Genomic DNA, 71585 nt, shown 5'->3' on the forward strand with positions numbered 1-71585 from the left:
TGGAGCACCAACCCCAGCAGGATGAGCACTGCTGCTCAAGTGGAGGTACAGTGCCATTCCAGGGAGGAGCCAGCTTGCTTGGGCAGGCTGCAGCCATGTGGGAATGGATGGTGTGGGACAGGAACCCCACGGTGAGATTGTGCTGTCTCTTGCAGACTGCCAGAGACATTGTGGAGGAGATGCAAGTGGACATGGTGCTAGGTGAGGAAGAAAGGATGGAGGTAGACATAGAAGAACCGCTTGAGGACATGGAAGTCGACATGGAGGATAACATTGAGGAGATGGAAGTCGAAGAGGAGGAGAATTTCGAGGCGATGGAAGTTGACGAGGAGGATGTGGAGGAGCCCATGGTCCTTGGATGAAGATGGAGCCCCACAAGTAAGACAGGCAGATGCTCCCCATGCCCTGCCCACAGACACAGTGGCTGCCCTGACGCCAGCCTGGGGCTGGGCTGGATGGCTCCGCTCAGGGACACGCTGCCCGCAGGGGGCCTGGATTGTGCTGCCACAAGCACCAGCCCTGGCCTGCCCTGCGCTTGCCTGGAGCCACAGCAGCCCTGCCAGCCCTGTCCCAGCTCCTGGGGGCCAGCTCCCAGCCCAGCTGGGCCCAGTGCTGCCAGCAGAGGCCAGCTTAGCTTCTTTCTTCCTTCCAGGACAGATGGAGATGATGGCTGTAGATATTACGGCGGTGTATATATGTTGGAAAAGTTAGAAGATTACTGTAAATATGTTCACATGTTAGTAGTTCTTTGTAAATATGCTTTGAAGATTGTTAGTCCCTAGGATCCCATGTAAATATGCTCAGTAGATCGTTGTTGTTGTTATAAGGATTGTTGTATGGAAAAGTGTTCTGTAAATCCTAGAGTTTGGCAATCTTTGGCAAATAAATACGGCTTCTTTTTAAAACCTCACTTCTCTTTCTCATTCCTTTGGGCACAGGCAGTGTTTGCACAGTTGGGATTTCCACTTGTTCTGGGATCCCGGGGCTGGAGCTCCCTGGGGCTGCTGCCACGGCCACCCCGCGGCTGGGGGTCCCTGTGCACAGGGGGTCCCACTGACACCACTGCTGCCGCTGGCCACTGCTGCTGCTCCTGGGCTGGGGCACAGCGGCGTCCCCAAGAGCTGAGCTGTCACCAGCACAGAGGGGGCTCTCACTGCACTGGCCCCTGCAGCCATGCCACCAAAGCAAGGCAGGAAACTTTCAGCCACCCTTCCTGCTGCAGCCACAGGCACTCCTGGCTCCAAAGCCGCCATCAGGCCACAGGGATGCAAAATCCACCTTCCCGCTCTCAAGGCCACGACAGCCTTAGCAACTGTGGCACCTGCATCTGGGCTGCTGCAGGGGCTGATGTTTAAGGCTTGCAGCCTCCAAAGGCTCCGGGCTCTGCTTCCCAGCCTGCTCTGCACTGCCCTGGCTCCGCATTGCTCAAGAGACAAAAGCCAAGCCAGGGGATCCTCACCCTGCCCGCATTCCTACTGCTGGCAGCGGCCACTGCCTCCTGTCCCCCACTCGGGTGACAGCAGGACAGACAGGGCAGGCTCTGCTGGGCAAGGGGTGGGAGGCTTTGGGCCCTGTGGGTGCTGCTGCTGGGGACCATGGGCCCAACAGGGCCCCCAGCTCAGCCCCTGCCCGGGCTGCTGCCCCCAAAGCCCCACACTCCCCCAGCATCCCCATCACTGGTGGCAGTGGGAAATCCCACGTGTTTCAGGAAAGAAATTCCCCACAGTAACTAAACCAAGGGCTCCATGGGGAAAGTCAGCACCAGCTGATGTTTAAAGCACCTTTGCAAAGGTGGCTGCAGGGCAGCTGTGATCTCTAGGGACTCTGGCAGTGCCTGCTGTGCACGTGAGCCTGTGGGGCTGCTCCCAGTGGGACACAGCACTGGGCTCACACCAACCCTCAGCCCCTCACAGCTGATCCCAAGGAGCAGCCTCAGAAAGCACTTTCACACCACTTGCTGCAGATATTAAAAAGGACTACATGTCATTCAAAGAAGCCACAATGCAAATTTCATTTTGGTGTTTTCGCATGAGAAGCATGAAGTTGGGTCTGAATGTGCACTCAGGGCACTTCTACTGCCATGCCAAAGGGAACCCAAAGGATAGGGCTCTGCTTTCAGCACTGCTGAGCTCTTAACACAGCAATGAAGTCTCAGGAAGAGGCAGTCTTGAGTGTACCAGAGAACCTGGCCTGTAATTAAAGGCAGGAAGACCACAGCCCACCCAACCCAAAGCCTGGTATGTTTGTACCTTTTCCTTCTTCTCTCTTCTCTCGTGTCACTTTCCCCATTTTCTCCGTCTGGGAGCTTGGCTTCTCTGTCTCCTGGCTGCAGGTTCAGCCGCACGTGTGACCCTGCAGGAACAGCCTGACCTGCAAACAAAAGTCACATTATTTCAGAGTACTGCACTGCACAAGCTTTGGGAGGGACTGGGAGCTGAAGGCACATGCTCCCCCTTGGGAGTAGCTCCTCCCCGTGCCACACAGTGAGGAGTGGAATGTCCACCACTGACCCCTCTCCCATCCAGCAGCACCCCTTAAATGCTGCTTTTCCCTCCCAGAAGTGCCACCCCAAGCCACCAAAGGTGTCCCTGTGCTGCCAGGCTGGCTCTGATCCACAGGGGAGCTGGAACCATGAGCCCAGCAGACACTGTATCCTTCCTCCCTTCTGGCCCAGGTCCTAGGAGAGCACTAAAACTCCACACCAGCTGTGGATTTGGCGGCTACATGGAGAAAGGGGAATTGTTGCTGATTGGGGCAGACAGAATAAAATGCAGTTGCCAAAGGGAAATCAAAGCATTCCACAGAGTACAGCCAGGTATGCTGCACATCAAGGCTGTGCTGGTGTGGAAATACTGTATTAAAATGAATTTATGTTGACTACTATCTGCCAACGAAAATACACAGAATACATTAAGCTTCGGTTTTAAATGCAGAAAAGGTAGAAAATTCAGAGTGCTTTTCACCAGTTCACCACAAACACATCTCAATGGCCAGCCCAGTAGTGGGTGAAGAGGAGGCAATATTTGGTTGCTACTTCTTGATGGCAATTCTTCTCCTCTTAATGCAGGAATCCTGCCTGTGTAGGACAGTGAGGTTGCAGCTGAACAACAACAGAGCTGCTCACAGATGGACAGACAGACCACAGGTGCTCACCCTCCTCCCTCCTGAGGAGGATTCTCAATTCAGCCTTTCCTTTCTCTCTTCCTTTTACCTAAAAAGATATCTGAGATAGAGTAACAGCTTGCAGGAGACAGGGAGCATCTCCTACCAAAGGGAAGTGAAGACAAAGGTAATTATTTTGTACAATAAATACATGTACTCACAGACAAAAAGCTCTGGTCTTGGGAACAACTGGAATGATCCCTCCCTGTTCAAGACCAAAGAGACATTTCTCTGATCAAAGGACCTGGTGCATCCTGCGTAACACTGGGATGTTTGTCACAATTCAGTCAGAAACATTTCAAAGCCTGTAGTCATCCAATAGGTATAAATGCTTTTAGAAAATGCAGGGAAATACATCTTGGAGGATTTCCTATTAAAAGAGGGTTTACATTTCTGGTACACTCTCTTTCTTTTCATCAGTCCTGTACACTGCAAGTTGCATTGGTTGGATATGTGAGAGGACAGGTGTGATTATCTCCCCATTCCAAACTAGGGAAGGACAGGTTAGATGCGCCTCCTCCACACTTGGAATCCTTTCCATGGACAGATCCCAACCTCCTCCTGCTCCTTAAACTTGTGATGCACAGACCTTTCATCTCTGCCTATCTATGGGAGCATCCTCCCATTCTGAGAAGCTGGGCTCTGCAGGAATTTGGTGCCATCACAAATCTCTGCCCCTTGCTGGTGGTGGAGTGCTGGTCAGAAAGGAGTTTGTAGGATCTCCATGAAAAGGGCAACACCACATCTGCTGTTCCTGCCTCGGGCACCGCTGGGACACGGCTCTGCCAATGTTAACCTGCTGCAGTGGGAGATGTCCCTGCCCACAGCAAGGAGGTGGAACAAGGTGAGCTTTAAGGTCCCTTCCAGGCCAAGCTCCTGTAGGATGAAATGCCATCGCGTGCTGAACAGGAGGCAAAAGGACGAGCCCCTCTTCCGCAGACACCGAGGCCTGGGGCAGAGCCAGGGCCCAGCTGCCTGCCTCCCCCAAAGCCCAAAGCTTTCCTGGCCGTGCCACCAGCGCTGGACAGCCAGATCACAGCCCCAGCAGTGGCTGTGGCAGCTCTGAGGAAAGGCCTCTGACAGGGAGCACAGCACAGCTCCAGCTGCATCCAGCCACACTGGGCTGCCAGGGGAGAGGAAGGAGGTGGATGGAATCCCATGGAGGGAATCACCCCAAGGAAATGTAAGGCCGGGTCAATACCCTCAGGGCAGAAGCCCAGCGGGGAATGCCGGCCGGCCAGGATAGCTCAGCGGGGGGCTCAGGCAACCTGGGCAAGCTATAGTGATTTGCAGTCAGCTCTTTTGTGATTTCAGCTCTTTCAGCTTGCCCGGTGCCGCCGCCGCAGATGCAGGGAAGAGAGATGAGAAGGCCGTGTGGGGTTCCGCAGGATTCTTTTATTCGGGTCTCCACGAAGGGTCCAGTTACAGCTCTTCTGCCGAACTGGGCAGAATTAGGGGTTTTTATACCCTACAGGGGTTTTGAAAACTGTCCAATAGTAAGGGTCAGGGGAAAGTGACTTATGGATTTACAGGGAGATAAGCAGGGTCCGAAAGGCGGAAGAGAGGGGCTTCTAAAGCCTCAGTCATGCTGACTTGGCGTTTCCTAACTCAGGCCTCTGATCGCCAAGGAGGCCGTGCAGGCCTTGTGCCTGCTACAGAAAAGCACAGGAGCAGGCTCCAGAAGGGCAGGGGCCTGGGGGGCCCAGCCCTCCCGCTCCTATTGTCAGTGTGAGAGATGCTACTCACTTCCAAAAAATTTAAAAGGTTTATTAAAACCTTTTCAAAAATACAACAGAAGACTGAATGGAGAAAATATTACAGCACCCAGGAGCAGAGGATTTTCCCCACCATGTGCTCACCCACACAATGGAGGTTTCACCTTTTAACCCTTTAGCCCCCCCAAAGTACTGTCCGTCGACTCCTCCTTCCCTGCCCAGTGCTGGAGATCACTGCCTGACACCTTGATTGGGGGTCAGGGGCTGCCACAGTAACGAGCGACCCTCCCAAATGTCCCAAACCCAGGGCACCCCTGATAACAACACAAGGGGGGTAAAACATAACTGCAAAACTTCTCTTAACATTTCCCTTTTCATTGTGAGAGTCAACCATGGCATTACTCATCTGTCACACCAGCAAGCAGGAAATAAAACCAAACCCAGGCCTGGTGCTCATGAGCTGCACCCCCAGGACAGCCAAATCCCAGGGCTGCATCAGCCAAGGCACAAACCCTTCCTGCTCCTGCTTTGCACACTGAATGGGGTTTAACCAGGAGCATCCAAACCCCAGAGCAAAATTTGCATCCCTGATATGTTTCAGCAGCTCTTGGTGCTCCAGGGATTTCCCCTGGCTGCTCTGCACAGCAGCCCAGGTTCATGGTGTTATGAATAGAAAATTGTATTTTTTTTTTGTTTCAGAGTTAAAAAAACCAAGTCAGACCGGGTCAAACTCTTTTGGTTTCGCTGCCAAAGAAAAAGTTTCTAATTATCCGTTAATGGCCGGCGATTAACTATTGTTCCTCTGATGCTGGCCGTTTGCCAAAAAGATACCAAGGGAAACCCTCCAGGGTAAAGAGAATGGGCAGTGAAATCCAGAGACAACAGGCAAATAAGAAATGCAGTGCACCCTGGGTTTTTACAGTTTTACAGTTTTTACAAGAAAAACCCCTAAAAATCATGAGCCAACAAGTGACTTAAGTGACGTCTAAGGATGGGAGCATTGTCCCGTACCTGCTTGGACCTTTTTGTTTCTCACCCTAACCTGAAAAGATACTGATTAAAGAGACATCCCGGAGTGTTAAACAAACAAGCTAAGGACTCCACGACTCTCCTGTGAGGACAGAGTCCCCAGTTCTGTCTGCAGACCAGTGGACAAAGCTGCATCATCCTCCTTCTTCGTGCCACGCCTGGGAGCAACGGCGGTGTGGGTGCAACCCATCGATTTCTCCCCACCTGAGCTGATTCTTCTTAATAAAGGCATTAAAAAGGAGAAAGATCTCCTGCCCATTTTATTTCACATGGCACAGCAGGACAAACATCCTGCTTTAATAAATAAACCATGAAAAACATCTCTGTTTTCAACAAAAAGATTGACATTGACACTTAAAAATGTTACAGCTGTTCAAGGAAGGTCTTCTGTCTTATTTAGTTTGGGGTATTTTGAAGTCAAAAGTGTGTTTGAGGGTGGCTTGACTTGAATAATGTCATTAAAATTCCTGATTTAGATGAGTAAGCTGGAAATCTGGAATTTTAATCATGTTTCAGTATGTAGCTTCTAGACATTTCCCTTAAAAATAGTTGATTCTTTTTCATTCCTATAATTTGATACTATTCAACAACTGGGAGCACACACCGGAGCAATACATGTGTAAGCAATTACACAGCTTCACATGCTGCTAAAACAGAAACCATTCTGTTAATAGCTTTTTCCCAAGAGAAATTAATTTTTTACTTATTGTTTGCATTAAGTTGCATTTGGGAAATGAAACTCAATTTAAAAAATACAAAACCACATTTTCATTTAAGCCATTTTGTAACATTTTTTCTCCTTGACACCTCAGACAAATAAAACATGTGTATCCACAGGTAGGCACTGCATAGATGTGTTACTGAATTGTCCCTCTTCCCTGAGAGCTGCAAATCCTACAGCTGCCAGACCTCATCCCTTGCTTCTCATAAAGGGAAAGAAGAGTTTCCATTCTAGTTAATTTCCCAGCTCTAAATCAACTACCCAGTGAGTATAAATAGCTGTGAAATTCCCTCCACAAATGTGCCAGAAGGGCCTCCAGCTGTGGAGGAGGAAGCAGCAAACTCTTGCCCCCACAATTAGTTTGGAACTCTTACCACTTAAAAAATATCCCACTCTTGGGATTTTTTAACCACAACTAAAATAAATTAAAATAGATTAAAAATAAGATCACAGAATCACAGAATGGTTTGGTTGGAAAGGAACTTTAAGTTAATCCAGCGCCACCCCCTACCAAGGCAGGGACACCTCCCACTGTCCCAGGCTGCTCCAAGCCCCATCCAGCCTGGCCTTGGGCACTGCCAGGGATCCAGGGGCAGCCGCAGCTGCTCTGGGCACCTGTGCCAGGGCCTGCCCACCCTGCCAGAGAACAATTCCTCCCTAATAACCAATCTGAACCTGCTCTCAGTTTGAATGGGTGTTATTGCATTTCCTTGGGATGATGGGTTGAGAGAATGCCCCAAGGGTCTGAGCAGAGCTCCCAGTGCCTCTGCTGGGGATGTGCCACCCACCTGCCCCTCAGTCACTCAGCTGCCTCACAGCCAAAAAGACAGTGTCCAACAGGCAAAGTACTCCCAGAGGATAAAACCCTTGTCACTTCACAAATGACAAGGTCTTTATAGGGAATAAATGTCAAAGAAGAGTGACAGCATTTATTTTCCAAGCAGGAGACACTAATCCTGTGGTGACTCTGCAGGGATGGTGTTATTCCTGTTCCTGATCTAATCCCTTTATCAGCTGCAGAAGCACCAGGACAGGCTTTGGTCTCCCATGCCAGCTCTGACTGACACTGCTGTCCCCACAAGCCGTCCCACCCCTGGGTGCTGCCTCTGCAGCCCAAAGACCTGGAGGTCCCTGGAGCATTAACTCTCCTTCATTTGGATGTGCTCTGTCTATAAAGTTGCTTAAAGAGACACCAAGGAAGAGTTTAATTTATAGCCCCATTCTTTTAATCTTGGTCAGCCAGATTTTTTCAGACATCTGTTTGTATCTCCTTATAATATATTGGCTGGAGCAGCAGCACCAGGCAGTGAAATAAATGGGCAGGAGATCTTTCTCCTTTTTAATGCCTTTATTAAGAAGAATCAGCTCAGGTGGGAAGAAATCGACGGGTTGCGCCCTCGCCGCCGCTGCTCCCAGGCGTGGCACGAAGCAGGAGGATGATGCAGTTTTGTCCGCTGGTCTGCAGGCAGAACTGGGGACTCTGTCCTCACGGGAGAGTCGTTGAGTCCTTGGTTTGTTGGTTTAGAAACCCGGGGGGGTCTCTTTAATCAGTTTCTTTTCAGGTCAGGGCGAGAAACAAAAAGATTCAAGCAGGTACGGGACAACGCTCCCATCCTCAGACGTCACTCTAAGTCACTTATTGGCTCGTGATTTTAGGGGTTTTTCTTATAAAAACTGTAAAACTGTAACAATCCAGGGTGCACTGCGTTTCTTATTTGCATGTTGTCTCTGGTGTCACTGCCTGTCTCTTTACCCTGGAGGGTTTCCCTTGGTATCTTCTTGGCATGCAGCCAGCATCAGGGAAACAATCAGTTAATCACCTGCCATTAACAGGTATTTGAAAAGCTTTCCTTCGGCAGCGAAACTAAAGGAGGCTGACTCGGTCTGGCTTGGTTTTTTTAACTCTGAAACTTTAAAAAAAATACAACTTTCTATTCATAACAGGCAGCAGCTCCTTTGCAGGGGCTCTGCTGACATTTATAAACCGAAGTGATTTCTCTCATGTGCTTTATGTTATCAGCTAAACCTGTCCACTTTAATTATTGCCTTGTAACCAAATCACAACTATCTGTTACTCTGCTCTGTGCACGTTTCCCAGGCTCTGTACCAATATCAAGCTTTGCAGAGGCTAAAAACAAGATGATAAATTAATAAACAAATGGAAAACAGGACATGCTTCCATCAGGCTCACAACTGAGGGAGGATCAGGCACGTTGTGCACCACATTACTAAAAGCAGAGGGCTGCTGTGTGGAATATGCAGCACGCAGTGATATCCAAAGAACCCCATCTCTCTTCTTCTAGACCAACCAAATGACCAGCTGTGTTTCCTCACTGAAGAAGAAAGGTCTCATCCTGCCCAGCTCCTTTCCAGCACATCATTTCACGTTCCACAAGTGGGTTTGTGTTCCAGCATGGGGACAGGGCTGAGCCCCAACTCACTGCACAGCTGCAGGCTGGGAACTTGTACATCACACACTGACCTGCAAACCTCCCACCAAGGTTGTGCAGTAACTCACTGCACTCCTGGCAGTGGCTTCCCCATCCCATCCCATTCCATTCCATCCCATCCCATCCCATCCCATCCCATCCCATCCCATCCCATCCCTTCCCACCCACTGGACAAAGCTGCCGGACACTGACTGCCCATCAAGAGAAGCCAAAGAGGGACAGGAGACTCTCCCCTTGCAGCACTATCCTCTCCCCCTTGGCAGAGGAATGTCCCCAGGGAAGGTTGGAGCAAGCAGAACAAAGGTGATCCAGCTTGCTGAGGCAGATCCTTGGCTTGTCCCCAAGTGAGCATCCTTGTCTGCCATTGTAAAATAATTCAAAAATCCATCAAGGGTTTGAAAACAAGCCCCAGTTATGAGTCAGTAAGTGGCTCTGCAGCTCTCAAAAATTACCTTGGTGTGTGGGCAAGCCTCAGATGACATCTACCTTCCTTTACTCTTTGTTTCTCTCCATGAAGGGAGGGAAATGGGACTTTCTTTCTAGTACAGGCAACAAAGGAATCTGGAATCAATATGTGAATGTTCCAGCAAAACACACTGGCAGTGCTGCAGTACTGAAATAATCACACTGCCAGAGCATCCATAAGAAGTTATCTGATGGCACCACACCTTCTCCCTTAATAAAATAATGATTAAAAACTACCAGGAGACAAATCCCAGGGAGCAGCAGAGCTCCCCACAGCTGCGGCCCTAGCTGCAGGAGCCACCAGTGCCAGGGCTGGGGAACTGCCTGAGGCTGGGGCATCCCATGCTGGTGGCACACAGGGGACACTGTGCCTGACTCCAGCTGTGCCTGGGTGGATGGGATGTGCCACACCAGGGTGCTTGGAGGAAAACACAGGAGCCAGGCCCAGTCTGGGGGGCTCAGCTCACGCCCAGGCTCTGGTTAGAGCTGCTGAGCAAGGAACCAGCAAAGCCTGTGGGTTTTTTTTTCCTTTCTTTCCTACAAAGGCAAGTCCTACCACTCTGCAGATTGTTTGTTACTTCAAAACAGAACATTTTTACACACAAAAGGAAGACATGTAGCAGACACAGGTAAGAAAGAGATGGATTACTGATGAGAAGAGTCCCAGAGCCTGAATCTCGTTTTATTTCTTTTGGTCCTTTTTTCACTCAGCTACAGCCTTTTGCATTAGTTCACTGTCTGGCACTCACTGCTCCTCCAAATTAAGTGCCACTAGAAAATGTCATTAATATGCTCTATGTCACCTCCTCCTGATAGCTGGTGGAGAGGTTTCACAGCACTGGAAGCTCCCCCAGCAGCTGCCCCAGCACCCCCAGCATTCCCCACCTCGGGCAGGGAGGAAGCTCAGACACCTGTGTGCACATCCCAAGTACAAACTCCCGTGATACTGGAAGAAATGCTTTACAAATCCACTCCCTGGGCAGCTCTTCCTCCCACTGCACTGCTGGGAAGCCACAGCTGCCTGCTGAGTGCAGTGGGAGGAGAAGCACTTCCTCAGAGAAGCACCAGCCTGGTCACTGCCTCTCGATTTCTCAGGTAACCAGTAACAGCAGGGACTCTGGTACCTACTGCAATTAATTAGAGAGAAAACTCTTTTATAGAATAACTGTCTGCTGTCCGTATTCATAAAGGGTTCCCTAAGCAGGATGAACCTGCTGGGGTGATGCACCTTGCCCAGTGCCATGGTGCCACCTCTCCCAGGCGCTGCCCAGCTCGGGCTGGAGGAGCTGGGCTGCCTCTGCCTGCGAGTGACCAGCCCTGCTGGTGCCAGCCTGGTTTCATCACTGCTGCTCTGTCTGATCATCGCCCAGAGGGCTGACAAGGACAGAGATGTCCTTCTCTGCCTGGGATTGCAGAGGAAACCCTAAGAAAGGAGTTTTGTCCTTACAGCATGAGCAAACAATTGGCACTGCTGCTTCCTTCTGCCTCCCAGGCCACCCAGATGTAGCAACACGCGGGTTTAGATGGTGGTTGCTGCTACCTCTTCCCCAGTAAGCATCTCCTGTGGAAAAGCTGCCTGGGTAAACATTCAGGGAAAGCAGTCAAGTCCACACACCACACTCACCATGGCCAGCTCAGCCACAAGAGGCAGAAGAGCCTTTTGTATGATGAATTCCAGCCCAGGTTTATTCCAGCATGCCAAAGGGGAATCAGGGACAAAGACCTGGCCATGTGGTGTGCACAAGGTTACGCAGGGGTCAGTGGCCAATGGTCCAAAGGCACCAGAGTGGCACAAAGGGCAGGACAAAGGGCATTGCACTCGAGGGAAGACACGGAGCCTGCCACCAGGGATACCATAACCAATGGGGGATCAGGGAAAGGAGAAACGACCAGAATTTGGGACATATGGGGAAAGGAACTGGGGTGGTTCATAGTGTTGTGCAAGGCTCCATGGGGAAGTCTTCTCTTTCAGCCTAGGTGAAGACTCTACAGTATATTCTTCCACAGCAAAGCCCAGGGGATTGCCCTGAGGGATTCAAAGGATTCCACACCCAGACACATTGGGAGCAGGCAGGGCCTGATCCCCCAGCCACAGATGTTGCAGAGGCTCTTCCAGAAAGGCCTGAATGGGATGAGTTGTTGAGAGACTGAATGAAGAGTTCAAAGCACCTCAACAAAACCAAGGAACTCTCATGTAAGAACTTCAGTTGGTTAGTTTATCTGACAAACCTTTCAGTAACATTCCAAGCTATGTTAATAAACATCCTGAAAATCGACCTGTCAGAAGAGTGATGTCTAAGTAAGACATCTTCTCCAACACTGATTTTGTTCTGTGCTGCAGTGGAGCAGGGACAGAAGCCATCTGAAATGCTTTCAAGCTTGTCAAGGGCTCCAAAGCCACCCTGTTCCTATACATCCCAACAGCAGGTGTGCTCCTGCCCAGGCTCCTCACAGGTCCCAAAGCAGCAGCACTGCTTTCTGCTGGACTTGAACCCCACTTGAACAGGGGCAGGAAAAGAATTATGGAATGGTTTGGTTGGAAGGGACCTTAAAGATCATCCACTTCCAGCTCTCCTGCCCCAGTGATGCCACCCCGAAAGAGCTGATCCCATGGCAGTTTCTCATTTAGCAAGACAGAAGTGACTCACTGGTGCTTGCTGTGCTATGCTATCCTGTGGCTGATGCCACAGAGCTCACTGGATGGACTCAGGGTGATAAGGCTCCTCACACCTGGATTACAGGGAGACACCCCCACAGCAGCCCTTGGGAGAACTTTCTTGTACCCTGTGATTTTTAATGCCAACCTTGCTGCAATAACCACATCTCTAAGCACCATCCATCAGGCCTTCAGCTCAAACACTTGTTTGGCTGAAAAGGGTTTTAGAGGCACTCTTTTGTCACAGTGCTGAGAGATCTTCTCTGTAATTTGTTCCCCTCAGCAAACAGAATGAAAATGTTTTTAAAGTGATGCCAGAATCCAATCCCTCCTCCTGTGATTCAATCCACAGCTAGCAGAGAACAAAGCCTCACAAGGAAGGGGCTCTCCACTAAGTAACCCTTGATCAGAGATGTGAAAGCACCATTCCATTTGGACATTGGGCTGGACAGTGCTCACAACTGACCCTTTTCCCTGAGCCAGGGCTGTCCTTTGGCACTGGGATTTATGTTCTCCCAACTGATCAGCCGGTGCCGAGTGCTCTGAACACTGCTATTCAAACAGAGGCACCCGTGAGGCTGGGCTGGGCTCCCTCCTCACCGTCTGCCAAATCCACTTGGCTTCTCCTGCAGCAAGAGGGAAGGAGGGGCAGGCGAGCCCCTGGGACAGGCAGTGCCGTGGGGACAGGCAGGGCCCTGGCTGGCAGTGCCAGAGCGGGTCCCTGGGATTGCCGCCCACCCTCACTGGCAGCCAAGGTGAGGATGATGAAGATGGGCCCAGCCTCCTGCTCAAGAGCTGAGCCTGCTGAACACATACGAAACCTCATCCCTCTCGTGCAGGGGAGCCACGAGGACAGGGGGGTGGCTGCCACACACAGGGCACAGCGTGGCCCTCCCATGAGGTGCCTGGGCCCCCTGAGAAGTCTGGAAGTGATGGAAGAGAAGGTGGAGGCCAGCGAGGTGCCTGGGGAGGAGGGATCTCAGGGAAGGAAGGGGTGACAGGAGGGCTCGAGAGGGAAATACAGTGCCTCTGATGGAGGCACTGCTGCAGCATCTGCTGGTGTGTCTGCTTCTGCTGCTGCTGCTGCAGGAGGGAGATGCTTCCTGTGGCAAAGAGCTCCTCCAAGTGCTCTGCCTTCCCACCTCCCTCCTGGAAGGGCTGCTCTGCCTTGCAGTGCAACAGCAGCAAACACACCAGGAAAAAAATAACCACAGGGCAGGAAGAAGGGTTGTCCTTTTGCAGAGTGGGCACAACATGTTTTCACTTTCCCAGCAAACCCCTCTCCCCAGTCTCAAAGCAGGCACTGCAGTGAGTTGCCACAGGCCCGGGGGCAGCAGGAGCCATGTGCTCACGATTTAATACAAGGCACTTGATTTATTTTTTCTTCTGATACTGGGCTTGGAGTCTGTGAACTGCAGCAGTTCAGAGTTTAATCCCACAAAGATCCAAGCAGAAGAAACAGAGAGACCAAAGGAATCCAGCCACACTGATATTTCATCTCTCAAATGGCACACCAGGCTGCAGAGACACTGCAGCAACCTTTCTCTCACCATGTCCCCAAGTCAACATCCATGAGAAGTTTACTTACAAAAGCCAGTTTTAAACCCTCTCCAACTCACTACATTATTTATCCCCAAGCCAATGCTACAATCCATTTAATAACTGTCATTCCTCGGGTCTATTTGTTACTCCAGAGAGCCCATCTGGGATGTTGAAGGCTTGGCTACATTCAGAGAAGATCAATGCAGGATGTGGGCAGAGAAGGACAAGGCAGCTGACCAGGATAATTGAGAACCTGACAAAAGGAACTGAGGATGATATTAATTATGTGGAATTTTAGGCATTTAATACCTTTTGAGAGAGGCTTCTTTACTATGATGGAGGTTAGCACCTCCAGAACATCATCAACCATCATGACTCCCACATCTGTCACTCTCAGAGAGCCTCTCCTCCTCTCTCAGGGATTCAGGAGATGGCCACCAAAGAACCTGGCAATGTGGAGGCACAGAAAGGACACAATAGGGAGGGATAATCCATCAGGACCAACACTAGTGTGAGAATCAGAAGGTTTAAAATGGCCATGGTTAACCTGTGTTGGAAACGAGGAGTTAAAGGCTAAAAGGGCTCAACTTGAGAAGGGTAAAGGAGCAAAAGAGGAAACTATTTTCCAAGGGAGGGCTGGGAAGCTCAGGAAGGGACGTTCATGACCAGGCCTCAGACCTCTCTGTTCCTGTCCTCAGCTTCTGAGTCTGTAACTCAGTGCTGAAATTGCAAGGATGAGACGTGTACGACACAAACTCCCTTCTCCCAGCTCCAGCTCCCAGTGGGAGCGTTTCAGGACACGTTGTGCTGCTGTCAGGGCGTGCAGCTGACTGCCTTGGATCCCATCTCTGCTCGATGTGTGTCAGCTGGCTCCCCTCACCCATGTCCCAGCACCGGTGTCCCCCAAACCCGGAGCCTCCCGGACCCGAGGGCACGGCTCCGCAGTGTTTGGCCAGTGCTGCCCAGTCCAGCCCTGGAAGGTGCTGGTCCCACCAGCCTGGCTGTGAGACAAGCAGGATGGATGAGAAGAGCTGCCTGCCAGCCCCGCTGCCAAGGCAGAGTGAGAACAAATTTGGATAATAAAAGCTGGAATTAGGAGATGCCTTGGAGAGCGCGCTTTGCGAAGCTTCAATTTAAAACCTTGTTTCTACAGCTAACGCAGTCGTAAGGGACATTAGCCTAATTTCTGTCAAGAGAACTTGTCAACACTGCAGTATTTAAGATAGACACTAAAGATGTGTTTTATCTCACAGACAGATCACTAGGAAAGGAAGGAGCTGTGCCACACTTGGTTCACAGGAAAATAAACTGACGTTCTCCCTGGGCCTAATTGGTGGATGCTGCTTCATAACACCACATGCACAAGCAGCCTCACATTTTATCAGTGTGCAGCTGAGATTGGTGCCAAATCCACTGTGGGGTTAGATACAGGGACATGCTTCAAATGGGCAGCCAAGAACACAGAGCTGGGCATTTTCCAGTCACAAAGCAGATGAAACATTTGGCCGTGTCCTGAACAGTCAGGTCCTTCTACTGATGGTGCTCACCAGCTGAGCCACAGCTAGTGGGGTGGGATCTCAGGGCCAAGGGGAGAAAACTGGTGATAGAAGAAGAGAGCTGGCTTGGCTTCCTCAGGACCACCAGCAGGAACTTGCCTGGCCTGTTTTTTAGGGACAGTCCATGGTGAGTCAACAGAAAGCAAAGAAAAGAGAGGCTGTACCCTGCAGCTTTAGGAGAGAAGTGTTAGCATGCTCCTGGTCCCATCATACCCCACTCTGAGGATCTAAAATGTCCCCAGGAGTCCGAGTGTGTTAAGGCTGGCATGGCTCCACACATCCCACGTGCCAGCCTTGGAGCTGGGTTTGAGACATGCCCAAGATAATGCTGGTGCCACGGCACAAAGGTTTGTCCCAGACTTGCAGCTTCTGCAGTGGAAAGTTGAAAATGCCCTTTTATTTGCAGTTGTTACACAGAAATAACAGCCATGTAACCTTGTCCCAGCCTTGGAACAGAAATCAGCTTGCAAAGGAAGCCTGAGGGAGCACGACCCTGAGCTGCAGGCTCGAGGGCAGGAGGGTGGCTCTGCCCTGCCATGGATTCTGCACTTGCAGAAGAACTAAATCACTACAACAGCCAGAAATGTCCCTCGGGAAGGAAATCCTCTCAAAGATAAATCAATAACTCAGTGTAATTTTAGCATGCAGCCAGGAGAATTTACATTGCCAGGAAGACTGAGAGCTCTGCCACAGAGACAAAGGCACAGCATCATCAAACAGCCCTGCAGCAGACCCTGCGCAAGAGCTCGGGCTCCGGGTGTTCACTGCAAAGCCACGAGGCTGGGCTCTGCATTTTGGAACCCCACAGACCCAAATCACAGGGACAGCAGTAGGGATGTGGTCCAGCCAAACTCCCTTGGGACAAACCCACCTTTCCCTTTTCTCCTCTACGGCAGCAAGGCTGCAATCATGGCAGTGCTGGCAAACACTCCAGATCCTGCAGGATGAGACAACAAAGCTCAGCTAAACCAGGCACAGGAGCAGAGGGGGAATGCTCCAGCCACAGCCTCCACCCCTGGCCAGGGGGTTCCCACCAGCCAAGCCACCCACAAAACAGCACAACAAGGATGTGCCACAGCCCCCGGTGATTAATGAGACTGCAAGTTACATAATTATATTCATGCTAGGTACACTCAGAGCAGTAAGTTCAAGGGAACTAATGGCACTTTAGAGCACAGTTCAACACTGAGCAGTAACTCCAGCAAAAGGGACAAAAAAAAAAAAAGCCCCTAATTATTCAGTAGCTCTTCTCCCAGATTCTCAGGGTCAGCTTGGAGGAGAAGGTCGCCTGAATTATATTTTCGTTTCCAGAACATCAACAGAATTGCTAAGTGAGTTCCAGAGGCAAGGTCAGAGCCTGCCCATTGTTCTGCATGCCAGGCAGGGCTGGGCTGCCCTGTCCCCTGCCAGCGCTGCCACCACCATCCCTGCTATCCTGGGGACACAGGACCAGCTCCCGTGCCACTGTTTGTCCTGGTCCCCAGCACGGACAGAAAACTGCAACAACCAGTTCCTCAGAAGCCAGGTGTAGCCTCCACGTCTGAAGGTGCAGGAGCCTGTCCAGGATAAGCCTGAGGAGCAAACAGCCCAACCCAGCCAGCAGAGGTTTGTGTACACCCAGCCCACTCCAGAGTGCCTGTTGGCACAGCCACAGCCCCAGGCAGATGTGGAGCCTGTGCCAGGGCATGCAGAGCTGGGAAGGACTGTGCCCACACACACAGAGCTCTTCCCTTGTACAGCCCACCTGGAGCTGTGGAAGCATTTTGGAGCACTCGTGCTGGCCACGGTCCTCTCACTCCTCACAGGTTCCTGTGGTGCCAACAAGCTCTCACACAGATTGTGCCATCAGTGCTGATGTGCTCCAAGAGCCTCTGTCTGGAAATCCAGCTTTACAGCAGTTACCAACACAGTCTGGGCTTCTGTATTACTTCACTGAGACTTGGACTTTCACAGGTGCCTGCAGTGGACAGGGAATGGCTTCCCACTGCCAGAGGGCAGGGCTGGATGGGATATTGAGAAGGAATTGTTCTCTGGGAGGGTGGGCAGGCCCTGGCACAGGGTGCCCAAAGCAGCTGTGGCTGCCCTGCATCCCTGAGTGTCCAAGGCCAGGCTGGACAGGGCTCAGAGCAGCCTGGGACAGTGGCAGGTGTCCCTGCCATGGCAGGGGGTTGGAGTTGGATGAGCTTTAAGGTTTCTTTCCAATGCAAACCATTCTGGGATCCAATGATTCTGCACCTCTGAAATGCTGAGATCTGCCCCAGAACTGCCCCAAGGGCCAAGGTCAGTGCTTGAAGCTGAAGGTCCATTATGTCCACCCCACACAAAGCCAGGACAATGACTTCTTTTGCTCCTACAACACAGAACACAAAGCTGCCTGAGAAGCCAGGGCAGAAGAACTCTGCAGAGGCAACACAAAAGAGGAGACCCCACAAGCCTTACATGACCCTTGTGTCTGATTGAAAACCAAACCCAAATTAAATGAACAGTCACAAGTTTGGTGCCTCGGGATTGCACTCAGATCTTTCCTGGTGGCTTCCAAGCTCAGCAATAGGGAACATGCAGAAGGCAACTCAGTGATGATTAGGAAGACACATATGAAGTTATCCATCACAAAGCAACCTGTGTGTACCTACATATCCTGCAGTACAATCAGAAATCAATAGCAAGATGCAGAAACCCTCAACCACTCAGTAAAATATAAAGAACACTTGCAATACTGATTTTAAAAGTACCTCTGTGAAGACAGTTGAGAAGCCTGAGAAAGCAAAGCAAAATGCCTGAATTGAAACCTTTTTCTTTTTTTTTCTCCTCAGAAAGACATTAATAATGGATTTTCAATGCAAGAAGAAAAACTGAAACCCACACCAGATTCTCCTGGTAATAACAGCTTTCTGCAAAGCCCAGCTATTAATGTAACAGGGACGTCCATCAATCAAGCACACAGAAAGTACTCTGAGAGCTAAAAAAAGAGCATGCAAACATCTGCTTTTGGCAACTTAAATTTTGCCCTTAAGCACATGGAACATAATAAATTATCACGAGGTTGGGCTTGAACTTGTTTTCCTCCATCCTGGACCTAAATGCTGAGGATAAGGATGAAGGTACACAAACGTGCTGCTGCTGGGATTTGTCCTGACAAAAAGTGGGCAAAAGGAGCACAGTTTCACTGGTGTTTTCATTTGAAAACAGCTGGTGCAAGAGGACACCAGACAGGGGTGTAGCATTTCCCTGTCTGCATTTCAGAGAGCTCCTGTGAGCCCTTTTCCACCTCCAGCATATCCTCAGCACATCCAAGACTGCTGGAGTGGTCCCACAGTGGAGTGACAAACGTGCCAGTGCGCTCCAAGGTGCCCATGGCCTCCCTCCTCACACAGCTCCTTCCCTGCTCCTCGTGGAACTGGGGTGATTTTGGCAGGTCCTCAGTCCCTCAGTGTTCTCTTCACCTACCACATTACACTGCCTGAGGTGTCCCAGCAACCCCAGAAAAGCTGGATTGGCACCAAGGAAATGGCTGCAGAAAGCAGCTGGGGTGTCCCCACGCCTCCAGTGTCTCCTCCCTTGTAAAACACAGCAGGTCAGAGCAAGTGCTGGAGATAATGAACACAATTTACTGATTCCAGCACAGAAGGCTGTAGGCATGGCTGCAACTAAGCCTTAATAAATTCTGAAGAGTGACACCATAAAATGGCATTATGGAAGGCTGTATTTATTGTCTCCCCATGCTTCCATCTCCAAGGTGCCACATTACACTTAATAACAGTTTTCTCCCCAGCTGCCAGTGTTGCAAACCCTGACAAGCTAATGGTTGAGCCAGCCCTCCCCAAACACACACATCTCCACCCAGCACACAGCTTCCATGGCAGGAACAGGCAAAAATTATTAAACCAGTGCTGCCCATCCTGTCCCCTCTCTGCTGGCTCTGCAGGGCTCCCTGCCACACAGCAGGACAGGAGTTTTGTCCCTGGAAGTGATGCAGAGGAGGAGCAGCTGCTGTAGGGTGGTACCTGCATGCCCAGTGCTCTGCTGGGACAGGAGCATCCCTGCCCTGCCCTGCTGGGAACACCAAGGCCCTGCCAGCAGAGCAACCCCACCTGAAACTACTGCCTGCTCTCACAGCTCTGGGCAAGGCATCAACACATCCTTGTGGAAAACCACGGGGAACCAGAGTTCCTCACGGAGAACCAGAGGTCCTCATGGAGGACCATGGAGAACCAGAGGACCCCTGGTTCCTTGTGCCAGAAGGGCAGGAAACCTCCCCATTCAGCATTCCAGTTCCACTACCAGTGCAGTGTGCACTTCCATGGTTCCATATTTAGCTTTTGGACCATGGATACACTTTTTCTGGAGCATGGTCTCCACTGAGCTTCTTGTTCTCCCTGCTGGTGTAGTGTTCTAAACCTGCAAGAAAATCACCTTTGTGCTTCAGGCAGCTCCTCAGGTATGGATGGAGACTTGACAAGTATAAACATGCTGTTGTTCCATCCCTGCCTGCATCACCTGCACTGCAGAAGGCACAAAAGAAATCATGTGAACCATCTTTAGTTCTCTTCAGAATACAAAAAGGTAACAAAACCCCCCAAACGCACATAGATCAGTTTATCAAGTACAGCAAGCAGTACAAACAGCGCAGGTGTGTTTGGCCTCAGAACACTCACAGCGGATGGAGGAGAGTTGTACATCTCCTCACCCAGTGTCCACCCCTCTGGCCACAGCTGGGCTGCACAAGTCTCCATGGCCCTCCACTCTTGCCAGCAGACAGCTACCAGCTCTCCTCAGCAGCCTGGCTCTGCTTCTCCTCCAGAACAAGTCCTTTCCCCTTCAGAAAGCAATCCAAAGGTTCAGAGAGCATCTGAAGAGATCAGTGTGTGAAAGGCTGATGAAACAGGAGTCAAGTGAAAGGCCCTTGACTTCTCTTCCAGCAAAGGCTCTGCCCTCATGGGGTGCCTTCCCTGCAGCCTCTGGCTCCTGCCTGCAGCCCTCTGGACTCACAACTCCCCAGCAGCTCAGACATTTCCTGCTGCCTCTTTTCAGAGAAGACCTTTCTGTGCTTGCCCCACTCAGACTGCAGCTGATGTTAGTGGGGGAGCAGTCAGCACCACCACCAGGGATCGCAGCTCTCTATGAAGCCACCATGAGATTTCTGTCTTAAAAAAGGCACTACCAGACAGTCCCTGATGGCTGAGGCTGGAAACACCCCTGGGATCAGCCCCTGCTCAAGCAGTGTCCCCTCCAGCCCAAGGCCTGAGCTCAGAGGTCTGAGATGTCCCAGGACTCCACAACCTCTCTTGTGGAGCTGGCCCGCTCTAGTCACCCCGCAGTAACCAGATTTTTCTATCTTTAAGCAGTGTTTTCTGTATGTTTTGCTGTGGAGCTGTCTTGGAATGGCAGCACAGCCAGTGGGACAGCAGCCACTCCTCCACGTTCCCTCAGACACTCTATAAATACCTGCACTCCACCTGTAAAACCCATCACCATGTGCAACCCCCTTACAGCTCCAGCTAATCCAGATACAGCCAGGGATAACAATTTTTTGTGCATTATCTGGTGAAGAACAGACAGATAACTGTAATTAGTAGCACCCTGGTTAGCAGGTGAAATGATAGTGTAATTAATGAAGATCAGATGGGCTTTGTCTCAGATAAGAAAAGCAGCAGATTCTACCAAAATGTAAATGCAGCTTAAAATCCAGCCTCTGTGATCACTTAGAGGTGCTTTTAGAAACACCACCAGCTTGAGATGCAGAGGCTGAATGACACATCCTAAAAATAAACGCTGGTCTGGGGCTAACATGTAAATTGTTGATTAGATCTCTTTATTCACACCCTGCAGTGATGAGGGAGACTTGCAGCTCCCTGTTCCTCCTCTGGCTTTGCAGGATCACAGGCACATTCCTGATATTGCTGCTTGCAAGGTCTCTGCAACCCTGGGAGCTCTCCAGCAGCAGAACAGCAGCAATTCCAAGTGACAGGCTGCATACGTTAATTCTCTATTCAGACAACATCCTGTTGCAAGTGAATGACCCAGGCAAAACTTCCTGCAGTCTTAAGGAGCTGGCAGAAAAATCAGGAGAGAGGAGCCTGAGTCTTTTGAATCAGAAATGTTGTCCCTCATTAGAATTTCCAACACCGCCACCCTTACTCCTTCCAAAATGTAAACACATAATAAAAAATTAAACATGAATCTGGCGTGGAAGAGTTCTTCCAATAAATGGGAATTAGTTCTATGAAACATCAGGACAGACCCAAGGAGATTACATTTCCTTCCCCAGCTTTTGCTGGTACAGCAGGGCTGAAAAAACAGAGCCATATTTATTTTTTAACTGGGAAGCTTCCTCAGGATGCGAAAGGAAGCAGCTTCAGTAAAGCAGAGCCATTTGTCTCAGTGTGTGTTCAAGTAAGAACAAATGCAAAATCAGCTTCTAGGCCTCAAGGAGCATCAAATAGCTTTTTAATTTATGTCCCAAATTCCCTGCAGATTCTGAAATGAACAGAGGGCAGGGTTCACAGAAAATGCCTCGCTCAGTCAAGACAGCTGGATGGATATTCTGAGTTTTGCTCAGAGAAGCAAGATGCTTCTGCACCAAAATGGAGCAGGCACAGCACATGGCTCTGGAAGGATCTGTGGAAAAAGCAGACCTGTTGCTTGTGTGACCCTGTAAATAAATACATGGAAAATTGAATCACTTAGGAAAGAAAAAGGAGGGAAAAAAAAAAAAAGCTGGAGCCCCATCTGAGCGAGAGGACAATTTGCAGGCAGGAACTGTGAAGGAGCAAGTGAAATATTCCTCACAGGAGCCATCTGACTGTGCTGACTGCCTGAAAATCCTCTGACTCTGTCCTTGCCCACTCAGAATCAGTTCTGTGGAAGTTTCAGTAAGTCAGGCCTTAGCCCATGGGGGAAGCTGAAGGGAGGAAGGGCCTGAGCAAGACCATGGAAAATACTCCCTAATTTTGGAAAAAGATAATGATGCAAAGCTGTGGTTAAGGGATGTACATCATCCAGACTGAAAGGCAAGGAAAAACCAGGGATTACCCCCTAGAGCAGCCACGTTCTTTTGTAATAACTGCCGCACACGACCCAGGGCCCAAATCCAGCATCTCCCGGAGCATATGGCCACATGCATCCTGGGAAAAGGGCTCAGAAATGGTCATCCTGGCCACAGGCTCAGGCACCTGTGCTCCAGTAAACCTTCGGCCAGGGCAGGGTCTGGATACAGAGCCAGCAATGCCAAAGGGACGGATGTGGAAGGAGCTGGAAAGATGGTGCATCCCCTCAGGGCTGGGGCTGCCTCCATCACCACCATCAAATGACAGCAAATACAGGAGGAGAGTGGGCTGAAAACACAATGTCTGCAAAAGATCTGTAGGTCAGGTTTAATTTATGAAATTATTGAATAAAGTCAGCAAATTTAGGGGAAAAAAAAATCTCTGCAGAAATGCCTGGCCCCCAGAGCTGCCAGCCTCTCCCAGAGTGTGTGGTCAATCACATCCTGCAGCAAACACTGCAGTGCCTGCAGTGCTTGTCCCATACAAGATCACACATTTGAAGCCTGAGGGAGTTGCTGTGATTATTTTTGAGCAAACCTTCAGAACAGTTTCGGTGACTCTGGGACCCAAGTCCCATCTTTTGAAACTATATTCCCACAGAAATTGCCCATTTCCCAAGGAAAATGTTGGAGCCATGGGCCTGCTGTGGCTTGCTGGCTTTGGATGGAGGAGAGATGATAGCCAAACTGGAAATTCAAGATAACCGAGGCTGGAGGCACTGCCAAAACATTTTAGAGGAGAGAAAACATTTTTCTTCCAAAGCACTGTTACAAGCTTGAAATAAATGTGCAGACTGTTAGATAAAGACAGAGATAAAAAGAAGCCTGTTATTAAATACCTCTTCTTTAATGAGGTTCATCCTTCTAAACAGCCACACGAAAGTTATTGGAGCTACTGCAAAAAACCCAGCCTGCTTGCACATAAAAACCAGAGCAAGGTATTCCTCATCACCCAGCACACATTTAAGCACCTCTCAGCAGCTCACATGCTCACAGCATCCCTGGCTTGGCAGGAAGGAGAGAAAAGCAAGGAATGAGAGATGTCTTCTCTGGGAAACAGTCTCTCTTCTTTCAAAGCACTTTCCCCCCCACCAAACAATGTGCATTTAACCACAGGAATGGTTCCCACTGCTGATGTCTACTGCTATTACACCACCAGCAGCCTGAATATCATTAAAGTGAAGTTTGAAATTATTCTGAAAGCTGCAGTTTAACCCCTTCCTGTTGCACTAAAACCATTGCTTGACTCTCAGCACCTCATCCCCTGCTTTATGACCATTCCAGACCACCTGCAATACCCTGCAGGGCTCAGAATTCCACAAACCACTAGCAGGAGTCATGGCTTGGCTCACGAAAACACAGCACTGCACCCTTGTTTTGGTAATGCCCACAGCCTAGTCCATGGCCGCATGTTAGAGAAGCTCAGGCTTTTATTCTGGCTGCTCAGAAGCACAGTTAATTTTTGGCAGAAGGAGCATCACTGCAAAACACTTTTGTAACCAGTTGGAAACCAGCAACATCACGGCCAGTAAGGGACGGGACTGACCTGACACACCAAAAACCCACCCCAAGCCCACTCTGCCCCTAAGCCTGAGCAAACAAAGTAGGGCTTTTTCTCTCCACACCAGTGCTGCCAGGATGTTAAAAATTTGAACGAGGCCAGATTCCAGAGCAGGAACAGGTTCTCGTTTATTAAAAAAATAAGCCAGTAAGAACAAAGGGACCTGGGAAAAGCCCAGAATCCCCACACAACAGCTCAAAAACATCTAACAACGTGTGAGACACACGTTGGGTTCTTCCACAAAACAATACACCAACAACAACAAAACTGAAAGAACCCCCAAGTAACTGAAAACCCCGCTTTTTATTACTACCCTGGTCCAGGATTGGTGGGTTTTTGGATCCGCGCACCGATTGGTGGAATTCGGGCGCTTTGATTGGTCCTTACTGGTGTTCATTCTGGACCAATCATTTCCTCAGGGCGTCGAGTGATTGGTCAGTGCCCTGGTCCAATCACCATCCACCTCCAGCCCCCACCAAGTCCTGGACACTTCCCTTCCCCCACAACAAGCAAACCCCAACTTTATAAAAAAACCAAACTTATAACAACTCCCCCCTCTAAAACTTTGATCGGGCTTTAGCCCGCATCAACAACTCCATTCAGTCTTCTCTTAAACAGTCTCTTAGTAGTCCATTTTTGAACAGTTTTGAAACAGTTTTCTTTAGAAAGTCTTTTCAACAGTTCATTTTGAACTGTTTTTAAACAGTTTCTTCTTCTATGGTATATAATTTTCTTAATTTCTGGTATCTTCTATATGTTTCTGTTGCGGACTCATCCGTCTCTGCCATCGGGTTGGGTTCCACTCTTTGTTCTTGTAACATTAAAATGCTTTTAGCATCTTTGTCCTTGTCTCCACTTTTGAGGGTGAGTTCGAGGGAGTTGATCACTGTTTTTGTAATGACTCGGATGAAGCATGTGATCATACAGGGAAGAAAAATGATAATTATTAGAGCACCGCTTAAAACAATACTAGTTTCTCTCCCAGAGTTGAGATTTTTAGTCCCTTTTTAATTACTCCATTTATTTCTCTTTTTCTTTTATCAAATAAGATTTATCCTTCTCATATCTTACTTATCCTTTGGTAGGTTTCTTTGCAGAACAGATCTACTTTTCTTTTATAGGGCATTCCCCCAACAATTTCTGTTTAAAATTTCCTATATTTTCGAACAGCCAATATGTTTTTCCATCCTCTATGCATGTTGTTACCGATAAAAAGTTGATACAATTAGGACTCGGGTTAGTGTGTGTTCTGAGGACGGCAGTCCGAGATTCTCCTGCGTACAAAGGGTAGTAACACTTTTCACATGGTTCTGTCCATCCCTTATCAAGGATCATAAGTAGGAGGATACATAGGAACGGGGGTCCGGTACAAGCCACTCTCCCAATCATGTCTCCCCTCCGTAGAGGATCAGCAACTTTCTATGGCGAGAATGTAACTTGATCCGGTCTTGCCCCCCTTTCTCCTTTTCTTAAGGTGTTACTCTTACTAGTTACTGTAGCAGGAGTTCACTTTCCCTTTTGTATCAACTTCTTTCTTCTATCCTTTTTAGGGCCAGATTGCTAAATGCGTGGGAGAATGCTCTATTTCTCTGCTTGGATCTTCTGATCTGCAACAAAAGATACCAGAAATTAATATTTCACAATTACTACATCTTTCACACCAAATATCCGTTTCATTTAAAAACATATTAACAACTTTTCACTCAAACATTTACATAACAACTCTCAGAAATTACAGTCTATGGGTTTTTTGGCAGTGTATCCGAGGTCTCTTTAGATTTTGCTAATGTTGGTAGTAACTCTTTGGGTGCGGAAACTGGCCCTTTTACTCTAGTTATATGTGTCCACCCTCGTTCCTGTGTCCGGACAGCTGTTTCGGTAGTCAATAGCACTTGAAAAGGACCTTCCCACTTTGGGACTAAGGGTTGTTCTTTCCAAGCTCTGATTAGTACCCAATCACCGGGCTGAAATTTATGAATCTTGAAATCAATAGGAGTGGATTGAGGAAGATATCCTTTAACTCTCAGTTCTTCTAAAGTGCTGGTGATGGTCTTTATATATTTTCTTACACTCATTTCTCCTTCTTCGTATGTTCCTGCATGTCCTAGAGTTGTTAAAAATGGTAGTCCAAACATCATTTCATATGGGGAAACTCCTACATCTGCTCTTGGTCTTGTTCTTATTCTTAATAAGGCTAAAGGGAGACATTTTAGCCAATTCATTTTTGTCTCCTCTGTTAATTTGGTAAGTGTATTCTTGAGGGTTTGATTCATCCGTTCTGCTCTCCCAGAACTCTGGGGTCTCCAAGGTGTATGAAACTTCCATGTGATGTTAAGGGCTTCTACAAGCTGTTGTATTATTTTAGCTGTGAAGTGAGGACCTCTATCTGAATCGATGGTGTTTATAATTCCATACCGGGGTATGATGTGTTCTAATAAGATCTTACTTACAGTTTCTGCAGTTTCTCTGGTGGTCGGATAGGCTTCCACCCAGTGTGTCAGATGGTCTATTATTACCAATAGATATTTGTACCTTTGCACTTGCGGTAATTCTGTAAAATCTATTTGAATGCTTTGGAATGGTCTCTTTGCTAATTCTCTTCCCCCTTGAGGCGGTTTTCTCATTACTTTTCTATTTATTTTCTGACATATCATGCAGTCTCTAGTTATTATTCTGGCAATTTCCCATACTCCAATACATACATAGGTCCTCACAAAATGGTCATGTAACGCTTGAGTCCCCCAATGGGTTGATGCATGCAGGTCTTCCAATATCTTTCTGGTGAGTGCTTTGTTTAATATTTGCCTCCCATCTGGCATTTCCCATTTTCCTGTTTCCTTCAATATTGCACCTTGTTTTAGTAGCTCTTCCTGTTCTTTTTCATCAAAAACAGGAATTTCTTCTATTCCTTTATCCTCTTCCTTCCCATCTCCTATTTCATTCAACTTAAAGATCTTTTCTGTGTTCTCTAGAGCAGCCTGTTTTGCTGCCATATCAGCTAAATTATTTCCTTTTATCTCCTTAGTGTCCCCTCTTTGGTGTCCTTTCACATGAACAATAGCGATTTCCTTAGGTCCTTTCAGAGCTTCTAAAACTGCTTTTATGAGACCTTCGTGAATTAGGGTTTTCCCTTTTGTATTAATAAATCCTGTTTCTGCCCAAATCTTACCAAAGGTGTGGACTACTCCATAAGCATATTTAGAGTCAGTATAAATAGTTCCACTTTTTCCTTCAAGCTGCTTCAATCCTCTCAATAGTGCATAGATTTCACAGCACTGAGCTGACCAGTTTACAGGTAATTTTCCTTGTTCTTTTATCATCATAGTATGGCCATCTACTACTGCATACCCTGATGCTCGCTTCCCATCCACCACTCGAGATGACCCATCTACAAAAAGTATTTCTCCTTCTGGTATTGGCTGTTCCTGTAAATCCTCTCTTACTTTTATTTGCATATCTATGGTCTCGAGGCAGTGGTGTTCGAGCTCTTCCTTAGGTTCTCCGTATAAAAATTGGGCAGGGTTTTGTATCCTGGTGGTGGATAATTCTATGTTGTTACTGTTATTTAAAATCAATTCATATTTTAACAGTCGGCTGTCGGAAATCCACTGACAGGCTCGTTTGCTCAGTAGGCTTTTTAAATCATGGGGTGTATACACTTTGATTTTATTCCCTAAGGTTAGTTTGTAGCCTTCTTCTACCAGGGTTACTGTGGCAGCTACAGCTTGAAGGCACGTAGGCCAGCCTCTGACAACTGGGTCCATTAGTTTTGAAAGATAGGCGATAGGTTTCCGTACCCCGCACCAATCTTGTGTTATAACACCATAGGCTATTCCATCTTCAACGTTAACAAACAATTCAAACAGTTTATTTAAGTCCGGTAAACCTAGAACTGGAGCATTTGCTAATTTCTCTTTGAGTTCTTCTAATTTTGCATCATCATCTTCATTCCAATTAATAGGTTCATCTTCAACTAATTTATTGTATAAAAATTTGACTAATTTTGTATGACCATCAATCCACAACTTACAATATCCAATTAGTCCCAATAATTTTCTTATGTCTGTTTTTGTTTTTGGTGCTGGTAACGAAAGTATCCCTTGAATTCTATCAGCATCTAATTTCTTATAACCTTTTCCAATTAAATGTCCTAAATATTTTACTTCGAGTTCCACAAATTGCAATTTTCTTTTTGATACTTTCAACCCTTTTTCACCTAAGAAGTTCAACAAGTTAACTGTTGTTTTCTCTACTTCCTCCTTTTGTTCTCCAGAAATTAATAAATCGTCCACATATTGCAGAACTTGGGTATTGTCCTCAGGTGTAAAGTGCTTTATTATTTCCTCCAAGGTCTGTCCAAACAAATTAGGTGACTCTGTAAACCCTTGTGGCAACCTTGTCCACTGTAATTGTTGTTTCCTTCCAGTCTCTTCATCTTCCCACTCAAACGCAAACCATTTCCTGCTTTCTTTCTCTAGTGGGCACGACCAAAATGCATCTTTTAAATCTATAACACTGAACCATGCATGGGTTGATGGTACTTTACTTAGTAAATTATATAGGTTGGCAACTACAGGATACCTTGTAATTGTTTGTTTATTTACTTCTCGTAAGTCTTGAACTAAACGGTATGTACCATCGGGTTTCCTGATAGGTAATATAGGTGTGTTGTGCGGTGACATGCATGGTTCTAATATACCTTCCTTCAGCAAATTTTTGATAACTGCTTTCAGTCCTTGTTTTCCTTCTACAGAAATTGGATACTGCTTAACTCTAATTGGAGGAAGGTTTGGTTTCATTTCAATCTGAATAGGTGTAATGTCCAGCAACCCATATCTTCCTTCCTCTGCCCACACATTTGCGTTAATTCCTTTTTCATCTTCATCTTTTAATAACATCATCTTTGCTACCATATGCTTTCCTTCTGGCACCACTCCTATTTTTAGTTGTACCTGTAAGTCCCGGCCTAGGAGATTCGAATCAAGTTCTGGCAAATATAGGAGGTCAGTACAGCCTTCTCTGAAACTTCCCTTCACTGTTACATCCTCTATGATAGGTACTTCAAAAGGATTATTTTCAGCACCTCTAACTTTGCAAGTCCTATTACTCAATTTGCATCCTTTTGGGATTTTTGAAACGCTTGATCAGTCTGCTCCAGTGTCTACTAAGAATTCAGTTTCCTCGCTCTGAGGGCCAATTTCCAAGTTTACCAGGGGCTCCTTTTGATAACCTAATCCATCCCTCAGAGCATAGAGCCCCCGACACCCCTAATCGTTCCCTCTAAGCTTTCTTTCTAATTCCTCTTGTTCTTGGGACATAGCAACATCTATTTTTCTCTTTTTACAAAAGTTCCTTGTGTGTCCTTTCTCTCCACAATAAAAACATGTAATCTCTGCCCATGGTGGTCTCCTTTCCATCCACGGTGTTCTACTGTCTTTAGTATATTCACTGTTTCCTCCAAATGGCTTTTTAAATTCATTTCCTCTAGGTCCAGTATACTTATCCCTTCCCTCTCTAGTCGATCCATCATTTCCAAATCCTGCACTTTCTCTTGCTACTGCTACCATGATTTTAGCCTTGGTTCTTGTCTTCTCCTCATCTCTCCTCAAATATACCTTCTGTGCTTCTCTTAACAGTTCATTCATACCCTTTTCTTGCCAATCATCTATCTTTTCTAGCTTCCTTCTTATATCCACCCATGCTTTCGTAACAAATTGTATTTTGACTAACACTTGCCCTTCCGGGCTATCTGGATCTACACTTGAATATAGTTGAAAATTTCTTTTTAACCTCTCCAACCAAGTACTTGGAGACTCATCCTTCTCCTGTTGGCTGTCAAAAGCTAGTCGGGCATTATTGGTTCTTGGTACCGCCTCTCGTATTCCTGTGATTATTAATGTCCTGTATTGTCTCATGTTTGCTCTTCCCTCCTCCTCGTTGGGATCCCAGTCTGGTACATTAAGTGGCATTTTGTCTTCCCCTTTAGGGCCACCTCGATTTTCTCTCTCCCATATTCTCATGCCTGCTGCTCTGATCATTTGTATTTCTTCTAAAGAAAATAGTATGTCCATAATTGAATTTAGTTCCTCCCACATGTAAATATTAGGTCCTAAAAACTGATCTAATTGTTGGGAGATACCTATAGGATCTTCCAGGAGGGGTTTAATTTCCTTCTTAAAGTTTCTGACCTCTGAAGCGGTTAAAGGAGCATTCACAAACCCTATACCTCCCCTGGCTCCACCCATAGGTACTTCCCTTAGAGGAAATAATTTCTCAGTCTTTTCTAGATTTTCCTTCATCTTCTTTACTTGGAACCTTGTGTTATATGGATGACCCTCAACATGTTTGTCCTGCTCAGTTATTTTATTTTCTTCTTTATCTTTACAACAACAGGTTGTTCCTACTCTTACATGCTCTTCCTCTATTTGACTTTTAGGGTTTTGGGGTACATGAGGTATATAGAAAGGAGTACCAAAAATGGGATTTTGGGGGATTGGTGGAAATATAGGGGAAAAATAAAAAGGGGGATTTTGGAAGGTTTTAGGAATTGCTATAGGGGTAGGGGTACTTTGGGTAGTATTTGAAGAATTTGATGCATTTGGCAAAATTAAAGATGAATTTGAGTGCTCAGGCTCAGGTGTTACTGGGAGGGGAGATGGCACAGAGGAAGATACATTTACAATATGGTGTTCTCTACTTAAGGAGGGAGGTGATTTTATTGTTTCTATATTTGTGCCTTGTCTCAATTTTTCCCTTGAGGTTGGTATTGTGGGGTATAACTCTGGGGGAGGTGGTGGCAAATCATGTATGGGTGAACTTGAGGAAGGAGGAGGTAATGGGAGGTATTCTATTGGATCTGGAGGAGGTGGAGGAGGAAGATGGTCTAATGGGTCCCACCTCCTTTCTGGTACCTTATTAACTTCTTTTTCCTTTTCTTTGGAAACCTTATACACTCTTATTTCTCCTTCTTGCTTCTCCTTTTCCAGCCAACATTTAGCATATTCAATTTCCTGTTGGCATGGCTCTACCCTGGTATTAACATATCTGTTTAAAGCCATACACAACCACTTTTCTTCAGTGCCATACCATGGCCAATATACTGGACCTTCAGCTATGCTTTCTTTAGGCCATATTTCTGTGCAATACTTTATCATTTGTATTCTATTTAATTCTTTTAAGTTCTCATTATCGTCCCAGTTATCTAACATTTTCCCCAATGGACTACTGGGAGGTATGCTCTTAAAGGTTTGCTTCACCTTTCTTTTCTTAGTTACACTCTTTCCTGCACACTGTCCCATTTTTAGCGTTTAAACTTCTCTTATTCTTTAATACACACCAGCAACACTGTTTAAAAAGATCAAATATAACTAAATATAGGCAACACCAAGCGTGGGAATTGAAATGCAATAAAATAAATATGACAACTTATGGTGGGAATTGAAATAAATATGGTGGGTTTTATAGAAATGAAATAAATATGATGATTTAAATAAAACAGATAAAATAACAGGGCACGGGAGTTAACTGTGGGAACCACTTAAACGTGGGAATTGAAATAAAGATGGCCGATTTTATGTAAATGAAATAAAATAAATATGGCTGTTTAAGGTGGGAATCAAAATAAAGATGGCGGATTTTATAGAAATAAAATAAAAATAAATATGGCGTCCTATGATAAATGAAATAAAGATATAATAAAGAAAATGACAGGATGTTGGAATTGAAATAAAGATGGCTGATTTTATATAAATGAATTTTAATAACTTTTACAATTTAAGTAAAACAGCTATAGGATAATAAATTAATCAAAATGGCAGGACGTAGGAATTAAAATAAAGATGTCGAATTTGGATTTTATTAATAAAATGGCAAAATGTAGGAATTACAACAAAATAATAAGTTTTAAAGAAATTAACTATATCTTAGATTTATAAGGAATTACAGTAAGTAATGGCTCCAATGTAATAAAATGGGAACCATTCAATTAAAGGAGTAAACTAATCTGTTTTAAGAGAATCAAAAATCTAAACAGCACTTTGTAAGGAAATTTAACTAACAATTTAATTCAACCTTTAATTTAAATAGCCACTTAGTTTTCTGGGTACTGTTTCACTTTCTCAAAATGGCCGCCGCTCGGCCAATAGCCACCACACAATAAGAACTTAAAATGGCTGCTCCACAGCCTTCACACCACAAAGCACACACTTAACTCAAAATGGCCGCCGCTCGGCTAATATCTGCCACACAGTAAGAACTCAAAATGGCTGCTTCACAGCCCACACACTTAAAAATCACCAGGACAAAGGAGCACTTAAAATGGCTGCCTACCAGCCCACACTTAAAAAAAAATCACTTGGGAGTCGTCTGGGGACTTTTGGGCTATCCCTCACCCCAGAACCTTACTCCTTATATCCCGAACGCAATTTAAATAATAATTAAAAAAATCTTTTCCCTAGTTCCAGGCCAGTTCTAACCTCCTTTCCAGTCCTAGTGACTGGAAAGGCCCTTCCACAGCTGGTGGCCCACCTCCCCCCTGTGGGTCACCACTCCTGTGAAGATATTTTCAGCTACCCCTACGACCCTCTTTGGCTAGGATCCTAGCTCGGGGTAGCCTACTTCCTCCTATGACCCCCTTCGACTGGGGTCCTAGTTCGGAGGTTCCTATTTCCCATAGGTGGGGCACCCTCCCCTTCCCTGGCCTGGAAAAAGGGGCACTCCCCCACACGGTGGCTGCTTTAAACACCCAGTCTCCGTGTGAGAGTATTCCTTCCCACACCTAAGGTCCTAGTTCCTCAGAGGTCAGACCTCTCTCTGTCTGCCTCTGAGGAACAGCCCTCCGGATGGTTTTAGTTAGTGGGCAGAAAAACCCCCCCACCGGGCAAATCTGCTTCACTAACCCCCACCCAGACACTCCTATGACCCCCCTCAACTGGGGTCCTACTTCAGAGTGTCGGGCGTGCTCCCCTCTATGACCCCCTTTAACTGGGGTCCTAGTTCAAGGGGAGCAATTCGGGCCACTGCCTAAAACCACCCCTAGGAGTCTCCCTGCTCCCTCTCGGAGGGCTTACCCTTTTGAGCTGCTGCTGTTCTCACTGGCCTCGGGAGTCGGCGCCTTCCCCTCCTCGGTCCGATGTAGTCCAAAGCTCGGCAGCCAAAAATGTGGCTGGACGCGTCTTCGGGCTCCAGGCTACCCCAGACCACCTCAGGGTCGTGGCCGATCCCGGACGAGCCCCCAAAAGATGTTAAAAATTTGAACGAGGCCAGATTCCAGAGCAGGAACAGGTTCTCGTTTATTAAAAAAATAAGCCAGTAAGAACAAAGGGACCTGGGAAAAGCCCAGAATCCCCACACAACAGCTCAAAAACATCTAACAACGTGTGAGACACACGTTGGGTTCTTCCACAAAACAATACACCAACAACAACAAAACTGAAAGAACCCCCAAGTAACTGAAAACCCCGCTTTTTATTACTACCCTGGTCCAGGATTGGTGGGTTTTTGGATCCGCGCACCGATTGGTGGAATTCGGGCGCTTTGATTGGTCCTTACTGGTGTTCATTCTGGACCAATCATTTCCTCAGGGCGTCGAGTGATTGGTCAGTGCCCTGGTCCAATCACCATCCACCTCCAGCCCCCACCAAGTCCTGGACACTTCCCTTCCCCCACAACAAGCAAACCCCAACTTTATAAAAAAACCAAACTTATAACAAGGACACTGCCATTTCTGGAAATGACAGAAGAGAAGTTTTACCTGCATTTGGGGAGCAAAAACTGGCTCCCAATTCATGCAATTGGGGCTCCCAATTCTTTACAGAAATGCTGAAACCAAGCTGCAGGGTGGGACACTCGTGCTGTGTCTCCCTGCCCAGAGCTGGCATCCTTCAGACACATCCTCCTGCTGGAGCAGGGGGCTGGGAACGCCTGCTCACTGTCTAGTGTATTTTCAAGGCATCCCCGACAAAGACAGGAATGATGCATCTGACTCCATGTTCTCAGAAGGCTAATTTATTACCTTATTATACTACATTATATTAAAGACTACTATACTAAAGAATACAGAAAGGATACATCCTGAAAGCTAAAAAGATAATCATGAAAACTTGTGACTCTCTCCAGAGTCCCGGCACAGCTTGGCACTGATTGGCCAAAGAGTCAAAACAACTCACACCAGAATCCAATGAAACAATCACCTGTGGGTGAACAATCTCCAAACACATTCCAGATGAGCACAACACAGGAGAAGCAAATGAGATAAGAATTGTTTTCCTTTTCTCTGAGGCTTCTCAGCTTCCCAGGAGAAACATCCTGGGCAAAGGGATTTTTTCAGAGACTGTGAATGCCACAACTGGCCCTGCAGCTCCTGAGCCCCAGTCCTCTCCTTTCACCAACAGCTGGAGGGAAACATCATTATCCCTCTTACCCAGACCAGGACTTGGGCATGAAGGATGGGCTTGGTGCACCACATCTGCCTGGCACTGCTTGGTGTGCCACATCTGCCTGCACACACAAGGCAGGAGCAGCATCTGGAGCTTCAGCCCTGGCACTTCTGCTAAGGACTTGGAATTAGGCACAAGCCAGTGTTAGGGACACTGTGCCTCCTGTGATGTGAAGATGAGGGGCAAAGAAAAGCTCACGAGGGTAGGAAACTGAGAGAGGAGCCCATGAAGGCAGCTGGCAATAAAAAGGACAGGCACAAGATATATTTAGGAGATGAAAAGCCTCCTATGCAAGAGGTCAGACTGAAAACAAGCAGAGGGAGAGCTGCCAGGGACCAGAACTCAGCTTCCAAGCACTGAACACTTGCTCTCAAGTCAGCCTGACCTTTCCTACCTGCTGGAATCATCCTCCAGCTCTCCTGTCACTGGCCAAACAAGATTATAACAACTCCACAGTTGAGATTCCTCCCCTCTGCACATCAGGAACAAGTCATTTTATAAAGAAACTTGGAGAAGAAGCATTTCATCTAGTATAGATGAGTTTTTTAAAATTCCATTTGCCTTCCCTCTACATGCAAATCTGTGCTGATCTGATGAGGCTCCTATTTCCTGGATTAGACACGTCAAACTCTGCAAAAACGAGCATACCCTGGTGGTTTCACTCTGTATTTCACAGCCCGCTCTTGACCGTGCTGCCATAAATATTTCAGAGACCTGCCCACCACTGTCTGGGTCAGCAAGAAGCCCATGGTTTGGACAGTGATTCATTCAGCAAAGCAATTAGCAAGAGCTGCTGCAGCTCAGGACATCCCAGTGAGCAGCAGGAGCAAGGTCCCCACAGACAAGGTGTGAGGGGACCCTCAGCAGCAACCACATCACCAGCACGGGCTGTGGGACTGGCCTGGCACAGATCCCTCCTTCCTCCCCCTGCTTCACGAACCTCTTCTCAGTTTAAAGCAGTGCTGCCTCATTTGGCCACCAAAAGCTCCTGGAAGAGAGACTGGCAATGAAACTGGACTGGGTTATTGCCCATCCTCAGCCCTGCTCTTTCCACAGCCAGTCCTTCAAAGCAGCCTCTGAAAACACCTCCCTGATGTGGCTGCCTGGAGAACTGTGTTTCCACAGGTGTAAAACCTTGTTTGAGCAGCAAATGAGACAGGAGAATACCTGTGACAAGCAGGAGCAGCAAAGATAGCCTGAGGATCCTTGGGAGCTGCAGCCATGGATATTTAAATGCCAAGCAGTGTATCACTGGCTCCCTGCTGAACATAAGATGGTTTCATCTTTGCAGAAGCAGCACCAACAGCATGTTCACATCAGCTTCACTCTGGCAGCCTGATCAGCAGCAGCAGCTATGGCTCCTTGGTTTTTAACTGTGAAATAATTGGGCACTTCAGAAAATTACTCTGGGCAGCACAAACACCGAGGAGTCACTGCAGGTTCAGCTCTGCAAGGCAGAGCTTTAACCACAGCTGAAGGTGCAGGCCAGCTAAGCTCCCTGCTCTGCCCCGAGACATCCATCCAAAGCCCAGAGAGATCCACGCTGCACCATGCCAGTCACAGTGCCAGGCTGCCAGGCTCTGCTCTATCCCTCAGTCTGCAGGGAGCTGCTCTGCAGCAAAGGCAGCCTCTCTGCCCCACTGCTGCCTGTCTGCAGAGCAATCTGTAAATATTTTGATATTTTGGGCAGAGGAGGTTCTCACTTGTCCATCTGGATTGGAAACTGGACTCATTAACTCCCAACTGTCAGCTGGAAAAGCTGCCAGAGGGTTTCTGCCACATTAGGGAGCAGCAAAGCACTGCTGCCACAGGGATGGGCAGTGCAGAGCCCTGTGCAGCCCCAGCTCTCCACTCATCACTGGTTAACATCAGTGGTTAATGCCCTTTTCCTTTCCCAATTAAACCCCTGCCTCTTATATCCTTGCTCTGAATCTTCACAGCAAACTCTTCCTAGAGGAGCCACTGCTGGGTGGAAAATTTCCCACCATGCTTGGTAGAAAATCAGCTGCTCAGTGATACAACTAGATGGTCAGAGCAATCCAACTTCCAATCATCATCAGGAATGCTAAACAAAATATTGAGAAATTTGGTGCCCAAATAACAAAAGTAAAATACGTTCCAGTTCCCAAGGGTACTGTCACCTGGAGAAAGTGTATTCTGAAAGAAAAAAGACAGCAGAGGAAGCTTTTACCTGACCATGAGGAGTCTGAGCAGTGGTGTGAACTTTCATTCAGAGGACACAGCAATCCCACTCACTAAAGCCCAAAAACCTCCTGGCTCCTGTGGGCTCCAACCACGGACAGAAGTAAAAGCCCCACACATGATGCCCAGAAGTCCAACAGCAGAGGTGCTGGAAGCCTCTCCAAGGCACACATCTCCCTTCAGTCTGAGCCCTGCACCTGGTGCATTATTTAGCACCAAGTGAGAAAGAAGCAATGCCTAACGAAGTGTTAAAGGGCTTTGGGAAGTTTCACCAACCTTTCCAGAGCCATCAGCTCCAGCTGCCTGGCAGAAGAGACAACTGATCTTGCTTCCAGATTACAGGCAGCACAGCTCTTAGGGCAACTGTCTCTCTGTGTTTGCATCCAGCTACTTCCAGCAGCTTGAAGTATGCTCAAAGTGCAAGGAAGCACTTGATCAAAATCCAGCTCACACTGTAGACAGCGAGGAACAAGTGCCCAAAGCATTGCAGACACAATAACAATCGAATTTGGGGGGGGATTTGACAGGTTACAGGTTGATGACACTGCTGCAGTCCCAGTGGAAATGTGGATTGATGCAATTAGCAACAGGGAACTGGAAACTCAGCAGAGGAAAACTGGGAATACATCTATAAAAGATGAGCTGCTGCACCATTGTAGAGAAGCACAAAATGCTGCGTGAGCTCAGAACAGCAACAAGTTGAAACAGGAGTGAGATGGGGGAAATGCAGCTCCAAACTCCCTCCCAGTGTAAATCCAAATTCTAAATTCAAACATTTGCTTCCCTCAGAGAGACTGGCCTAGTTTGCCAGAGGGATACAACGGGAGAGGGAGTGGGGGTGTCCTGGAGAGATGGGCAGCAGAAGGCAAACTCTGAGCCGAGCCCAGCAGGCTCTGCTCAGCTGCCAGTGAGTGCAGCCACATGGAAAACACGGCAAGAAGCAGAACCAGTGGGTGAGAGATGCTGCCAAGGTGCATGGCTCTGCTGCAGCACCAAAAGGTACATCCCTGTGCAGCCACAGCAGCAGCTTCCCTCATGCCAGGTCAGCTCCCTGCCCAGCCAGAGCTGTGCTCACACTGGGAAAGCGTGGGCCAGAGGCTACAGGGATGGGCTCATGCTGGCAGCAGGGCCCCAGCCTTGACTAACACGTGCTGAAGGTGTCAGTGCCAGTCCTCACAGGATTTCACTCCATAAGAACCCCCAGGAGACAGAAACCCAGGCTGGCAACAGGAGACCAAGGCAGGCTCCTCTTTGTGCCATGTCCCCAGTGCTGGGATCTGTAGCAGTCAGAGCATGAGGCAGGACACCATTTAGGTCTTTAGAAGAGTAACCAAAATTACTCTCCTCTGTGAATACTGACAAGCTCCCCACTTCCACAAGCCCTTCACTGCATGTGCCCAACATGAAATAACTACAAAAATCAAGCAGAATAAGGCACCCGAGCAGTGGAGAAGGTGCTTGTGAACAAACCCTGCAATGAGGTTTCTGATGATTGCAAGTATGTACATGTTCTGCTCCAACAAAGCTGGTGGGGATCTGCCAGGCTGGAAAATGAGCAGGGACACCACACGCCTTCCATACATAATGGTACAGAAATGGAATATAAGTATATAGTGCAGCTCTGTGGAACGCAGGGGCTTTTGTAGCCATTTATGTTATACTAAGATTTACATTTGGAAAAGTCATTCTGCTATATCTGGCAGAAATTTCAAGACAAATGGAACCCATACTTATTCTTTCAATGATAATACTGAGCACAGGATAAAGCTCTTAAATTCAGAGCACTTTATAAAAATTAATTACTACTTAGTTCACCCTTGTGAGGTGGGAAGGTATTACACCTGCATATACATGAGGACACCAAAGCACAAGTGGATTAAACAGCTCATTCAGGACCCCAGCAACAGGCTAATTGTTGAAATATGTATGCACACGTGTATCTGTGTGTGTTTGAATGGGTTTGGCTCCTCCAGAGACTTCCCAGCACACGGAGGCCAAGCTGCTCTGCTGGGCTCCTCTCACCACAGAGTCCCAGGCATGTCTAATGAAAGACACCAACCCAAAGAAAGGGAAGAGATTTTTTGTGGTTTGCACAGATGGAAATAAAAGATAACTTTTAAACAGACGAGGAACAGAAAACCCATTGTTAAAAAGCTGTGCAGTGCTCCAGTGACAGCTCCTAATCAGCTTGCCACTGAGCAGCACCACAGCGCAGCACAGCAGACTTGGGAATCCACGAGCCAACAAATGTTATAAAACCTGGCCCTTGACAAATGAAGAGAGAAAGGGCTGTGGAGCCAGTGACAGAGACAGCCCCCCACCTACAAGGGGGCTGGCAGCCCACTCCTCCTGCTCCAGTGACCTGAAAGCCCTGGGGCAGCTGCTCCCCTCCTTGGACGCTTTGCCCACGGCCTCCAGTCCCTGCACTGGGTCACTGCATCCTTCTCTTTATGTGAACACCAGCAAAAGCACACATTGTCATGGGAACAAACAGCTCTTGGAGTGTCTGCACGGCTCCTGTCAGTGCTGGCAGGTGGGTTCCAGAGGCATGCTATAATTAGCCAGCAGCAGTTACCTGGACGCAGGGTTTGCCACTGATCCATGGGGTAAAACACTTCCAGGTCTTCAGGATCAGCGTCATCCTCTGTCCCCGGCTCCTTCCCACTGTCATCTTTTATGTCGCTCTCTTCTATTTTTGTAAAGGCAAACTCCTTTTGGAGAGAAGAGATTCAGCTCATTAGCAATTGCATCTGGGTAATTTAGTGCTGGCTGAGAATACAAAATTTTTTCCCTCGCCAGCAGATTTTTTTTTTTACATCTGAGATTCTTTCCACATGGTTAAATTTAGATTTAAAGTATATTAAAGGTTAAACATGCATAACTAGCATGACATTTGTGCTGAACAAAGCAACGCAGCTTATTTCAGAGCAGGTTGCAGATTCCAAACCAGCTCTCACAGAGCCTCACCTGTATTTCAGTCAGAGGCAGGAGCCCTGGCTATTAGGGTTGTGTAACATTGTAAGACCCCATTTTCCTTTGCCTAAAAATATGTCAAACATTTAACTTTTTCAGCTGAAATTTTCCACACGAATGGAATGCCTCAAGGCTTGTTGGTTGGTTTGGGGTTTGGTGGGGTTTTTTTGGGTTTTGTTGGTTTTTGGTTCTTTTTTTCTTTTTCTTAAATGCACTTATTTCAGGCTTGGAGAAGATTTCAGCTAAAATAGTTCAACTGTTTCCAAAATAGGACACGGGAAAAAACACACCGAGTTGCCCACATGATACAAATGTGAGGATCCTCTTCTCCACCCTCTTCCAGTGTTCTCCAAGGCTTTTAAAACAATGAGGCAGGGATTTAATCACCACCTCCATGGCAAGCGCAGCACGAGGCTGCCAGAGGTGTGGGAGAGCAGCCAGCACGAGCGGCTTGATGTTACACCAAGGGAAGAATAGGGGAGAACGGCAGGGAAAAAAAATCCTTGCTGTGAGGGAAACCTTGGTGTTCAATGGAAAGCCTCCCTAGGGAGCTGGTGGGAGTCATGAAAAACTCTGGAGAGTGCACAGAAAGTACCTGTACTCTCACACCAGGCACTGATTCCTGGGTCTGGGCTGCTCTGGTTCCAACAGGAACAGATGAACTGGTCCAGGCTCATCATCCCCACAGCTCAGTGTCTGCTGAAGGGAATATTTTCAGCTTCTGAGATCACCAATTCAGTCACCACTGAAGAATTTGAGATAACCAACCTACAGGGAATGATTAGTCCTAATTGTTGGCAATTAGGATGGAATTACAGCTCACTTCATGAAGTGTTTGGATCTTAATCCTTAGGATGTTTTCACAACGAAAACTATAAGTAAATTCGGAGGTTAACTGGAAATTCTGGGACACATTTTGCCTTCAGTTCTTCCACTCTTTGGGAAAAAATGCATGCACATTTTCTGTCAGAATTCGGATGCTATGCATATAAATATCCATTTCCAGCCTAGAAGAGTCTTTCTAAGCAACAGAAATATCAACCTGAGCAAAACACACACAGTAGCAATGACAGTGTGGATGTGGCACTTGGGGACGTGGGTTGGTGGTGGCCTTGGCAGCACTGGGTTAAAGGTTGCACTCAATGATCATAAAGGTCTCTCCCAACCTAAACAATTTCCATGATTGTGATAACACACAAAGATGGCTGACAAACCTATAGAATGTTTTTATTTCAGCTGTGGAAAGGGACTGCGATTTCAGAAATACAAGAGAAACCAGATCTTAACTCCTGCTTTTGCTGAGCACATCAGGGGCTTGGAATTGTTCAAATTATAACAAATGGTTAAAGCTCAGGAACAATCACAGCCATAAAAGCCCAGGTTCTGCAGATGAAAATCAATGTTAACATTTTCTGAGCCAAGACTCAACAGGACTAAAAAGGAGTGAGTGGAGCAGTTATTACTTAGCTGATTTCCACAGCTCTGTGATTATCCAAGAGGGAGTTAGTGATACAGGCTATTGTAAATTTACCACCAGGCCTTCCAGTGCTGGATCTGTTCAAACACATAATGGAGACAGCTGATGTTTACCAGCTCTGCTCAGGAAAAGTGCCAGGGTTTAAATGCTCACTAAGGATAAAAGGATGTGACTTGGTTCATTTAAGTGTTGCTGTCACTGTCTGGCCACAGTTACTTTGCAATACCCCATTTTCATTAGCATTTCTAGCAAAAGCAGGCAGCACCACACAAGCAATTCTTCATTTGCACAGAAATCAGTAGAATCCTTTCTGGTTTGTTTTCATAATTCAAGCAGGAAAAGACATTTCCTAAAGAATAATGGGCATTTCTTTAAAGGCAAAAAGCATCCATGTTTCATCAGTCTGAAAACAAGCTGGAGCAGCCAAAACTTACACGTACTCTGTGGCCCAGGCTGGAGCAGGAGAAGAGCACAGACCCCAGCAGCAGCAGCAGGCTGACTCTGGCAGTGGTGGAGAGGAGCCCGGCCCAAGGAGACATTGCCACCAGCCTGAAATGCAAAGCAAAACAAAACAAACCCAACAGTATTTTTTTCCATTTTTTCAGGTTTCAGGACTCTACACAACACTTTGCAACACAGCATGGAATCAGGGGTGTGACACAGCAGGAAGCACAACACCTCGAGGTGTGAGCACAGGGGACTTGTGGGGGGCTCACTGCTAATGGGGTTTGTGACAGGTAATTCCAAGCAACTTATACTGACCCCACAGGGGACAATAACTCTCCTGGAAAATATGAGGAGACCTGCAAGACTTGTTTAAAATCACTGTGTCAGTGCCACGGATGACAACTGGAAGGAAAAATAAAAAGCAGTGCAATCCCGTGAGGGCTTTTTATGCCTGTGCCTCATTTTAAGCACAGAAGTAGCTACGTTAATTCAAATTAAACAAAACGACCAGCTGTCCAAGGATCAGGGGTTCATCTAATCCATATGTAGGTTTTTCTTGAGGAAAACAACATTTTGCAGAGATCAGCAAGGTTTACTTGGTGGTTCCTGCAGCACAAGGCTTTCCCTGCTGCTCAGAGCAGAGGCTCAGCCCAGCCGCGGGGCCAGGAGCTGGCTCTGACCAGGCTCAGGTGGACCAGGGAGCAGAGCCATGGCACAGAGCCACCCTGACGGACCACATCAGAGGGGAAATGAAGGGTTCTGGTGTGCCCACCCTGCATGTGAGCACACACACGTGTGCCCCCAGTGCCTCACACGAGGCTCGGGATCCACCCACAGCCTTCAGCTCACTGCTGGGCTAGGGAGTGCAGCAGCCTGCCAGCACACAGGCTGCACAAGTATTTCCTTTGATTGGCTCTAAATTTACACGCTGCTAAATTAAACTAAATGAGGTCTTTTGAAAGAAGATGGGACTGATTAGTTCCGTTCAAACACTCCTTCGTTACTCATCCCTCCATCACGTCTGCTTCTACTCCTATCCAGGTTTTGAAGAAGTTCCTCCCCTACACACAGTCCAAAATACCTCGCTTTGCTGTCCATCAGGATGGCACATCAGGTAGCAGAGTTTTCCCTCCTTGACAACCACTTTGTGTCCCACAAAGCAGAAAACCTGCTCACAGCAGCACCCAACACCAGCTCCTGCCATCAAAGAGCCTCTGCCCCACAAGCCTTCAGGGACATGAAGGGGAAGCCTCCTCTCCTTCCACACTTTCACTGCTACCTTGTCCCTCCACTCCACTTTGTTACTACAAACCCTGCTTCGTTTTTGCCAGAAAAAGAAAAAGCAACCCTCCACATCCCCCTGGTCAGTGATGGACAGGAGAGGGACAGAGCAGAGAGCAGAGGTAACAGTGCACCTGATGTACTTCTGCATCTTCCAGAAACTCCTGAGCCAGGGTCTTCCTGAGCAGCAGCCTCTGCCTCTGAGCCACCTCTACCACAACAACTGGATTTTTCTCATTAATTGGGTTTTGAACAGATCTGGATTTCTGACACCACAGCATCCCTGAGCAATGAGTTCCCCTGCTTAACTCACACAGTGCAGGAAAGCATCACATCCCATTTCCTCCCTCAGTGTCTCCTCTTTTCTAAAGGGTCAAAGAACCACCTCAAGGACCCACAAGCCCTTATTAAACCACAGCTGGAATAGAAGAAAAGCTCCCTGTTTTCATAAGCCAACCTGTGGCCAGAGCCTCTATCTCTCTCCTGGGACATGGCCAAGCAAAACCAGGCTGCAACCAACACGCTGAGCTGCCACACCCAGAGCACCATGCACAGCCTCAGACTCCCTCTGCTCCCAGATCTTGATCTTCGTGCCCTTCTGGACAGTCCCACAGACATGACCTCAGTCCAGCATGACCACAATACACAATTCCCTCTCAGAACAAACTAATGCTTTTTACACAGGAAACAGGTTTTTGGGTTTGGTTGAGGTTTTCTCCGTTATAAAACATGCAGCAAAACTGGAATAATGAAAAATAGATGTATCCCTAAAACTTTATCCGCAAGCCTGGAAATGAAAAGAAAAGAAAAAAAAGGAAGAAAAAAAAAGAAAAGAAAAAAAAAAGAAAGAGAAATTCAACAGAGCAGTGGCTGAAAGCAAACACACACTCCCAATAAAAATAGAGCTCACGTGTACCAAGGAGGCTGCTAGCAAATGACAGCACAGCCTCTTTCAAGCCTCCAGCCTCCTGCCTGCCTGGCAGATGACATCTGCACAACAATTAGCACTTTGCTTCGGTCCCAGGTAGGCAGGAGGAGCCAACATGTGAACGGGGGGCTCTGGAGCTCCTGGAGAGCAGGCTGCACAGGCTGACATCTCCTCACAGACAGACGCACGCAGAGGGCAGGAGAGGATTTCCACACAGCATGTTCTGTGGACACAATGGATTTCCAGAAACAACCCTTGCAGCCTGTGAAGCAGAAAGGGTGGTCACGGTGACCCCACCTGCACAGGGAATGTTTGCTTGGGTTTGAGGGCATCTTTGGGGATCTAGCATGTACAGCAGCCAGGCAGCAGCAAGGCTGGACTAGGAAAGCCACAAATTCCCCTTGTGCAGCGTGGAGGGGCTGAATTTTTTCTTAATAATCCTTTTTTGTCAAACAAAATCAGATACTAGGGAAAGAGCAAAGGGTCAGACTCCGAGAAGTCTCCACTGCTGGCAGTAACTGTCCTGTCAGAGGAGGAGATGTTGCTGCCTGGGAGGTTCTGCTCCACAGCTCCAGAAATCCCAGCCTGCGCCAGCGGTGGCAGAAACAGCAGCCCAGAGTTGTGCTCCCCAAGAGCAGGGACATTCCACTGAGGGCAGAGCTGTGCACAGGCAGCTGCACAGCCCTGGGAATGCAGCTCCCACAGTCACAGGTGACAGCTCCAGGGAAGCCAGCGAGATGAGCATATTTCATTCATGCCTCCTGCTGCTGGCAGCACTGCGCTGTGCTTTCACATCCTGGCACAGAGCCCACCCTGCCCGTCCTGTGACACTCCAACAAATCCGCCAGGAGCCTCATCTGAGCTCTGACCTGCTGCTCCAGGACAGCACACAGACATCCCCGACGCTCCTCAGCCCCAACATCAGCCTCTGGCTTTGCAGCCAGCTGGAAACAGAATTCCAGAACCATCAAGGTTCAAAGAGACTTCCAAGACCATCGAGTCCAAGCTGTGCCCCATGCCCACCTTGTCCCCAGCCCAGAGCACTCAGTGCCACCTCCAGCCCTTCCTTGGACACCTCCAGGGATGGGCACTCCAAACCTCCCTGGGCAGCCCCTGCCAAGGCTGAGCACCGTTTCCATGGGGAAACTCCTGCTGATGTCCACCCTGAGCCTCCGCTGGCAGAGCTTGCAGGCCATTTCCTCTTGTCTTGTCCCTTGTTCCCTGGGAGCAGAACCCGAATCCAACCTGGCACCTCCCTCCTGGAGAAGGTTCCCTCTGAGCCTCCTTTTCTCTAGGCTGAGCCCCTTTCCCAGCTGCTTCTCACAGCACTGACTCTCCAGCCCCTTCCCAGCTCCATTCCCTTCTCTGGACACACTCCAGCCCCTCCATATTTTTCTTGCCATGAGAGCTCAGAACTGGACACAAGATTGGAGGTCCCTCAACACTGCCAGCACAAGGGACAGGCACTGTCCTGGTCCTGCTGCCACCCCAGTGCTGATACAAAAATACCAATTATCTCTAAGAATAAACAATAGCAATAAGCTAATCCTTGTTTTCACCTAGGGATAAAAAACTGTCTGCAGATGAATGGACTCAGGCCAGGTTTTGTCCAGCCAGCCTCCCTGAGATGGCAGTGGGAGCAGCAGCAGCACATCATGTGCCTCCCAGCACACAGCACTGAAAGAGCTCTCTTGATGAGTGCAGGGCAGAGATGGGAACCCTCAGGAGCACAGCCCAGGCACCTCCAGCTGAACCAGGGCACAGAGACCTGCCGGCACTCACAGCCTCTGTGGCTGAAGGGGAAGTTTCCTGAGCAACAGCAGTTCAGGGAATGATCTCCAGCCAGCCGTGCACAGGGGCTGTGGGATTGGAGAGGCTCTCAGGACACAGAGTGCACTCACAGCGAGCTGAGATCCCCTTCACACACAATGTCCTTCCAACGGGTGGCATCCACGGCCAAGCCCACCGTGACAGGCTGAGTGATGTGCAGTGCCACGCAGAAAGAGAAGGAAATGTAGCTGACCTGACCTGCAATTTTCCTCCTCTGAGCAAGAGGGTCCCCAGGCCTGTGAGGAGCACTCATGTTCGCTGGTATGCTACAGACACCTTGGGAGCACCCTGTGGCTAGCTGTCCCTCCTGCTTGCTGACTGTACAGCTACACCAACAGGAGAAAGAGGAGGCTTGGAGCTGAAATTCAGCCTGCGCCTAGGAGAGGAAACAGCTGGCAGGCAAAAGAGGATTTTTGGGAGGCCACACTCTAATGCCCTTCCCCAGTCACGAGCTGGGTCTGCACAACCCCGTGCTTTCAAGCAGGACAACCTGCACACCCCATCACCTGAGGTATTGACCTGGATGATCGCAGCAGCTCTGCTCCTCCAGGCATCCTGTCCTCAGGAAAGCACCCCTGTGCCTCCAGTGGGTATCCCCAGCCCCATTACAATGAGAGCCCCAAGCCCTACCAGAGGGTCCCACCTGGGCACGAAGCCCCAGCCAGGCAGGACACCCAGGGAGCAGCAGTTGTTTGCAAGCCCCCTCACACCTCCAGGATCTCAGTGGAGAGGGTGCAGCTGCCATACAGGCCATTCCATTCATGTCGCTTATGAAATTGCTTTAAAAAAACATTTATTCTTCTTGCTTGCTCCTCATCATTTACTCCTACTAGGACTCTGCTCTGGCATGTTAAAAACACTCCTACACAAAGGGAAAAGTTGTGGAACACCTTCTTGCTGCCTACAGAGAACCTACACAGCAAGGAAGCCACACTTTGAGGTTGGCAGGAATAAACTGGGCTGGCTGGGCCCAGCCTGAGCATGGGCAGCAGGTCCTGCTCCCACCTGCAGCAGAAGCCCTGCTCCAAACTGGAACCAGCCCACAGGAGGGAATTGTGACATGGGCACAGGGTGGGAGGGGCAGGATAACCATGGTACAAACACGTTTACAGAGCTGGCCATCTACTGAGCACTCATGCAACCTTTGTAACCACTGCTAACAAATAATAACAATAAAAATTAATAATCCCTCCAGGCTACCTGTGCAGCCATCAGCTCATATCAGCCCCTCGAGCAGCATCTTGGCCATGACACCACCCAACACAGCTCTGACAGCACTGCCAGGTGCCAGGAGCAGGACAGGGATGTATGCAGCAGCAGGAGATAGCCCAGCAGTGCCTGGGCACGGCAGGGGCAACTCTTGACACCAGCAGCTTCACCAGCACTGCCACAGCTCCCCCAAGAGCAGGGGAGGGAGTTGTTGTGCATCACTTGGATAAAGCCAGAACCGCCCCTTCTACCCAGCCACAGCAACCCTGACCCTGCTGTTTACACAACTCGAGAAGTTTAACACTAAGCATCGTTTAGCCTATCATTTAAATTGACTTAATTAATTCGTTCAGCAAGCTGCATTCACACAAAACGCTGCTCTCCAGAGGGCAGGAGCACAGCTTTGTGCTGGGGTGGTTTGAAGCCTGAGCAAGGCTGCCCTCACCCTCCCCACCGCTCCTTAGCAGCCGTGGCACAGGGGCCATGCTCATTAGTGCTGCTGGCAGAAGGGGCCACACTCCACCGTGGCTCAGCACGACCCCAATTCCATGAGCTGCCTCCCCAGCATCCCTCAGACCCTCCACGCCAGAGACAGACTGCTGAGTCCAGGATCGGGGATCTTCTCTGTCAGCATGGAGTGTGCAGAAGCAGAGCGTGCCTTGGAGATCAGAGGCTGAATTTATCATTTATTATTTATAAGCAGTGCATCTCTCTGAATTTCTGGCAGCTGCTCTCGCAGGGCTCTGCACTGCCTGCACACCACATGACACTCTCACTCCTCAGAGCTCTGGGGTTGGCAGGGACCTCTGGGCCCACACCACAGCGCTAGTGCTTATTTGCTCCAATTTAGGACTTTAGGACTTGCCTGGAGATGAGAGATGCACAGGGACCTTCAGGACAAACTTCTTTCTGAAAGCTGTCACACTGCCTGACCTCAATCACATGGAACAGCTTTTCCCTTCCTCCTCACCTCCCCACTACCCCGAATCCCAGCCAAAACCACCTCTCGTCCTGCCTGTACCTATTCCCTTCTCCCACTCCTTGCTGCAACTTCCCATGCACAGCACATACAATAAGTGGTGTTTTCTCCCCCAACTCAGATCTATCCTTTCCATCAGCTCCTATTTGCAAGGTGACACCTTGACTCACACTATCCCAGGAGTCTCCCAGCATTCTGTGCATTTTTATCCCCTCTGCTTTCCCAAACTTGGAGAATCTAACAGGAGAGAAAGCACATGCTGTGCTAACAAGGTCCCAGAGAATCCTGATGTCCCACTGCAGCTGGGCCCATGAATTGCCAAAGATTTAACTGGCTTATTCCCAGCCTCTCTGGAAACAGCTTTTTGTATTTTCCAGGTTCCTGCTGTTCACCCATGGTTCTCATGGGGAATAACAACCTCCTTCCCCTGTCAGATGCCAGCTTCCCTATAAAGAAACTCCATTAAGTGGTTAAGAAACCATGAAAAATTCCTGCTCAGTGTTACAGAAATCCAATGGTGATGGATCCAGCACATGACTCCCACAGCAGCACCCACAACACAGCGCCTGCCCAGCACAACCATCCCTGCCCCTGGCTGTAGCTCAGCCTGTCCCAGCCAGGAGCCCCAGCTCAGCCTGCAGGTTCCCATGGGGATTGCCAAGCCAAGGAACCCCTGCCACTCCCTGCAGAGCACCTGGCACAGAGGTGTCCCAACTGTGGGCATGCAAAGGACTCCTCCAGCTGCCCTATCGATCTGCCAGGAACCACGAGCTGTGAGCTTTATGAAAAATGCATTTTCTCACCTCTCCACAGAGCACCAGTCAGTGGTGACAGCTCTGACTCCCTGTGATAACCGAGGGGACAGGGAGCAGCAGGGAGCAGGATGGCAGCAAACGTGGGGCTCGCCTGCTACATGCTCTGGAAACGTGGTCAGGAATAATATGGCATAGCTGCTTGTGGATTGATTGCATGGGATGCCTGGCTGGATGTTCAGCCCTGGCTCATGCTTCCAGTTTTGTGGCAAGCTCCCAGCTTGTCACAAAAGGCAGAGGCCACTGGGATCCACCTTGTGGGTCAAACCCAGGCAGGAGCTGCCAGACTGGCAGCAAAACCTGGGATAAAGCCCTAACAAGCCAATCTCAAAACCACCCCTGAAGGGGAATAAGGAGCTCTCTGGGGATGAACACAACCTGCTGCCACACAGGTTCCCTCAGGACCGGTCCTCACTTTCTCCCAGTCCTGCATCAATCTGGACACATCAATCCCCACGCTGGGGCTCAGCTGCTCACTCCATTCCAACGTGGACACCACGGTTACAAACACTGAGGTCAGCAGCAATATCTCCCTGTGCTTGGATGAAAGGCTTGATGCAGGTTTGCTTTTTCCCTCCCTGCACTGGTCCTTTCTCAGTGGTTGCAGAGGATGCCTTTGTTAAGCAATTAAATAAGCCCTGGGACAGGAATGAGCACGAAGGGAGGGCTGAGAGACTGCCAGTCCCACCATCCAGAAGTGACTCTCGTGGTGGTTGCTATTCCTCTATCCAGGCATTTCCCACCAAGACTGAAAAGCAACTCTTGCTCCCCAGCCATCAAAGCTTCCCCAGGACAAAGCCAAAGCAGAACAGCCAGCCACTGCAGGCAGCATTCCTTCAACAGAGTTTTCCCTAAGGAAATTTAAATCAAAACAAGCCCCAAGGACTGCAAATGCAGAAGCAAATGCACAGACACAGAAAGCTGAAAGAGAACATAATTCCTTCCCTCTCCTGTTGTTCATCTGCCACCCCTGCTTTAGAGAATGGTTTTTTGCCTTTTAGAGCTATTTTAGATGTTACTTGCAATGATGTATGGAGAAAACAGTTGAAATGGGATGGTGCAGCATTCTTTTTAATTAAACAGTCCCTCAGGCACAACAGAATAGCTCCACTCAAGCCCGGGACACTGCAGCTCTGCCTCCTCAGGGGGAGATGCTGGCCCCAGTCCTCCAGCAGAGCAGAAGGTCTCCCAGGCTCCTCTGGAGGTCTGCTATCAGATGGCCCAGATCTTCCACAAGGCTTGTGTCCTTCCTGCTGCCATCCTGGCTTTTTGCCCCAGCTTCTGCTAAGCAGAGCTTTGATCCCCCAAGCAACTCTTGGTTCAGGGACCTTCTTTCCTTCTGCTGCCCAAACACCAAGGACATGGAGCTGGAGCTCCCCAGCACCTCAGCTTCAGATGGGAAGGCTTTGATGTGGCACTGAGTGCCTGGATCTCAGATTCCTCTGGTCTCTTCAAACAGCAGCAGAGCCACAGCTTGTGATCCGTGCAAAAGAGCATTTTCCTTGGGAATGGAAGTCACGTCAGCGTTCATCTTCACCTTGCCATGGCAGAACAAGCTGCATCGGTGCTTCAAAGAGCTCCTCAGCCTTAAATCCTTATAAAACGTTGACTGAGTGGAGAACCTGTCTCTGAATGTCTCATGAATCCCAGCAGAGGTTATGAAACAGCTTTCCTGTGACTGCCTGTGGGACCCCATGCATGCTGCTGGAACCATTGTGCCACAGGGCTCCCCTCACAGGGAACACTCTGTTGCCCCAGGGAGATCTGCACTGATGGGTTATGGAGACAGAACTAAAGAGCTAGTAAAGCTCCCAGGACCCTCCTGGCCCTGTGACCAGGCTCCCTGCTCCTCAGAGCTGTGGGGTTCACTCAGGAGCAGTACTTTAGCTCCATCCCCATTGGCCCTGAGCCACAGCACTCCAAAACCTGCTCTGAGGAAGGAGAACAGAGATGTGTGGGTTTCCTCCACAATTTTCTCTTCCAAGGGACAATTACTCTGTTTGTAACCTCAGTACCTTCCAGTCAATGCACTGTTTCTCATCTGGAGCTCAGACCAACAGCAGGAGATCAGACACTCAAAAGGAAAATCCTTTTGGTGAGACACCCTATAAAGAGCCATTTCATGGACTGGTATATCTCAGTAGTTGAGCAGCACTGGTCCACAGACAGTTCCTTTGACCAAAGACTGGTTCCTTTGACAGTCCTGGCTGTCACTGCACCTCCTGGCTCTGCAAACACCCAAGCAGCAGCCAAAGGACACAGGGACTTTCACTCCCCATGTCTTGGTGTTTGCTGTGAGATGACTGGCAAAGCCAAGAGCTCAAAATCTGCTGCCAGAGTGAGCAGCAGGCTGTTCCCACACACACCCTCAGCTCTGATCAAAGAGGCACCTGCAGCACCTTCCTCTCTGCTGTGAGACACCAGAACATCCTGAGCAGCTGCCTGTGCATCCTGGTGGTGCCATGGCAGGTGTGGACATGGCACACCCACCACAGGTCTGCCAGACCACGTCTGTACATGTCTGAGCTTCTCCTGAGATGACCACAGCCCTCAGCTGTCCCCTCCTGCACGCAGATTTTATCCCCAGCTGTTCTGCATAGCTCCTCCATCAACTGCCACCTAAATGAAGCTGCTCTGTGAATCCAGGCTGTTTCAGTGACAGCCTCCACAGTGACTTCCAGACACCACACATGTCACATGTCAAGACAAGTTTTGGCACTGACCCCAATGAGTGAGAAATCTCCACGCACCCAGAGGCAGGCAGGGGCAGTTCCTCATATGTCAAAGGGAACAGCAGTGGGAACAGCTCACATGTTTTCTGAGGCAAGGACCCCATCATTTATGGAACAAACAGTACATTTATTGTGCTATTCAGGAAGAAATAATAACTACAGTGGCCTCCAGTCTCCAGCTCTTTTAAGTCTGTACTTAAAGAAAGGGCAAAAAAAGACCAAAGCAAACAATCCTTCCACAAAACCCTATGAACTGGCTTTTAGCTGCTGGACAAAAGCGTGGCAGCAGGAACTGCTCTGCATTGTCCCCTCTCGTTCCTGTTTCATAGCAGCCCTGGCACTGCACGCAAAGCACAGCAGCAGCAAAGCCCTGCTCGGTGCTGGAGCTGCCCTGAGCTCCAGCTCTGCCTCGCCACCGTGCTCCAGGTGTGCTCCAGGTGTGCTCCAGGTGTGCCTGGCTGCCTGCTGGGCTTGTTCATCCCAGGGCAAGGAGCAGGGAGCCAGCCCGGCCACCTGTGATGCCATGAGCATTTTTTGCCTTTTCTTTTATATACCTTTTATGTATTCTCAGGGCCCTTAACATGCACACTTGTAATTCCTTAAGTCTGATAACTTAGCAGAAACCTGGCGTTCTGGTAGGCCAGAAAACCAAACATCCTAAAGGCCTCTCAGCTGGAGGCTGGAAAGCCCTACGCTATCTTGAGAAACCAAGGTCCCCTCTAAAGTACATCCTGTAAACTAAAATTAAGCCCATCTAGTGAGGAATACTTCAAAAGAGAAAGATATCACACTATTCCTTCAAGCCTCCCATTGAGGCATCTTTGTTAAATATGCTCATTTGCAAGATCTATAAAATTGTATATGCAATCTACCATGTGTGTGCATTTCAGCACATTCCACCTTGGTGAAGTGGTGCACCATAAAGATCCTTATTAAACACCAAGATAAAAACCCTTTATCCCCTAACCGTGTCTGGCTCTTAAGACCAAGGAAAAGGCATCACCTGGTGGGTTCTACGTGCCCAAGGGCGTGGAACAGCAGCACCCAGGGCTCCATGCACAGCTCCAGGATGATCTCCCAGGAACACGTTCCCAGCATACATAACTCTCTGTCTAATCAGGCACTCAGCCCTGTTTCGGAGGAGATTTACTGAGAGGTTTTTTTTCTCTTGGAAGCAATAATAGATGGACAGCAGGAAAGGGAAGAAATTAATGAACAAGTAATCATTGCCAAAGTTGCAAATAGGAACAATTCCTCACTCTGAGACAACTCTGGAAAACAAGATTAAAATGCTTAGGGGACATATTCTGAAAACTGAAGGTAATAGAACAGATAAAATGTATTTACACTATCTCACAGGGGACATGTACTTTTTATTCTGCTGAGGAATGTAATATTCTGCCATTCATTGCACAGCTAAAAGGGTGTCCTAAAAAAGGAACTTAACAAAGCATTTTTAGTGGCAACTGGGTCTGGTTCCAGAACACAGGTTCTCCTCTGCCCCGCAGCCAACACGCCACAGGAACCACAACCAGCACCTGCAGACACACCCAGCACACAAACATCATTAATAATCCATGCCAACAGCACCGTTATCATCCAGCAGAAGGGAGGCTCGGATGGCGGGGGGTCAAAGTAATGCTCCCTGTGCTGATGTTTCCCAAGAGGAGGAGGCAGGGCTGCCTTCCTCCACTTCCCAGCGCCCGCAGAGCCGCGGCTGCCAGCGAACAGACTGTGCCTCAAGTAGCCGCCAGCAGAAACAATTTGTCATGTGTCAGATCAAATAAACTCTTATGAGGCACTGTGCTCCCTGAAGCAGACGGCTGCCAAACTCCAAAGGAGAAATCCAAGGAAGTGAACTGGCTGGTGGCAGCCCCAAGTGCTTGTGGAGCCCAGCACACTTCTTGTTGTGAGACACCAGCTCCTGTGCAGCACCCCCACGCCAGGCAGCCACCAGCAGTTCCCATCAGGAACAAGGATTTGGTGTTTAAATTATCACTCCACATAGTCCAGAAACTCCACATTCCTCATCCAGTGGCACAGCACTTCGCTCATCCCAGGGAGGCCAGAGGAAGGCTGGTGTTATGAATAGAAAGTTGTATTTTTTTTAAAGTTTCAGAGTTAAAAAAACCAAGCCAGACCGAGTCAGCCTCCTTTAGTTTCGCTGCCGAAGGAAAGCTTTTCAAATACCTGTTAATGGCAGGTGATTAACTGATTGTTTCCCTGATGCTGGCTGCATACCAAGAAGATACCAAGGGAAACCCTCCAGGGTAAAGAGACAGGCAGTGACACCAGAGACAACATGCAAATAAGAAACGCAGTGCACCCTGGATTGTTACAGTTTTACAGTTTTTATAAGAAAAACCCCTAAAATCACGAGCCAATAAGTGACTTAGAGTGACGTCTGAGGATGGGAGCATTGTCCCGTACCTGCTTGAATCTTTTTGTTTCTCGCCCTGACCTGAAAAGAAACTGATTAAAGAGACCCCCCGGGTTTCTAAACCAACAAACCAAGGACTCAACGACTCTCCCGTGAGGACAGAGTCCCCAGTTCTGTCTGCAGACCAGCGGACAAAACTGCATCATCCTCCTGTTTCGTGCCACGCCTGGGAGCAGCGGCGGCGAGGGCGCAACCCGTCGATTTCTTCCCACCTGAGCTGATTCTTCTTAATAAAGGCATTAAAAAGGAGAAAGATCTCCTGCCCATTTATTTCAGCTGGTATCTGTAGGTGTCTGGAATGGGCTGCAATGGATTATCACTTGTCTGAGCAAATGTCCCAGCCAGCACATGCTCTCCTGCTACAAGAATTCCCTCAAAACTGAATTACAGATTACTCATTTTTTATTTTAAATAGTCCTAGAGACTTTTTTTTTTGTTCATTCCCAAGCACCATTGCAGTTTCCCATGCATTGGGCTTGTGCCCTTGCATTGAGGCCCTTTGCAGGTCCCGTTTGCTGCACAGTCCTGCAAGAACCACTAAAGCATGGGGCCCAGGCATGTCCTTGTCTGTGATCCTGCTGGGCAGAACAAACCCCTAAAACTGCTGTGGGCACTTCTGCAGGAATAAATCATGCCAGCAGTACTGTGAGGATCTCAAATCACTCACCTGCTCCTGCAAAGACCAGGCTCAAGCACTCCCTGGTCTGCACAGAGGGCACACTCCTCAGCCCAGGACTCAGCCACTGGCTCCAGGTGTTCCAGTGTGCTCCTTCTGGGAGCAGCCACCTGAGTCCTGCCATAGCCAAGAAAGCATCTCCTTCTATAGATGATGGATAATGGCTCCATAAAAGTGAGTCTGAAAGAGGCCTGAGGTTCCTGGCTGGAAGGAGATTAGTTTATGGCAAAGTGAGAGCAGCCACAGGGAGAAAGGCAGGAGACGCAAAGGAAGGACAGAAGCTGGAGGTGTTGCTTCAATCCACCAAAAAGCAGCCTCCTGCCCCAAACCCCAGCAACAGAACCTCGACACTGCCTATCAACAAAAAAGTGAGCAAATGGGAAATCTGGCAGCCTAAAGCAAGGAACAAGGGAAGAACAAGGAATCAGGCAGGGCGTATTCCCCCAGCATTAGCAGGGCCAGTACAAACCTCAGCTGAGTGGGGTTTTCCCAGTTTATTTAAAGAGCATCCAATGCCTTTTATACAAGTTACATTTATACCCCTTTTATCTATACCAGGATTCTTCTCCAGCCACAGGGACTGGCAGGAGCACAGGACCCCATCCATTGTTCCAGGAGCTTCTCACCCAGCTCACAACACAGCAGTCAGCCGGCCCTGGCACCAGGAGAGCTGCAAAGGACTCATGGCACTGCTTCCAGCAAGGAGCAAACACAGGCTGTGCCTGGAACGCGGCAAGTGTTACACTGAGATCCCGGGGAGGAGGAGGTCACAGACTCCAGTCTGTCATTTCCAGACATGCTTCTCAGGCACTTACAGCTGCACAGACATCAGGAGTCAGGTTCCCACAGATTCCCAGCCTTTGCATGCTCCAGTTTCCAGCCAGCAGCTCTCTGGACTGTGATCCAGCCCAGCTTAGTTGTGGAAAGCAGTGCCAGCTCCAGGCACAGCCCTTGCCCCCAGCCTTTGAAGGCAGGTTAAGCAGGCAAAGCTTGAGACATCAACCCAGGACATGGCTTGAACTCACATCTCTGAATGGAGACTCTTCCTCTGAAAAATTAATGCTTTTTTCAGCTCTCTGCCTTTGAGAGATTTCTGAGAGAATCAAAGGGCTGGAGTGCAGTGGGAGTCACACTCACATCGGGTTCCTCAGCAAACTCTGGTTCTGCTCCTGAACAATGGTAAATTCTCCAGACACCTGCAGAAACCAAATCTGCCTCAGCCACCACATCTCACCCTGCTCCTCAAATCTGAACTAAGGAGCCCACTTACAGCACCAGTGACAAATTTCTTTACCCAAGAACACGTGTCCAAGTGCCAAGCTGTGAGTACTCAGATGGTTCCCAGAAGCCTCCTGCTGACGTGGAACACTCTTCCCAAGCTTCCCCACATACACTCTGTACTTGATTACCCCACGCTTGCTGGGAGAAGAGGAACAAAATGCACTCCAGAGCCACTTGCTGATCCTGATTTGAGTACAACCATGGCAGCAACACCATTTTTTCCTCCCTTTCCAAGGCTGACGCATGCCATGTCCAGTTCCCAGAGACAGGAACCTCACACCCAGCCCTTCTGTTCTGTCACCCTCAGGAGGGCCCATCTGGAGGAGCCATCACACACTAGGTACCAACACAGTATTCAAAACTACATGCAGAACTTGCAGAAGCACTTAGATCACCCACGGCTCCTGCTGGAACTTTTCCACAGTGCAAGAGTTTATTTTGTAGGCAGGAAGAGAGCTAGAAAATTAAGTAAGGCAGAGTAAGAAGAAAAAACTCCTCCTGAAGTGAGTTAACTACACTAAAGCTGCAGTTGTGAGCAGGCCAAGTCCATTTTAAGGGCTATACATTTTCACTTCCAGAGTCTTGAAAAAGAAAATGAAGAGACTTTGTTCTGTATGCATATTGTCCACCATTTGTTATTGTCTGTCTATTGATGCTCAGTTGAAAAACAAAATTTAATTAAACCCCACAGTACTGCATTGCCTGCCTTTGAAATATGCCTGCATTAGTGGATCATTACAGTAAATGAAATACAGCTTCATCTCGGATTTTTCAAATAACGTCCTAAAACTGTTACAAATTAAATAATACTCCTGCAGAGAGAAATTAAGAGATGGTGTTTTTAGCAAGGACAAAGAGATGTTTACAGATGAAGTTTGGAATGAGACGTCCAGGCAATGAGGCAGAGTTGCCACAGGGCTCTTCCAGACCTTGTTGACAGGGTTCCGTGTACCAGAAACTAGAAAGGAAAGAGTGTGCCAGGGCCAGGCACACGGAAAGGGCAGTGTCCCCAACCCCCCAAGAATGTCTGCATGACCAGACCAGGGTTTTGGGGTGTGCTCAACCCAGAGAGGTGTTTCTGCATGGGGGAGAGCTCACTGCAGCCACACACCCTCCACGCCCTCTGCAAACCTGGCCAAAGCAGCAGCAGCCACGGGAAGTGAAGCCTCGTAGCCACTTGAAGCACTGGAAACCTGGACACTCAGTGGGCAAGGAAAGGGATGCAGGAAGGTGCTGTTGTGGCAGAATGAGAAATACATACACAGGGAGGAGAAAAGCAACAGGAGCTTTGTTATCTCAGGGTAAGTAAAAGCACAAGTGGGTCAGTGAGTCAGCGTTGGGCACAGCGGCAATGCCTGATGTGGAACACAGCAAAGCAGGTGAATATTGCATGAGCCTCACAGCACTGGCTTCAACAGATCTTCTCCTTAATAACACCTGGGCCAATGCCAAATTTTCTTTGATGATGTATTTACTCCAAGAAATCATTTTCTCTAAATAAGAGGAGCCCGTTACCACATCCTTCTTCACGTGAGCCTGAAAAAGGCTGCGCCCTGCAGCTCCTGTGGCCTCATCTCCATGGTGATACACCAACACACACAAAATGACTCCAGCAAGAAGGCAAACCTCCCCAAAGGAAAAGGCTGAACCTCCCCAAAGGAAAAGGCTGAAGGTGGCAAAGCTCTCAGCAGCACGAGCCCTGGCACAAGGTGTGCTGCAGGTGTTGGCAGACAGAGCTTTCCCAAAAAGCAGAGCAGGTCAGCCTACAAGCAGGCTGGAAATAAAACCTTGCATGGGCACCTCTGGATCCATTTTATAGGAAAACAGTAAATTTCCAGCTGCTGTCCATGCCAGGGAGCAGCAACTGAGAGACAAGTTCCTGTAGTTCTCATCAGCCTGTGAATCAATTATTTACACAAAGAAGGTTCAGCATATAATCACTGAAAGCTGTCAACTTCCAGCCCATGCAGAGCTTCCTCTGTGGAAAGGCTGCTGCTCGAGCAGCTGTGACACGAGGGGATCCATTACACTACAGCCACAATGAGCACTGGGACCCCAAGGCACTAACAGCACTCGGCAACATCAGGCAAAAACCACAGGACTACAGCAAATGCAGCCCAGGATCCTTCCTAAAGGAAAAATACGGTGGTGAAAGGGCATTGGGAGTGATGGAACAGAGCTGGCACATGGAGCAGCTGGGGAAGGAGACTCTGACAGGACTCTGTGGGGCCAGACTGTCGAAGGCAAGGCAAGCACAGCACTCAAGCACCAGCCCAGTGCTCTCCTACCCCCACACCAAAGCCTCTGTAGGGATCAATAACTCACAGCCACTCACCTGCACACCCCCAAACGCTCTCCCATCAGGAGATTGTGGCTTTGTGCTCCCCAGGCTGTGGCAAAGCCACCCCTGACAGTTAACAGCAGCACAAGCAGCTTGCATAGAGGATGGAGATTGCTGAGGCTTTGCAGCCTTCCCGAGGTGGGAGCAATCCATGACTGCCACAACCATCAGGCAGGGGGAGCATGCCAAGAGCAGGGCAGAGGCTGAAAATGAGCAGCTTCACACTCCCAGGTATTGCAGGAAATGTGCTCGTCCTCAGCTCGTCAGCACTCTTTGAGCACAGCCAGAATGAGGTCTGAACATTAAAAACACACCAGAGTGCTGCTCCCAGTCTGCTGGAGGAAATAAAGGGAGGGGGATGTCCAGTAGGGAGGAGGCACAGGCAGCACAGGCACTTCTGGAAGTGCCCTGCTTCTGCAGTTCAAGGTTAAACACCTCCTTTGCACTCATCTCTGAATCTGCCTCTCTTTAAAGCTGCACCAGGTAATTAGAATCATTATAACTATTATTAGACCATAATATTATTATAGCATTTTTGCTACACTTGACATCTGTTGGCTGATAGATTTAACTGGTACATAAGAAATAACTGTGCAGAGATTTCTTGCAAATGAGCACCAACACGGAAGACATTAAAGCATTCTGCATTCAAAAAGTTAATTTTAATGGAAGAACACTTGAAATAAACATTCTAAAATCAAGTTAAACCTTTAAAACCTCCCGTTAAAGAAATTATTTGGGCTTAAAGTAGGCAACCATTTAAAACATCCCGACTTTTATTTAGATGCTTAAAGGCTTGGTATCTCCTTCAGATCAACATATGCATCTTTTCCCCATCTACTTCAGAGATTTCTAAATCATCCTTCCATCTTCCTTTCCCTCTCTCTGCAGCAGGCACTTGAATTATTTGGGCAGAGTCTGACTGCACAGGGAACCAGGATAATCAGGGCTCTTACAACCTGCTGTCTGCAAATCCTATAGAATTATCAGCAAACACACATCTAGAATAAAATACAGCTTCCTGCAGCCCGTGAAGCCCAAAGGGCTTTGCAAACTAGACTTGGGATGCAATTTATCCACCACTGAGATTCAGCTGTAATCCAGAGTGGAACACAACCTTTCCATCCATATTTAACTACAGCACACAGCCCCCTGGAGAAAAGTGATGAAAAATCCAACAGAAGCCATAGGAAAGGTTTTAGGGAGACTGAATTTTCTCCCCTGCAACTGAAATTAGGTCAGGGCATCCTGACAAGGATGGACACAATGATGCTTGTAGGTGCCTTCCAACTCAGAATATTCCATGGTTCCATGACTCTACCACCAGCCATGGACCAATACAGGAGAACAAAGAGGGCACAGTGTCTCCATCTTGTTGTTGGTGTCCCTGAGGCACAGCTGGAGTGAACAGCTGCATACCACAAGTTACCAGCCTGGAGAGGAGGAAGACATGAACACCACACAGGAATCCTGTGTTATCCCTAAATTCGGTAAAGCCCAAATTTCACCCCACAGTTACACCCATGTGCAAAGATGGAACAGCGCTTCAGAAAAGGACCAATTCTTGAACTTCAGGCAGCTGAGCCCAGCAGCTCAGTACTCACAGAACTCGGGGAGGGTAGAGCTGGTCCTGCTTGGGCAGTGATGTTTGCTCCAGTGAAATCTATTTCAGCTCAAGTAACTCCTCTTCCTTAAGCAGTTGGCACTGAGGTGACAGCAGAGGCCTGGTGCAATGAGGTATCCTGCAACCACACCCACCGTGACACACTATTTAAAATAAAAATGAGTGTCAATTTCTCCAGAGCAAGTAGTTTGCCCTCTTTCAGAGAAGAGCAACTACACAAGGAACTCAGATTGCTTGAGGAGAAAAATGTATTTTTGCTACCTTAGCCACTACAGACAAGCCCAAATATCATTGAGGAGAGACCTATGAAGAGAAAAGGGGAGCAGGAGATGCTGCACACAACTTCCCCCATGCACAGTCCACTGCTGAGGCAGCTCTGAGTGGGAAGCAGGGCTGAGGATTGTCTCGGAGCTGTGCCAGTCCCAGCAAGCGTCAGCAAGCATCCCCAGGTGAACAAAGTTCATGAAAGCTCTTAAAAATCACCTCAGCTTTCAGAAGGAAAGCACAACATCCCCCTACAGAGACCTGCCCGTCACACCTCTGACCAGCACAAAGCAGGCTTTGCACTCGATCCATCTGATGCTTTCAAAAGCCAGAGGAGCTGGGTCTGGCCGAGCTCACCTTCATGAGGCCCAGTGCTCATTAATAAGAAAAAAAAAACAACCAAAGCAACCCAACCCCACACACTTGAGGGGTAGCTATCAGCAATTCCCTGTCACCACAAGAGAAATCCTTGTGTACGAGTCCTGGGAGCTCAGCCCAGGTCTGCTTCTGTTCAACCTTTGCATTAATCGTTTGAACAATGAAAGAGAAACCACTTTTACAAAACCTGAAAGCATGCCCAGGAGTTAAGAGCTGGAAGCACTCTGGAGGTCATGATCAGAATTGATAAACTGAAGAAAAGTTCCCAAAACACCCACAAATCAATAGAAAGAAAAGCAAGGAAAACAATGCAAAGAAGTGCACTTGGAAACAGCACAGAGATCAAGTACACAAACAGAGTCCAGGGAAAAGCTCTCCAGACAGAGGGAACCTGGGGGAAACTGGGCACCAGACTAAATGTGCCAGCACTGTGACACCACAGCTCCAAAGAGCCGAACACCACTCTGTGATCCAGGAACATAAAATACCTAATTCTGGGCTCTGTGCTGGCTATCAGCTCTGAGTTACTGACAAACCAGAGGGTCTGGCCAGCCAGCAGAGCAGTCAGCAGTATAAAACATGCTGCCCCATACCAGCTGTGGAGGGGTTTCTCCATCCCTGCTCCCTCCAGGGCCAGTACCAACTCTCAGATTTTAACAGGGTTTACTTACAAGGAGAACCAGCCATGGGGCTCCCCACTCTATGAAGGCAAGAGACAAACTGCCTGCTCAGTTTGCTGCAAGGGCAAGTTAGATGAGCTGTCAGGCTCTGAGAGTGGGATTCCATCAAGGCCCAGAGGGAACTGGGCCCTGTCCAGATCTGCACTACCATCCACCACTGTGCAGCCTGGAGCCAAGTACCATTCACCTGGCTCAGGACAGGGGCACAGACAAGGAGGCTGTTCCAGCCCAGTATTTCATTTTAGCATCCTCCACCTGGCTACTCCTACAGCAGTGACAAAGCCAAATCAACAGCCTTCTCTTCCCCAAAATACAACAGAGCTCCTCATCCTGCAGAGGGACAACCACACAACACAGGCCCAGCACCACTGTGGCCTTTGTTACCCCTCACAAACAAAGCTCATCAAGCTTCATTTGCCACCTCGCTGTTGCAGCAGAGAAGCCAGCAGGGAATGGGATGCTGCCCTGGGGAAGGGCACAGCTTCCCTCCTCCCCCTCCCACCCCACACAGCCCCACCCATTTCTGCACTGCCTGAAGCCCACAGGGGCCATGACCCAGCCCTGCCTACCCCAGACACCTTAATTTGAGGGGACAATCGTTGAAAGCCATTAAAGTCATTGCCACAAGGTGCTACAAAGCAGGTGACAGCAGCTGGTGCCACCAGAACACAGCTGCACTAAACCCAACCAGCAGCTTGGGAGAAATCCAGCGAGGGAGCAAAAGCTACAAATCTCATGCAAAAGCAGGGCTTAGCTCTCAGGAACATTTCACATTTCCCAAAGACTCCGAGGGATTTGGGGTTTTGCTGAGCTGCCTCGTGAACCACAGCCAGCATGGATCTGACAAAGCTGCGGTGAGCAGGCGCCGTCTCCCTTGGCAGGGCTGGTTCCCAGAGATCCCCAGCCTTGTGTCACTTCCCACTGCAGGTGCTAAGAATATCTGCGTGTTCATAAAAAATAGCAACCAGCTATTGAGAACTTATCAACTAAATCCTGATTAAAGCTGATTCACCTCCCTCACGAGCCCGAGTCAACCGTTATTTCTCAGAGGAGAATGCTGAGTGTAAGAGCTGAGGTGGGTAACAAAAGCCACGGAGGGAGTCAGTAGCACAGAGGATTAGCACATGGAAAGGCTGACTATTATCCCTAAATTTATCCCAATATTCCACTGCCTCACAAATTCTCAAGGTATGGCTGCTGTGCTTTCAACCCCATCTGCCCAGCCAAGCAGAAGCAGAGACAGGTTTGGGGGTGCTGGAGTTTTCCAGGTGTTTTATTGCTCAGGCTAAAGGAATTCTCCACTGTAAAAATGAAGAAGGTGGTGGCAGTAGCACCAGCCCTGCTCTTGTGCTGCTTCAGGACATGGGGACAACACTGTGGGTTCAAAGGCTGTTCTGACACTTCACCAGGAATTGTTTCCAGCCGATTTCTTCCCAAGAATCATATTTGTATCCTTTCAAGTTTAGTAAACACATGGTCACACAGACAGCAGCCTCCAGGAACTCGCAACACTGCTCTCTCACCTCTGGTAGCTGGACTCCTACACTGAAGTGTCTGGGACAGTATTTTGGATACTTTCACCATAGAAATGCCCTAGAGGCTGCTGAAAAACAAAGGGGACCAGGCTGGGTCATTTTAAGGCAGGGTTGGGGGAAAGAAGAAAGAAACTTGGAAGTGCATCCCTTAACAGTGCTACTTCCAGAGAACAAATTAATTCAAATGATCACAGGGAGGCAGGAGCACTGCAGCAGCACGTTGGGTAAATCACAAGGCGTGTCATTATCTCCTAAAAGAGTGTCCTCTGGACACTTATCTGCACTTAAGAGGCTCCTGCCAGGCTGTGCACGGACCAGCCTCTTCCACAGACAGTTCCACCACAGAAATGCTTCTGCAGATTACCCTCCTTTGGCAGGTACACCGAGCAGCACCGGCACAGGCAGCTCTGCCTCTGCGCTGTACTTGGACTGGGTTAGTTCTAGCAGAAAAACACTGCAGAATAAATAACTTGGCCTTCAGAAATTGTGCCTATAGAACTTGACCCTCCTGAAGGCAGGCAGCACCAGAGCTCTGCCAAAGATCACTCCTAATGCAAGTGTTAGTCAACCACTGAACTTCAACATTTGAATGCAACATTCCAAACAGTGTTTATATACAAAATCCCATTTGCTCAGTGTTCCCTTCCTGGCCTTGTGGAATGCATCATTTCACCAGTTCTCCAGCCAGAGAACCATATGCAGGCTTATACCAAAGCAAGTAAAACAATTTTAAAATTCAGACCTTGTGTTACAGAGCACACACCCTGAAGAAACATCCATTTTAATATCCTAGAGATACTCCAATTTCTCCAGCACATTTTTATTCCACAGCAGCCTGGGCACACAGCAGGCGGGGGGTCAGGCAGCCCAGCCTCGTGCTCCGGGCACGATCCAAACTGTGCCCCATGGGGGAAACTTCCATTTAAATAGTTTTCTTTAAAACCCTTCAGTGTCAGGAATCCCTGACCTGCTCCGACTGCAGGTCTAAGTGCCCCTCACAGGGCCCGCTGCAGCACTCCAGCCGCAGAGGCTCCTGCGCTGCCAGGCCCGCCGAGCCCCCGGGCCGCACACACACCGTCCCCAACGGCCCGGCCGCGGCCGCTCTGAGGGGAACCGCCCGGCGGGCAGCCCCCGCCCGGCGGGCAGCTCCCGCCCGGCACGGCCTCACCGCCGGCTCCGCTCGCGCGGGGCACAGCGGGGGAGGCAGCGGCCGGTGCCCATGGGGCCGGCAGCGGGGCTCGGGGCCGGCAGCGGGGCTCGGGGCCGGCAGTGCGGGTCCCCGACCCGGCACGAGCCGCCAGCAACACCACTCACCACTGCGCGCTGTCCCGGGCTGGGTTCGCCGGGCTGAGCCTGAGCCGTGTCCCGGGCCGATCCGAGCCATGTCCCGGGCTGGGTTCGCCGGGCTGAGCCTGAGCCGTGTCCCGGGCCGATCCGAGCCATGTCCCGGGCTGGGTTCGCCGGGCTGAGCCTGAGCCGTGTCCCGGGCCGATCCGAGCCGTGTCCCGGGGCTGGGCTCGCCGGGCCGAGCCGTGTGCCGGGTTGGGCCCTGGCAGGCGGGGCTGCGCTGGGCGGGCAGGAGCCTCCCTGGCTGTGGGCACGGCCTGCCCCGGGCTGCGGGCAGCAGCAGCCCCGTCCTGCAGCATCTGTCCCTCACGAGGGGACAGACAGGATTGCCTGGTTTGGCCCGCCTCTGTGCATCGTGTTAGGTTGGACTTCTGGAGGAATTTCTCCGTGGAAAGGGCCAAGGAGGTGATGGAGTGCCCTGCCCTGGAGATGTCCGAGGAAGGGCTGGAGGTGGCACTCGGTGCTCTGGGCTGGTGACAAGGTGGGAAGATCTGGGATGGGTGCTGGGGATCAGGAGGGAATATTCAAATGATCTGGAGATGTTGGCTTTACACATCACATCATACCGGCCACAGGCTACTTCACCACCCCGTTTATTTTTCACAGGTCTTGAGGAAGGTAGTGAGGTTTCAGGTAAATACAAGGGTGTAAATTCTCAGCCTTGGCACCCCTGGCTGATGCTGAAATGAGATGAGAAAGTCAGAGAAGGCACAGGGAGCTCACTGGTGCCCTCACCTCGTTCACTCAAAGCACTCTGCTGATTACAATCATGCCAAAGCATTTCCCACCCCTCTCCCAACTGCAACTGAGTGATGGCATTGCAGAAATGATGGAAAATCAGCCACAAGCTGTGCAGCCCTCCCAGGTGAGGGCTGGACTGTGGCTGAGGAACAGGCCATGTGTTCCACTACATGCCAGCCCCAAAATCAAACCTGCAGTGCTTAATCATCTAGTGAAAGATGATCAGCGACATCAGGGGGACCTGTGCCTGGGCCACCATCCCCACGGCTCTGCTCACCCATGCTGTGCTTCACTGCTGGCACCCACAGAGATCCTGGAGGCAAGAGATTGACTGTAAGCAAATCTCAGCTCTCCTTGCCAGTAATTGAATATTTTCAATCTTTCCAGGTTGGTTGTAAACATCTCAACAACATAATCTGGAATCAAATCCCTCAAAGCCTGTCAGGAGTGCACTAGAGCTTTATTGATGTTTATGATTTTTGTTGGGGTTTATGGTTTCTCAGGCAGCTACGTGATTGCTGCCTGGGTGTAAGTCCTGGCCTTTGGATGGGGGAAAGTACTGCTGTACTTCAGTCTCTTCCTCCTCCTTCTAGGATCCACACACCAAGCCCAAGGCTGGCAGCCAGGTGGGACTGGTCTCTCTGCTTGCAGCCCAGGAGCCAAATGCCAGCTGGGGCACTGGGAAGAGGATTTTCTCCCTGCTTGTCTCAGGGTGCTGGCACACCACCACCAGGCCCTTTGGGAAGCCTCACTGAGGTGCTCAGTCCATCCAGAGAAGCACTGCTGCATCCCTAGGCAATCCCAACCAAATCCCACAACTGAAACTGCTCCCACGTCTAAGAGATAAGAAAATACACTCTGCATGTATTACCTTCTGCATCTGAAGTTCCTCTCTTTGGTCTGATGGGGTGGAGGGCTTTTTCAAAAGGTATTAGAAGATGGGTGTGAGAGAGTAATTTGGGACTGGGAGTAATTTTTCATCAGTATACTTAAAGACAATCACAGCACTAGGAGGGAGGCCTAATTGTGGAGTTGTGTAATTAGTTTTTATGTCACTGCAATTATTCTGTTGGCTACATATAAAGAACGTGGGAAAATGCAGCACTTAATTTTAAATCAAGACTTGATTCTCTTTTAGTAGGTAATTGATGTTGATCACATCACTTAGCAGTGACTATAAAATGTGCTATTTAGATTGTAAAAGGATGGAGAAAAGGACTAAGCAGATAGGTAATTGATGAATCGCGGGCAGCGTTGGTGCAGGCAGCAGGAATCCTTCAGCTGGCTCTGTCTGCAGCTGCTCCTGGGCTTTGGCAGTGCCCAAGGCTTTGACAGGCACTGAGCCCCTGTCCCAGTCCCACAGCATGGCTCTGTCCTGGACAGCAGCGGCAACAGGACAACTGCTCTTCATGGATTGATGCCTCCTGGTTAAACCCCTTCCTTTAAGGAATCCAGATTTTCTTCAGGAAAAGGTGTGTGGGTTTGTTCCCAGGACTGCCATATACTCGCCTGGAGCCACCAGGCTCCTCTCCTCGAGGCTGTTTGGCTTCTCCAGTAGTTCAGCTGTGGCAATGTGTCCCAAACTTGGTCACAAATAAAACTACCTGACTGGTGCTAAACACCCCCAGACACATAATTGGACATTTAAGTCCAAAAGCAAAATTAAGTCACAAGGTGCCAGTGCTGTGAAGCCTCACAGTGCTGCCCCTTGCCAGGTAACTCTTCATTTTTGGTGATATTGTCATACTAAAAGTACCTGCAAGTAGTTTTGGTTGGGGGAAGACCCAGAGAAAAGCCATGGACGCTGTTTAACACAGCAAGGCAGAGACATCCAGAGGGTTCAGTTGCCCTCTTCCCTCTGGAAGGATGCCAGGACGAGCGTGAGGGGTGTCTCTCCTGGGTTCAAAGCAAACTCCACAGGAGACTCTTGAGGTCACATTTCTTGGTGGCAGGTCCAGGCTTTGCACTTGCACCTAAATAGATGGATTCGTGGCCAGACAAGCCACTGCACAGAATCCTACCAGGAGTTTTAAGTGAAACACTTTTCCCCTCCAGCCTTTCCTTCCCCTGAGCCTTTTTTGTGTGCTGTAGCAAAATGTGAGATGGAATTTGAGCTGCAGTGGGTGTAATTGTTGAACAGCCTGCCCCGGCCGGCCTCACCACTGCCAGAGCGCTGCCCACAGCCACTTTCTGTGCTGACACAATGAAATGCATTTTTACAGCCCAAGACGTGACCCAGGCTGAGTTCAGAGCAGAGCGTTTTTGGAGTACATGTGACTCCAAAGAGACCAGAGGGGAGCCCTGGGCTTGAAATAGGATGGCATCACAGCTACAGAGTTTTCCCAGTCACTTTTAAAAATGCTTTTTCTCACCCATTTTGTGTGCTGGGACACGAAGGCTACTGCAGGACCTGCTCTGCCATGTCAGCATCAGCCTCTCTGAATTGCTGTGAGGATCAGATGGGTCCATCTTGCAGTCTCTTATTACCACCAGCACAAATCCTATTTCATTCACCGCCGAAAAAAGACACTCATCCAAGGGCTTTTGCCGTCAGTCCCTCGGAGCTCTGGAGCCGTAAGTGGGATGCGATGAGCCCAGGGGCCATCCCTGCTCTGGAAGGGCTCTGCCGGCGGCGTGCAGCACAAGGGTCACGGCTGAGCTGCTGCCCACGCAGCAGCGGCACAGCTCGGGGTCAGCGCCCGCCGGGTGACAGCCCCTGATGGTTCCTCTGCCTCCGGCCGTGTCCCCAGGACAGCTCAGTCCCCTGGGAGCTCCAGCTGTGCCTGGGTGAGACGGGCGATGCCGGCTGGCTGCCACGTTTCGTTCCCGTTATTAACGGCGCCGCTCGGCACCGCCAGGGGCTTCGCCGCACGCAGGGGCCCCCGGGCTGCCCTCGTTCGCTCCCGCCTGGTACCGGCTTTGGATAAATCAGCGAAGGCTAGACAGTCATCAATTCCCAGTGCTCTCCTCCGGAGCTGGGCATGGATGAGGAGAAAGCAGGAAGGAGAATAAAGCCCAGAGTGAGAGCACAGGGACCTGCAGGTACAGGAGGGGTGTGAAGGGAAATTCAAATTTTTAGTGCCACCAGCTGAGCTGTGACCAGGCAGGGACAGAGACCCTAGGGATGCTTTTGTAGAAGCCATCATGCCAATGACCTGGGCAGGGGCCTTTATGGGTGCTCAAGCAGGGATCTGGGTGAAAAATTGGCCAGCACAGAGGCAGGCAGCATGCAGCATGCAGACAGCAAGGGGACAGTTCAATCCCCTGCCTCCTCCCCATGGAACAGACTCCAGTCACAGACACAGAGTCCTGGTTATCCCCCAGCAGAGTCAGACTCCACTGGCCTGGGGGCAGTCAGTCCCTCCCAGGGCTGAAGGCTTCAGATCACTGGACGGCCATGGGCAGCACTCATCCCTGCCTCCCTGGCTGCCTCCCCCAGGAGCCACATCCCAGCTGCAACCTCCGCTTCACTGTATTTGAAGCACGTCCACATCGCAGCACATACGGGCTCAGGAGCAAGGACAGGGGCAATTTATAAAACACCTCCCCTAAGGTGGAAACATGAGACCCCCCATCTCAGCAGTGTCACACCACTAAAGGAGAGGGGATGGTTATGAGCCATTATTCCCTGCACAAATGGGCTTTAAATCATCATCCGTCACCAACACCCAGCAAAGGATGTTCCAAAAGTGTCCAGCAAAGCCTTTGTGGCTCCTTTCCACCACGGCACAGGTGACCACAGTGCCCATCACCTGGAGATCCTTATGGAGCCTCCACAGCCACACTCTGTTGCTGCTCTCTGGGAAGAAATCAGCCCTGTCAAACATCAACAAGACCATACTGCTGCTTTGGGGTCTCAGGTCCATCTCCCTGGGATGGGGTGGGATCACAGGAGGGCAGGGCTCCTCAGCTGCCCCACCCCTCCTGGCCTGGCAGGGGAATTGGGTTGTTATGGAGCAGCAATGCGGGAATTGAAAGCCTTTTTCCTTCTGGAAGCCCTTGAGGCTGCCAGTCTCAGCTGAGCTGCCGCTTGCCAGCAGTTTTTAATTTCTTCTCTGTTTCATCTAAACTTTCCATTGGGTTCCTCATCCATCTGAGCTGCAATGATAAATATGGAAATAAAGAGGCATTTACAGCCCCTCTCTTGGGCTGGTTTTGTATATAAACAAGCTGTGCTCACAGCATCTTCCTCTCCATGGTGCTGGTACAGGAGCAGCAGGGTCTGCCCAGGACTCAGTGGGGTGAAGGATTTGGGGGGAATCCCTGGGTCACTGTGGGGAGAAAACTGCAGCAAAAGGGATGGGGCAAGCAAGGCCCACAGGCACTTCTGTAAAGGACTACACGGAAAAGAGCAACAGCTGAAGAGCTGAATGTGTGAATTTTGAAGAAAGGGTTTAATTTGCACAGAGTCTCTTAATCCATTAATCACAGGGACATTTGTGTATGAAAACCTCCCTCTCATTTAATACTATCTCAGGTTTGTCCAAGAAGGCAATAACTGCTTGGCAGGGGAGTGGGAGGGGCGAGGTGGGACAGGCAGAGGCCATGGGCTTGTTTCCAGGGAGAGAAGATCAGCCATTAACAGTGTGGAGCCAGCACAGGGATGAGCAGCCATGAAAAGCACTGGACACAGCAGCCCAGGAGTCACAGTGGCACTGGGGACACTAGTTCCCTGAAGGAGGATGCCCCAGTGCCTCTTGGCTCTCTGGAAGTTGCCTGCAAAGGCTGCACAAACTTGCCTGGGTGCCTGGAACAGAGGGTTTGGGGGTTTAAGAGCAGACTCTGACATCTTCCCTTCCCCTCCACCACAGTCCCTTCCTCTCCATTCACACTGCTCCAGTGTTCCTTCCCTTGCCCCACAGAGCTGGGGGTGTGAGGATCATCCTGGAGGCAGGGGGAAGCTGTGGCAGCACAGCATGGACTGATCCATTCCCTGATCCTCACCTGATGCTTCTCTCAGGTTTAACCTGTTCTGCTTTAATCTCACGTGCTTTCCCAGCAAAGCTGGCCTTGCACTAGACCAGCCAAAGTCTCCTCATGTCCCATGATGGTCCCACAGACCTCAGACTTCCCTGTCAACCAGCGGGTAAACAAAATATCTACAAACCCAGCTGCCTTCCTGGAGCTGTTACCTGTGTTCCTCAAGGGAGGAGAATAGGAAAAATTAGTATGCGGCTTCTTCCTCAAGAAATCAATGCGATCTCAACTCACTGTGAAGTTCCCTGACTGTTAGAGATGCTGCACTGGTAAAAACTAACCCTCAGAGGAGAAAGACCAGGGGAAAAAAAGAAAGAAAAATAAATTCCAGTGACTAGACAAGTCTAAAATGTTGCAGAAGGCTAAACTGCCAGGGCTGGGGTTTGTTTGGAAGTCCCAGAGTGGAGAGGGCTGTGCAGTCCAGCTGTTTATCACCCCACCAAGAATCAGCTGTAATTGTTAATTCTAATTGGAGATGTTGGGTAAAAATGTAATCAAGAGTTTCTATTAGGGGGAAAAAAAAGAAAAAAGACATTTCATCAAAATTAAAAATTTTGTTTTTAAGAAAGGGGGTAAACGTTGAAAATTTTGTAACAACCCATTTCAGCATTTTCAAGATGAAAAGGGATGTATTTTTGCTGTGAAATGCATCATCAATTCAAATGTGTTTTATCTTACAGTCTGAAGAGCAAAAAATAGTTTTCAAATCAAAGCAAAAATGGTATTTTTAGGCATTTTCTTTTAAAAAGCCTATCTGGGGGTTTCTGTCCTAATTAAGAATGATTATTGGTTTTCTTTTTTCCTTAATGGAATAAGCTGTTCCTAGTTAGCTGTGCTGTAAAACACTGGGTTGATGTGCCCACTCATCTGTCCCCAGCACCTGACCCCAGGGCTGTGCTCACACCACCCCACTCTGGGTGCCAGCACTGCCTGAAATCCCTGGGATTTGAGTCGGGCTTTATAAAACTCACAGAATCAAAGCAAATCCCTTGCTATCAAGGGACCTGGTGGGGCACTGGAAGGACACAGGTGTGTTTGGTGGGCCTTGTGCAGGTCTGAATTCCTAAGGTGAGCTGATTGTGGTGCTCACACTCGGGGCAAGGCAGCTGCAGCCCCCTCTTGTACCCCGTGGTTGATGCCATGGGATTGCCACAGCTCCCAGCAGGAGTTTGCTTCCTGGAGGATCCTCTCTCCAGGATTAGTAGATCACATTTATCACATTGAGCCACTGGTTTAGGATCTGGTAGATGAATAGCAGAGCTTGTGGCTTGTGGTAGGAGCACTGAAGGAGAGGACAGAAAACATGGGTGTTAAATAGGAGCTGGGAGCAGAAGGGGGCAGCAGGGAAGGAGACTGGGCCAGGGAGAAGCTCAGAAGGAGGAGAGGAGGGTGGAAGAGGAAGGGAGCAAAGCTCAAGGGCTCTGCCAGCGATGAAATGGAAAAAGAAATTGCTGTGCAGCATTTTCAGCCCAGAACAGAGGGAGCTGCATGGGCTCCTCGAGCTGCCTGAGTGCATTTTGAACAACAAAACCAGCAGGCTTTGACAGGGCCAGGAGACCCAGGCGGGCATGGAGGGGGAACAGAGAGAGGGGCTGCAGGCCCGGGGGAGGCAGGGTCCCACAGGCAGGGCACACTCCTGCCCAGCCACATCCAGAGGGGCACTGCCCTTGCTGCTGGTGCACCACCCCTTTGGCAGACTGATCGGGGGTTATGTAACCCTTCCCGACTGCTCTTTCTTCTGGACCAAGTGGGGTTGCTGCTCCAGCTCCCTGCAAAGGAACAGCCCGAGCAGCCTTTCCCCCAGCTTCCCAGAGGGACACAGCCAGCCCCAGCCTCTGAGACAGCTAAGCAGCAGGTCCTGCCCCACTGCCACCCCAGGGGAGCTGTGCTGGCAGAGCTGGCACCCAGGGCATGGCAACAAGCCCCACTGGGAGGCTGCAGGCCCTTGGCCGGGGAAGGAGGTGGTTGGATCATGGGTTCTTCTTGCAGGGAGCAACTGGTGGATGAAGCCTGGAGCACCCACTCACACGTGGGAGCAGATACAGGATAACACACTGCACCAGTGCTTTATGCACCTAACTCAAAATAAGCTT

The 71585-nt window shown here is 49.1% G+C and overlaps 1 protein-coding gene across 1 annotated transcript; it reads right to left on the minus strand.

Annotated features, from left to right (window-relative positions):
* Positions 1-1932: 1932 nt before the first annotated feature.
* LOC135284461 (nucleotide exchange factor SIL1-like) lies at positions 1933-41534 on the minus strand. Its single transcript, XM_064396003.1, has 4 exons — positions 41425-41534; positions 39116-39251; positions 2250-2370; positions 1933-1957 (listed from the first exon to the last, which is right to left on the minus strand). The coding sequence occupies exons 1-4, from the start codon at positions 41527-41529 to the stop codon at positions 1933-1935; spliced, it is 387 nt and encodes a 128-aa protein (XP_064252073.1). The 5' UTR covers positions 41530-41534.
* Positions 41535-71585: the final 30051 nt, after the last annotated feature.

Source organism: Passer domesticus, chromosome 20 (assembly GCF_036417665.1).
Source record: "Passer domesticus isolate bPasDom1 chromosome 20, bPasDom1.hap1, whole genome shotgun sequence".
NCBI classification, from domain to species: domain Eukaryota; kingdom Metazoa; phylum Chordata; class Aves; order Passeriformes; family Passeridae; genus Passer; species Passer domesticus.

Bases quoted from the DNA above. Each gene is read 5' to 3' on its own strand.
- LOC135284461 (XM_064396003.1), bottom strand. From the start codon at position 41,529: ATGTCTCCTTGGGCCGGGCTCCTCTCCACCACTGCCAGAGTCAGCCTG. The intron at 2,371-39,115 runs GTAACTGCTGCT...TTTTGTTTGCAG, and splicing joins GTGGCAAACCCTGCGTCCAG to GTCAGGCTGTTCCTGCAGGG. The intron at 1,958-2,249 runs GTACAAACATAC...TAATATCTGCAG, and splicing joins GAAGAGAGAAGAAGGAAAAG to CAAGTGGTGTGAAAGTGCTT.